We start from the raw sequence: 72,089 nt of genomic DNA, 5'->3' as shown, positions 1-72,089 counted from the left end.
GCCTTTTGCTCCTGCCATATGTTTTCTGTCTTTTGGTTGAGGCACGATTCTACACGTTTAATGGAACTGCCCACGTCTCAACTCATTCTGATTTGAAGTCCATAGACATTCATAAAGGAAGTTACTGTTGTTGCATTGGTGGATGATCATGCTCCTCTCCTTCTCTTAAATACCCCCTCCCATGAAAATACATAAATACGTGGATGTTTGGTTGGCTTCATGCTGATAGCAGCCAGGTACGTAATTTCTGTTTCTGGAATTATACTTCCACTCCATCTATGTCGGATTGACTCCAAGAGATTCTGCATATTCAGTGCATGGAGGACCTGATCGCAGCACTCAACAGGATTATAGTGCTCACCAGAAACTATGGTTATTAAGGAAACCTTCTAAGTACCTTTCCATCTTCCTCTCATCGTTTCATATTCCTTCTCTCTTCATTTTGCGTAACTTTTTCCTCGTCTCGACTTTTACTTTTTCCTTTCATGTTTTGATATATTTTGTTTAGGTGAATACTGCCCTGCTGTGTCAGGACCATTTCCCCTACCTTCTCGTCTCTATCCCCCTCCTGACTTTCCCCTTGTTTAGTTTCCCTACACATTTCTCCCCTTTTTCCCCTTACCTCTCAGTTCTTGTATATATTTCTTGACTCCACCCAACCTACTTTCTTGTTCACTTTTCTGAGGGTTTGCAACTTTGTGTCAGTGTAGGAAAGAGTTATCAGTCTAAAGCTTCTGCATGTACAGTGGCTTGCAAACGTATTCATACCCCTTGAGTTTTTTCACATTTTGTCACCTTACAACCACAAACTTAAATGTATTTTATTGAGATTTTAAATGATAGACCAACACAAAGTAGCAGATAATTGTGATGTGAAACGGAAATGATACATGAACCATTATCACTGAACCCCATGAGTTATGCAATGTAACCTACGACAGGATTTGACATTGTAACATCACAATGACTAGAGATATATGTTATCTATTCTCTGTATACAGAGCCCCCTATAGTCCCTGCAGCAGCAGTGGTTACTCACATCATGGTCATTATGTAAGGAATAATCTAAGAAAAAAGACAAACACCACAATGTAGATTTATTTATTTTTTATTGGCAACATTGTAATTAAATGATTACTGGCCCTTTAAATTAAATAACGGTCACAGTGACTGAGAAGCCAGGTTTGATGGATGGTAAAGAACTTTTTCTGTTCACTTTGACCAGTCCACCATGTCCTGAGATGACAGCCACTGGACCCAAAGATCCAGAGGAAGGCGAAACAAACCTCCCCGAGAGTTATACTTCAGGCGGGGGGCCAAAAATTCCTTCCTGACCCCAAATGTGGCGATCGGATATCTCCCTGGATCATATTTGGCCTGCTGCCTACTCCAGCGTTGTCCAGCGACTCCAACGTAGTCCATATAGGCGAACTGGTAAAAAACAAACAAAAAAACCCACCTTAGTAAAATGAATAAACAACAATTGTCATAGGGGCAGGTTTATTATGTCTTGTTTGCCAGTTTTCTGGCCTACAAGGTATAAAAAAGTCACACATTTTTGAGCAAGAGGGTTTTGCGCAAAAATATGCAACTTTTTCTGTTTTGTGCTGCATAGGCGGCACAATAGGTTTATTATCATTTACGTCAGGTTATTGACTTAAATGATCCCTGAAATCTGGAAGATCTCAGTGTGTAGGCACAAGGCCTAGTGGAGGGTGCGCCTGATCTATGAGGAGGCCGGCACCTCTCCTGCAGGAGATATGAAGGCTGGCGTTATATACACCAGTCTTCATAAATCTCCTCCATACTCCCTTTTCTTCCGTCTGGCACACTGCTGTATGTGATCCAGAGCGCTGTCATCTTCATCTGTAGCGTCCTCTTCATCTGTAGCGTCCTCTTCTATCTGTCAAGTGACAAAAGATGGCTCAGGTTAAGACCTGTACAGATTCTACGCCAATTATGACATCATGGAATGTCGGTGATGTCATGTGGTGTCTACAATGCAGCAGAGATCAGTACCATAAAACCATCATGTACATGATCACCATTACAGATTAATAACTATAACTCCATTGTCTATTGTAGCACAACATGTAAGAGCCATGATATATCATTGTACACATTTAAAGGGACCTGTTTTGCTGTAATACATATCAGCCCCTGCTCTATATATTACAGGAAACACAGGATGTCAGCAATAATTGCAAGTCCCTGGTCACCCCCTCCTAATCCAAAAGGAACAAGAGAGGCTGATCACAGAGAACAACAGCATTTAATAGCAGTATTTATCAGATTTATGTTAAAACTATGCAACTTTGTCATCTTATAAAGTTGTCTCAAGATCATATGGACACATTAAGGGGGTCTCACCCATGACCCTTCTCTGTCAGCCAAAGCAAAGAGCTGTTGAAAAGAGCAGTTCATGCTTTGGAAGGCTTAGAGCAACCGTGTATTATATAAGTCACCTATTAATTTGAAAGATGGCCATGTAATACCTCGTGTGTCCTGGTGAGGACGCAATTTCCCCCAGTGATAATAGATAATCGTTGGGGGTATGAGCTGCCAGACCTGTAACCAACATTAACCACCATTGAAACCTCATTTAGAGCATATGGCTTTTTTTTTTCTGTTGAGAGGGGCAAAAACACAGAGTCCATAGGTTCATATTGTCCATAGAATCAGGTTGAGGAACATTATTTTAGAAATGTCTTTTTTATAATGAATTGTTCTGAGAAAAAGAGAAAGAAATACATTGCACAGGGCGTCTTACTGAGATTTTTGAGAAGTTGATGGTCAGGACTAAACTTCATCACCTCCCCATACCAGCTATAGGTTGTGTGAATGATGCCTTAGCACAGAGTAAAGAGCTACATACCTGGATATACTGTACTGTCCTCTTCAAGCTGAGAAACTCAAATGACACAAGATGCTGAGGTTAGAACTGTACACATTCTACACCTATTGTGATGTCACGTGTTGTCTATGATGTCATGTGTTCTGTGATGTCATGAGGTGTCTACAATACAGCAGAGATCCACACCATAAAACCATCATGTACACTATATATGTGTCCATCGGTGGGCAAATAATTCAGTCTGGTTTCTCACTATACAACTACATTTAGATATTTTATGACACTTGTCCTCAGATTGAAGAAATTATTCCGTACATAAATGTATTTTCCAATACTAGCTTGTTGTCATCATGTTTGATTGTTTCTATTCTAGGACACTGTCAGTATTCTGCTGCCTGGCCCTTGCCCCTGATAGTTTCTGTCCTGCGGTCAGTAGTCTATTGCCTGGCTCTTCTCTACAACTAGAGCCCCCTAAGGAGGCGTTCACACTACCGTTGGTGTCCATTATGAAGGTGTCCGTTTAAAAGAAAAAAAACGGACACCTATCATAACGGACATTAACGGACACTAACTGATGCTAACTGATGTTAATGTGTCCGTTTTTTTAACTGATCCATTTAATGGATCAGTTAAAAAAAACGGACACATTAGTATCAGTTAGTGTCCGTTTTTTATACTGTCCGTTTTTTTCTTCTTGCTGTTTATGCTTTCTGAGCATGTGCAGAAAATAAACGGACAGAAAATAACGGACTGTAACTGATGGCCATCAGTTACTGTCCGTTATATGTCCATTGCCCATAGACCTCAATGTTAAATAAAAAACGGACAGTTTCTGTCCGTTTTTTCAAACGGACAAAAAAATCCTGCATGTGTGATTTCTCTGTCCGCTTGAAAAAACGGACATGGTTGTTAACGGACCCTTAAGGACACAAACGGACACAAACTGACAACAGATGAAATCCCATTGAAATGAATGGAAATTATAACGGACACAGCTAGTGTCCGTTGCTAAAATCTTGAACGGACAGTAGCAACGGACACTGCAATCGGACAACAACGGTAGTGTGAACGCCCCCTTAGCTCTGTGAGACAGGGATATGTGCCTACACAGCAGCAGATGTCACAGAAGACAACAAAAACCAATGAAAAGTCACTGAAAAATGTTTGTCCAACAACTTTTCATAGTGTTTTTTTTTTTTTTGTCTTTTGTGATAAGATACCAACCTGCAGCAGCTTAACCAATTGTAGATGTTTGGGTTAATTCTGTTACATCTGTATATCTATACTCTGCACAGTACAACTTCTATAGCCCTGTATGTTCTGTGTAATTCTCAGTATCTCCTTTTATTCTGCAAATATGGACTCTGCACAGTACTATTACATATATATATATATATATATATATATATATATATATATATATATATAGTGGAGTAACAATTGTGGTTGTAGGGGATCCCACTGCAACTGGGCCCGGAGGGGTACAGGGCCCGCGGTCAGCTGGAAATGGCGGAGGCTCTGGACCACCATGACTGTGGTTGGAGAACCAGGCTTTCACTGACCGCTATACATGCTAACAGAACGGGACCCGACATGGCCCCTTTCCAGTTAATGCCAGCCTAGGGTAGGTGCCAAAAAAAAAAATTATACTCATCTGTCTTGGGCTCATCATGCACTCTGGGGCTCTTCTAGCTGGTTTCTGAGGATACATGGCCCACAGTTCACTGCTGGAGCACGTCTGGTTGGCACCAGCAGTCACATGGGGCGCGCTGGCGTAATGTCATCATGCCCCACATGACCACTGAGGCCCAATTTCAGGCTTCAGCGGTGACGTCTGGAACACAGGAACATATAAAAGAGCTCCTTTGCAATTAGCTTAGCCGAAGTGTGTCTCAATGGTAGGGCCTCGTGTAGCCTAATCTTACACCACTAGTATATACTGATAACCCCTAGCAGACTTTACAACGGAACTTACCAAGTCCATGGCCACTCTTTCAAATGGTACCTCTATAATAGGTAGGGGTACTAAAGGACTCCTGAAGTGTGACACAGGAGCAGTTAGTTGACACTCTGGGCAGGAGTTACAATACTCTTGAATTTGCTTATCAATTTCTGGCCAATAGAAACGCTGTAGAATGCGCTCTTTGTTCATTTTGCACACCAGGTTAACGTGCTTATGTACCAAGTCTAAAACCACCCTTTGATAGGGCCGGGGCACCAAAAATTGTTCAACAATTTCTCCCTATATTTGGTTTACCCTATACCAGCGGTTCTCAACCTGTGGGTCGCGACCCCGGCGGGGGTCAAACGACCAAAACACAGGGGTCGCCTAAAGCATACCTCCCAACCATCCCCGTCGGTGGGAGGTATGTCCCGGTTTCAACTTATTGGCGCCCAGAGGACGACGATGAGTTGAACACACAGGCGATTAAAGTAGGAGCTGTCACAGGCAGCTCCTGCTTTAACGCTGTGCTGCGACTTCTGTATGTGTAGCCGCGATGTGATGACGTCATGGCTACAACTATATGAGTGAGCGAGACTGCGGAGAGAGCGGCGGGGGAGCGTTGGAAGGTGAGTATAAGAGGGTTTTTTTTGTTTTAAACATTAAGGTAGAACATAATGAAGGAGCAGATGAAGGGGCAGATGAAGGGGGGGGAATGGCATTGAAGGGGGGGAATGGCATGACACTGGGGGCAGAGATGGAGGGACATGAAGCTCTGGACAGAGATGGGGGAACATGAAACTGGGGAACAGATGGGGACATGAAACTGGGGGCAGAGATGGCAAGGGGACATATAATGTCCAGGAGACTGTAGGAGGATTATACTGTTTGGGAGCACATGAAAAATTAATGAGAATGGGCAGAGTCTAATCTTCAAAAAGTTGGGAGGTATGCCTAAAGCCATCAGAAAATACATATTTCTGATGGCTTTAGCCACTGAGAAGCCGCGCTACTGTCTGCAGCAGTGCTATTCAGCTGGAACGCATGTCGTTATGGACGTGTGTTCCAAACTGAATGGGGTCACCGCAACATGAAGAACTGTATTGCGGGGTCACGGCATTAGAAAGGTTGAGAACCACTGCCCTAGCATGAAGGCATGACTAGCAGCCCCTATCAGCTCTGTACCTTCTGGTAACAGTCATTGAATATATGGAAGGGCTCTGTAAATTCCCTCTTAGCATAAATAGGTACATAGGGGTTCTGTCTGTGGCTTTCAGTAACTATAATTTTCTGCAGATTATATTTTGTCGCTGGCACCTCTAGAATAATCTGCACATATTCAGCCGCTAAATTCCATATTGTTAACAGCACAGGATTATCTATTATTACAGGACATGCTGAGTTAATCTCTTTAGCAAGCTTTCTACCAACAGTCTGCAGTGGCACACATTAAAACCGGCCTCATAAAAATGCAGCAATAAAGCCTGACATTTACAGGAATGCTGGAAAACAATCCATCACATCAGGCTTTTCTATTGCACTGCACAATATTCGGTAATAAATACATCATCATTCCCTTCTGTCATCTTCTAGGAATATATGTTGGGATTTTTCCTTTTTAAATATGTAATATTCTATTATTGGTATTATTACAATTCTAGTGAGTCTAACTTGTATTATTAAATTATTCTACTATTTTTAGAAAAAAATATTTATATAGTCAATATGTCCAAATGCCTGTCACATGACTAAACATGTCATGCCAAATGTCTTAGGCCCCATGTACATGAGTGAAAAATGGTGGACACAGTGACAAACGGACAGGCGTCTATTTTGAGAACACATTCCACGTGTCCATTCACATTGATGGTCCGTTTTTCATGGCATTCAAAAACCTGCATTCAATATCTTTGACCATTTTGATGGCCCAATGGACTCAATGCAAGTTTATGGAACCCATTTTTAGAAGACATGACGTGGATTGTCATCCGTATTATGTCTATTAAAAAACAGACCAGTAGGTTGGGTCAAAAAAATAGACTTCCATCCTTTTTTTCACCGGCAGTTAAAAACTGATGCAAAACTGATGACACTCAACATCCAAAACAGAACAGATACAAAGTGGCCGTCCAAAACGGACATTAGATCTGTCAAAAATGTCATTGTCGTGTGTAAGGGGTTTGAAGCTATATTCACACTATAGTGAATAATGGTGGCTTGATGTCGGTCTATTTAATGGATGTCACGTGGCAGCATTAAGTTCAATGACAGTGAATGGGGGCTATTCACATGACCATTATTTAGACAGCCCATTGTAACAGACTGTCAAAATATAGGTCATGTCCTATTTTTGTCCGTTTTCAAGGACACCTCCATATACTGTAGTGCATAGGGAATCTGTGAAAGGGACAACCCATCGGGTGCAAAATAGCTATTTTTTACAGCCATTTTTCACCTTGGTCGTGTGAATGCAGTCTAATGTATGGGGGATCGGTATATAAGTGCTATATAACTGTTTATAAAATCCTTGCCATTAATTATTTACTTTAATTAGGCTATGGCCCAGTTCACATCTGCATTCGGTTTTCCGTTTGGGGAGTCTGCTTGGAATGGAATGGAATACCGAACGCATTAAAGAGCGGTGAGCAATGAAAGCACATGGACCCCATAGACAATAATGGGGTCCGTGTTTTCCATGCGGTGTTTGCACAAGTCATGCTTCAAGAACTACTTTCCTCTCCACATGACTCGTGCGGGAAACACACCGACCCCATTATAGTCTATAATTGCTCACCGCTTTTTAATGCATTCGATATTCTGTTTGAGGGGTCAAACAAGTGGACTCCCCGAACGGAATACCGAACACAGATGGAACCAGGCCTTAGTTTACATCTGTGGGGTCAGTATAAAAACAGAAGACTCCCAACGGACCCTATTTTAGTCTATGGTGTCTGCCAATGTCCGTGAGTAACTACTGTTTTAGTGATCCGGCTCTCCGACATTCTGGTCCTCCAGCAGATCCGAATGATGGAGAGCTGTGAACACGTGAACTTAGCCTCAGCCATTAAACCTCACCCATTTTGTCATTAAGATTTTCACTCTATTATTTTCCTCTACTGATAGCAATGTCCAAAACTCTTCCATAAACATCAGGCTTTGGTAACTACGCGTTTCTGGTTTCTATTACATAGGAAGGCATATCAACAATTTCAGAAGAGCTCCTATGAATGTTTCTGCTAGCAATTCCAGCACCCGGGCTTAATACATATGAAGATCTGCCCTGTGCAATGTACTATTAGCATTCACTCCCTCAGATCTACTTAATTGGAAACGCGCTCACATGGATGCCTGTGGCATTCAGACGCCTGCCTTTAATAGAGTTGCTTAATCACAATGTTCACATGAGTGCACCAGCTCCACGAGGGCTTTTTCCTCACTTTTAGACAAAACTTTCTAATTGTCTAACACATTTACCAAGTAAAGCGCTGTACGGTATTATTCCGCACTCAACAAGGAGACTAAACATGTAAAAAAACAGGAGTTTCTCAGAAAGAGGTCAAGTGAGATAAAGAGCATTAGTGCAGCAGACAGGAAATAAATCGAGCAGTCGCACTGACTCTACGGCCAATGGGAAAATCAATCCTATAGTATTACCAACCAATACTAATTTATTGCAATGTCTAATAAATGAGGGACATTAGAAAGACTGTTGAGCCACACCAGATATCTCTCATCCTAAAATCCAAGGACACCTTCTCTAGGTCCAGTGGGTCTTTGCATAGATATTATGGGATCCATATACTTTGATGGGATTAAAAATAATGTCACTATAAGATAATATATTCTTTACATCAAGTTTTATCTTAAAGGAATTCTATCATTAAAATGACATTTTTTTGTCCCTAACATGTAGGAATAGCCTTAAAGGGGTATTCCCACGTCGCATACTCACCAGTCTTCACTGCTGTAAAATCTTCTTTCTTCCTGGTTTCTTGCATCATTTGGTGGGCGGGGTTTCACATGCAACAGGTAATTTAGCTCCGCCCCCAAATTATCGTGTAGCTCCGCCCACCCATATTGGACTATGAAGTACAGGCAGCAGCAGCTCCATTCTGTGTTACATACAGAGACTGTCTGTCTCTGCCATAATGAACACAATTGAGTTAGCTAGCCTGATAACTGGGAGAACAGAAGAAATGAAAGCAGCTCCTCTCCCCTATCTGAAAGCAGGAAGCTAGGTCATATGGTGCAGACACAGGAATAGCTAGAAACACGGGCTCGCTCCCGTGCGCTTAGCCCCTCCTCCCTCCCCCCACGCAGTTACATCACTTGACTTTTGAGCAGATAAGTCAAGGGCTGTGTCAACAATGAATTGAATAAAGTAAGATAGTGGACAAACAAAGCAGTTTGTGCTTAAATCCACATTAACAAGCAGTATAGATAGGGTCCTTGTGATGGGACAACCCCTTTAAGAAAGGCTATTCTTCTCCTATCTTTAGATGTCTTCTCCGTGCCGCCGCTCATAGAAATCCTGGTTTTCTTCGGTATGTAAATGAGTTCTCTTGCAGCACTGGGGGCAGGCCTCAGCGCTCAAACAGCACTGGGGGGCATACCCAATGCTGCGAGAAAAATCTCCAGCGCCACCTCCATCTTCTTCTGAAACGGCCTCTCTCCACGTCTTCTTCCGGCGCTGGCTTTAAACGTCTACACATGCGCAGTCGGCTCTGCCATCAGGCCTTGGGTGGAGCTGACTGCACATGCCCATGGCCCTTTTTTTGTGGCCACAATATTAAGATATGATATGTCCTCAGTCATAAAATGAAGGAAGGTGAGTATAAATGTTTTTCATTTTTACACCTCCCTGGTACCTACACCTATTATAGTCAGGGGTCTTAAGAGACCCCACAGTACAATAATTTGAAGAAAATCATGTTGCAGCAGGAATTGTAGGTCGTCCGAGATTAATCCCAAATTTGGAAATTTAATTAAAAACCAAACCATTCGGAATATTCAGGTCAAATCTGGTTTGTTACGAACCAATTCACCCAACACTAGTGACAAATCTTACCCCTTTCCAACTAAGCCTTGTCCCCTTGTCGGAAAAAACACCTACATGTGGTGCAAGGCCAATGTTGTACTGCAAATTTTGCAAAAATTTTACTGCATTATGTTTTAATTGTAAAGTAATTCATACGCTTTGTGCTTAGTTCCCCTTCATTTCTTATTTGGCCGAAGGATAATAAAAGTATGAATACGCACTCCTATTAAAATAATGGGTCTTAATATAGCAAACTACAGGGAAATATACTGCTATATAACTAGTAATTTATGGGATCGGTTCCAATAAAGGCCCTTTGATCTACTTTTTTTAATGATAAATCTAAGCAGTTTATTAAAGATTGGGCAGATTGTTTGAGATGTTACTTAACTGCTTTCACTATGTAATTATCACAGCCATGAATAAATGATTCCTTTGTGTGCGGATCCTTTATAGGCTGTAAATAATCTATATTAAGGTTACAATAAAAAAACAACCGTCATTTTATAGGATTTTATTGAAAATTGCGGATGAGAGCGCAGATATTAAAAAAAATAATAAAGCAAATATTAAAACTGTAACAAGTTTTATGGCAAGTTGTAAAAGCAAAATTATAAACCACTGTGGCATATGGAAAGGGTAATGGGAAAAATAAGTTATGTATTCAGAGGAAACTCCAGTAACAAGTCTCCAGCTCCCGAATGAATCCTTTAGCTGTACTTTTTGCTAAGCAACAGCCTGAGTTTACAGATTTCTCAGTATTTCGTGTTTGTCTCTCCCCGTCGGAGTTCTTGTTTACTACGGTGACTCTTAGTATAGTCAGGGTTTACTATGGTAATGAACACATTAATTTGCCCCCAATAGACCTGTAGTTTGTAAGTACAAATATGTGATTCCTTGTCAGGGACCTGTGATTTCTTTGTACTTAGCTAATATAGTTTGGCTGGGGCTGGAAAGTAGACATGAATATTACTCAAAAGCAAAAAAAATTATTGCATTTAGTATACAAGAATATTTCTATTTACATGCATCATGTCCTCCATGAATAAAGCTGTGTGATTGTCTGTTCTTGGAACTCCAAAAACAGGGGTCTCCATCCATCTCTGCTTTTGTATACTGCAGCAGGGCAACGGCACAAGGACCCAAAAATGCTCTTAGGAATGATGAAATCCCAGGTCACTTGTGATGAAAATCAAGCCTCTTTTAATTGTTAAAACAAAATCACAACGCGTTTTAGACACAGGAATCCCCTTTCTTAAGTGCAACATTATTACACCTATTGATAGGCTTCATGAAATCCTGTAGGCCTATCAATAAGGCTAATACTGTTGCACTTAAGAAAGGGGATTCCGGTCTCTGAAACGCGTTGTGCTTTTGTTTTAACAATAAAGAGAGGCTTAATTTTCATCGCGAGTGACCTGGGATTTCATCATTCCAAAGAGCCTAGATCATGCATTTTTGGGTCCTTATGCCCTTGCCCTCCTGCGTTCTTTAAATGTCTTTCCATTGGTGGTGGACATATCTGCTGCCACTCTCACCGATTGTAAGTGTCTATAGTTGTTGCGACTATTCACAACACACTGAGGTGAGGGTCCATCTTGGTCACTTCTTTTCTGTCTTATTCAGTCATCATCTTGGATTTTTCTAACAGAACTACACTATCCTTGCTGCTCGGTGTCTCCTTTTTTTGTTGTGTTCTGTGATGCTTTTGCATCCTGTCCTATTTGTAGTATTGTAGATGTGTATGGAGAGGTGGGGCATGCATTATCCACCAGAGTCTGCCGTAATGCAGGGTGGACTTGGTTTCTCGGAGCCCAGGTTGCAACCGCAGAATTAGGGCCAAATCAGAGACCCTATGACAGGCAGAGTAATACACAAACCAGGGTCAAAAATCAGAACAGTATGAGAATAGTCAGAAAGAAAGTTGAGTCCTTGGTTGAGTCCAGGAGGTCACTGACAAAGCTAAATCAGCAAGAGCGGGAATTACCCAGGAAGAAGCCAAAATCAGTAAACCAGAGAAACAAGGAATTAGGACTTGGAGTAAGGCTTGATTCACACCTGCATAGGAGTCTCTGTAGGAATATCTGCTCACCCATGTCCAGTTAGTACTACTATGTGCTTCAGAATAGTCTCTGTTTGCCAGATCATTGCATCTCCATCTCCGTTGGCCAGACCACTCAATGTCCAGCTCTCCTATGTGCCAAATCAATCCTTCCTCATCTCTTTCATGTCAATAAAATCCACAATTCTGAGTATTGTTTTCCTCCTACGCATCCTTTTGATACTGAACACCAGACTTATGTTAAGAAGTTTTAGACTCAGACCGAAATTATATATTTCGTTTAAGCCATAATATTACTTTAAGGCAATATATTATACTGTGTGGCATTTTTCAATGTGAGCTTTGACATCAACTATGATAAGGTATGGCCAGCATGCAACAGCACCCCCAGCTGTGTGGAGGTAGCTTAGCTTGATTGTATATTATTTTACTGCGCGCTCATAAATAATACATAATGAGTCACCACGGGCTAATGACTTTCTAGAAGTAGTTCAGCAGTTTGATATCCAATCCTGTTTCAGATGTAATCAACCTCTTTCAGTAACGTCGATAGAGCAGCTGCTGGGTTTGACCTCACTTATACACAAGAGATAAAAAATTCAGGATGTACTTTTATTATTCTTGTGAGATTACCATAAAGAAACACTGCTGCAATAGACAAGGACAGTTATGAATTCTTGGAGAGAGTCTATAGAAGGCATAACATATAGGAATTATCATCAGCATGTAATATAGGTATTGTTACAGATATTCAACATATCAGAACAATAAGTCACATGATTATTAAAAGACCATTTATTGGAAATTGTATAGATTAGGTCATAGATTAGGAAAAGGATATGACAATTAGGTTATGTTCATATCTTCGTCAACATTTCTGTTCTTGTGTTCTGGGGACAGATCCATCATAGGATGGATACAAACAGATCCCAATGGAAGCCATTGATTGTAATGATGCAGATGTGGCAACAACTTTATGGGAGAAGGTTAAAGGGGTGTTCCTGGCCCCAAGCAATTCTCATACTCATGATGACCTATCCTCAGGATTGGCCATCAGTGTCTGATCAGCAGAGGTCCAGCACCATCAATCAGGTTCCTTGTACCTACCTGGGTGTCCTCTTTTTCTCCTCAGCGGACTATGAATATCTAAATAATATATAAATGCCCTAAATGTATCTATTACCCTATTACCAATTACCAGTTGTATACTTTCCTTACCTGCAAGGCATTTTCATGCGCCAGACATGCGCCTCAAGCCCCACTAAATTCTTTGAATGAGGACGGGGATCAGGGAAGATAGAAGCGGGGACACCTCAACCAAACTCATTAATTAAAACTCACACCAATTTCCTAGTATGAGTTATAATGGAAATCTATGGCAGTTCCTACTTGTCGTTGATTTACATTCTGATACTTGGGCATCCAACAAGTTTATGAAGAGGCAGCCATTTCATAAATGTCTTGGTCCTTGCACCAGTCTGGCCATTTACCAAGCCTGGCATGTGATACATGAGTCTTAATAAATGACCCATAATACTGAAAGACAGTACATACAATGTACTTTTATATTGTGATCTCATAGTACAATGCTGAAAAATTCAGCATTTTATAAATATGCATATAAGTCCCCAAGTCCTACTTAGAACATTCCCTGAGATTCAAGTGCCTTCATGATAATGGGGGAGGGCTTCACCTGATACTTGGGGAACTTATCAGAGTTTTTATAAAAAGATGAACTGTTTGTATTTTTTCGATTGTGTCTATGTTTGTGGAAATTATAGACCCAGCAGCCCCATAACAGTGAATGGAGCACCAGTCATGAAAGTGAATGGAGTTGCACTGCAACCCCTAGATTGCCGTGACCATTAAATCTAGTTGCAAAAATGTCGGGCAACTTGAAGTCATGGTTGCAGTGCACTAGTAATCACAATGCAACTCCATTCACTAACATCAGCTGCAGCCAAAATCAGGAGTCAGGGCCAAAATCATTGTGTAGCCTTAGCCTAACGTACTGCTCAAAAGCCAATCTGAGTGTGCCTTCTCCAGCTATATTTCTGCAAGGACTCACATAGGATAGGCCAGTGTAAGGTGATCCACCTTAGGCCAGGTTCACACGATGTCTTTTGGCACGTAATGTGGCACATAGACGCCGCGGGAGCTTTTGCGGGCCGTATACGCTCCCATTGATTTCAATGGGAGCTGGGACCATAAACGCGGCGCTATTTTGCGGCCGCCGCAAAATCACGGCCGCAAAATAGCGCCACGTATACGATCCACGCTCCCATTGAAATCAATGGGAGCGTATACGGCCCGCAAAAGCTCCCGCGGCATCTACGTGCCACATTACGTGCCAAAAGACATTGTGTGAACCCGGCCTTACACTGCTCACCTTACAAGTGCACTGTTATTAATACAATACAATTCTATGGTTACTATTGGTAACACCATTTAACATCCAGACCTCTACACCCCTGTGTATCGCTGTGGCTTCTCATCTGTCTTCATAACTGATTTTATATGTAACCTTGAACTGTGCACTATGGACAGCATTAAACTGGCAGTGACTGACAGCTATATTGCTCTGTTGTACCTTGAGACTAAAGACTAAGAAAGAAAATGTATTGCAGCTCTCCATAACATTTAGTATCTTTGGCCTTGTAAACTCTGGCACTGTTCATGGTTTTTGACAAATATTTTGTAACAAAAAAAAAAAAAAAAATTTGTTGACAGATTGCATTCATTTCTATAGGATTGACATTGACGTCATACAGGTGCTAGGATTATGGAAATTTACATCTAGGGAAAATGGCTCGATCCTGCAGTGGTTAAAGGAAAAACATGCATTTTGACCAACCACCACCTGATTTTATAAAAACATAAAACGGTATTGTTGGAGCCTTATAAAATGTTCTCTTCAGGCTGGGACCATACATCGCTCTCCTTGGTGTTGCGGAAATACATCAAGTTAGTTTTACTTGCTGATACACTGCAATTTTCCATGGCAGAGGCAAAAAAAAAAAAAAACGCAGCCAAAAAGCAGTGAAAACACCAACAATTCTGCTTTATTTTTTCTATTGCGTTTTTTAGCTGTGTTTCAATGCGTGTCCTTGACCTCAAACAGATTTATTGTGATGCAAAGTGATATCATCCTGCTATTAGTCACCCATCTATTTGGATCAGGAGCCTAAAGCAATGAAGACTGTTGTAGTGAGAGATAACGTCGTTTAACCCCTTCCCGACATCCGTCGTAATAGTATGGCAGATGTTGGGTATTTAAATATGGCAGCTGCTCAGCATTTTCCTGTTGGGGCATGAACACTACCATTTTCTGAAATTTCCCCAATGTGGGACTATTAAAGGATTATCTTATCTTATCTTATTTTGGGTAGCATCGCTGGCACGCAACACAAAAGCCAGGTCCAGTGATCTGTTGCTTTAACAAACGGGAGCCAATTGAAGGCTCCCAGGCTTGTCTGACAATGATTCGTATGACAGGCTGTTCTATACAACTTTAAGAAAAACAATTTTTTTGTGAAGTTTTAAATTTTTTGTTAAGGGGTTAAAATGTAAATCAAACTATATAAATTTGGTATCACTGAAATACAGGTGTCATGTCATTTTGGCTACACAGTGACTGCCCAAATGTTAATCCCAAAAGTAGCAAAATAACGCAGCGCCTTCCATCAGCTCTTCTCGGTACTTGCAGATAGTTTTCGAAGGAACTCGGCAGGAAGGTTGTTCCAAACATCTTGGAGAACTAAGCACAGATCTTCTGTGGACGTAAGCTTGTTCCAATCCTTCTGTCTCTTCATGTAATCCCAGACGGACTGGATGGTGTTGAGATCAGGGCTCTGCGGGGGCCGTATCATCACTTCTAGGACACCTCCTCCAAAGGGCAAAAGTCACATGAAATATTGATCTGATTTAGAATTTTCAACTTACTTAATTTTTCTACACCTGCCAAAAAATTTGCACAGTATTGTATTCACTGCATAGTAAATTGATGGCCCATCCCTAGACCAGGACCGTATTATAGAGACAAATTCCCCTAGATTGCCACTACATACAATATCTAAACTAATTCAACTATTTTATCATTTCCTATGAAAATTGAGGCATATATAGTTTAGATACAGCAGGGCCTTATTTCAATAGTGTGTACCCATTGTGGGTGAGTCCCTGCACATTGTCTTACAATCACTGCTACCCATGTCGGATTGTGCAGGGACACCTTTGAAAAGAAGAATAACAACACCCAGTTATGAAGTTAGTTATACATTTGTAGTAGTAATAACAGAGGAACAGCACAACACAGAATTAGAAGAAAAGATGCTCCAAAATTTTTACTAAAGCAGCGGAGAGGTCAGGGGAGGTGACACATCCTCTTTAAGGCAGAACTGCAGAAGTGTTTGAGTACAACCGATGCCATCTTTGTGTTGATTTTTGCACACTAGTTTTATTGAGAAATGTATCTATCCATATTCTAGGACATTCTAGGACACGAACATCGCCTGCTCAAAGGTTTCCAAAACTGTAAAGACAGAAAATGAAGCGTCTTTGAAGAAGGAAATAAACTAAACATTTCTAAACCTCAAGTGATACAACATTCAATCCTCGCCTTCAGCAAATCATTGATTGACCCTTACCCAGCATTCGCCATAACAATACTGAAGATGTCAGAGATTTTAACACAAAAAAGACCAAAATGGCCAAAATCGCTGTTTTTCACTATTTCACTTACCCAAACGTGATCAAAATATCACATACCGTATATACTCGAGTATATGCCGACTTTGTCAGCACAGTTTTTATGCTGAAAAAGCCCCCCTCGACTTATACTCAATTCACGCAGTAGAGGACTACAAAGACCTGCATAAATTAAGTGAAGGGGGAGTGTCCTTCAGTAATGATATAGGACACTCACCCCTTCACTAACAAGAGAGATGAAAGCCCGGGAGGTGGCAGGTCCCTGCTCCTGTGTCTGCATCCAGGAGAGCTCATACAGTAAAGTGACAGTAAAACACACAAGTACATACTGGGGCTACAATTCCTATTAATGTCAGGCATTTGGGGTTATTAATTTAGTTTTAGTAACTCCATGTGCCTCACATTAATAGCAGTTAACCCTATGATGTCCCTCACATTAACCCCTGTGTGCCCCATATAAGGGTTACTAATATGTGAGATCTATGGAGATAATAATAAAGTGCCTTAATAATGTTTAATGTAATGATTATTACCTCCATGCCTGTCACATATCAGTAACCCACTCAGTTAATGTAATTTTATAGGTATAGGAATTTTTCCAGTAGCTACTACATTTCCCCCACCCCCACCCCCAGGCTTATACGTGAGTTCATAAGTTTTCCCAGTTTTTTGTGGTAAAATTAGGGGCCTCGGCTTATATTCAGGTCAGCTTATACTCGAGTGCCCTTTTCACAGCAAAATCAAGCCAGATGGGTCATATGGGCATAGTAATGGAAAAAATAAAAAGTTATGACTCGCAGAATCTGGTGTTGATTTTAAGGCAGATTCAATCCCAAAATCACCAGTAGATTCCACCTTGGTTATATCCCCAATTGTACTCAATGGAAAGCAGAGATTTAAGCATGTGCAAGATTTTGTTCACGCTAATGGAAGGAGGAAGCTAAGAAGAGGAGAAGAAAGAGTCAATGTCTATCAAGAAGGAGGCGGGGTGATGCAGGTCCTGTTCTCAGAGCATATGGGGAACATCCCCCTGTGCTCCGAGAAAGTTAATTTACATAACAATAATACAGATTTTTCAGGCAAACAGCTGCAACATCTGCAAATAAAAAGTATGTCTACAATAGTCTTTCCAAAGTCTACTTGAGCATAGTCTTAGTTAAAATCGTAAAATCGCAATGATAGAATCCCTTTAATATGTGTAGTCTCAATAGACAAAATACTGTTTCAGAGGAAGCAAAGAGATCCACACCAGCTACTAGAATAATAGCGCAGCACCTTTCCAAACCATATGTTCTTATTCCTGCTGGAGCTAGAGGAACCGCTCTCACCTAGGTCTCACTGGAGGAGAACTTTATTTCAAAATCAACCATATTTTTTTAGTCAAAGGAGGATAACTTTATTTCAAATCCAATTATACAATGCGTTTCGGGCAACCATACCACTTTATCACGTTTAGACAAGGAAGTCAAGTGCTAACAACTCCATATCTACAAAACTTATATAGGAAATAAGATTAAGAGGTAATTCCCCTTGGGGAGGGTCCAGATTTTCAGATCAAATGCATAAAATACATAAAAATGCAATGATATTACCTTAATGCAAAGTCCAGATGCCGAGTGAATATTCAGTATCCTGGTGTCACTGCACATGTGCAAGATTTTTCTTCACAGGAACGCACTCAAAGAGCCAGCAGAGTGGTCTTGGCCAGAAGCGCATTCATAAGGCCGAAAGAGCAGTCAGGATGCATGGTCACACAAAACCGCGCATGCGGATATCCCAGAATGACCTAAACGGAGGTGCGTGTGTGCTGACTGCATCTACCTACTCCCAGGGCAAAGTGTGGTTGGATTTGAAATAAAGTCCAATAAGACCTGGGGGAGCGCGGTTCCTCTATCTCCAACCAGAATAATAACATACAGTTTGGAATCAGTCCTTCAAAGACAATTAAAAAAAAAGTAAGCATCCTCCTCGATCTTGCTATAGATTCCATGGCTAATGCCGCCAATAGAGTCGGTGGTGCTACATACCCAACTGGTTAAGTCCATTCAGTAGCTGGAGGGCCAGTTTTTCTTTATTATACCTTTGCATGTTTAGTATGTAATAAAATACAGGACCTTATGTTACAAATTGCTGCCACAAGGTCCTGGCGCATTCAGCTAGTTGTTGTGGCAGCTCCCATATAAAAGGGAATGTCTGTGATGAAACAACCCCTTGAAGGTTCATAGTGATGTTCCTTATTACGATATAATTGTCTTATATATCATCATTACAGAGGATGTTCCCGGCCACTCTGCAGCGAGTACTAGTCTTACAGACGTCCTCCTGTAAAGTGTGGCCCATTACTGTAGGCAATCATTGCCTTCCACTTACTGCTTGACTATATTATGTGAACCTGATATTACTGCGCTGATAGATACATTCCTCTCATAATACATCAAACGTGTCCTTTGACAAACACATACAAGCTACATGCTGGTACTACAATCTGCCATCATCTTTAATGTAAAGAGCTGCTATTTCGAGCCTGTGTATACGCTGAGAAATTATCTCCTGAGTGTTTCTATATACATGGTGTTGTGGAGGCAAGTGCTATGTGTGATACATCATATGTCTGTGCTGTAAGCGATGCCCCATTCCCATAACTAGTCATTGAGTCACACGCCAGCTGCAGATAAGAGGACCGCTATAACCAGAAGAATAGATTCTGCTCTATATAGAAGGTCATTCCTGGAGCGGTGATAGGAAATCCCTCCGGTCCCTCATCTATACATTGCAATTTGTGAGTATGGATACTGAATTACAAGTAGAATAGCAGTAGTTTCAGTAACATGTCTATAGGTGCACAGAGGTGGTCACATCATCATGGCCAAAAACATATTGTAGAAAATTAATATACAAAACGTCTATTGCCAAGGACCAAGTAATAAACACACCCTCTAGCCATGTCTTAGGGAACCAAGTGGTATGCACACGCTAGGCAATATTATATTGCAATAAATTTAGTATGTATTAAACAATTATACATATTAATAAACTATCCACAGGATACGTCATCAACATCAAATTAGGGGGTTCCAAAACCACCAATGAGATGCTCCCGGCAGCCCCCAACCCAAAAACCAAGCAAGTGTAGCTCTATCCTCTATATAGTGGCCAAGCCAGGTTATAGTATCTAAGCCATCCAAGGGTATACAAAGAAGAAGGCAGGAGGCGCGCTGGTCCAAGTCAATTCCTTTTATTTAACACAGAACGCGTTTTGAGTTGATCACCCTTTTTCAAGTCACAACCACAGAAGGTGAGCTTTGATTTATGTGATTTTCATCTATCACAGTACCACACTTGGCGTTGTGCATTTTTTTCTCTTTTTGGTACATTGTATCTAAGTCGTTATTTTAGTGAATGAGAATAGCTGGACATCAAATCTGCATGTGAACAGAGACAAGGAAGACTGAAAGGGAGTCAGCCCTGGATGGGTGACTACTCATTCATTTTTATTTAATGCTATTTGCAGGTCATTTTCATTTCTTTATAATATGGAGAACTCATTTAAAGACTACAATTTACGGGCCAGTTCAATATAATAATGACAATGTCTGTAAAGTTGGGTGGAATATGATGGCGCTATATGCATCATAAATAAATATTGCAATGTGCTAGCAAAACCCTTAAAAGACTGCAATTGTCCTGCCCTTTCGTCCCTCTGGGAGGGGGTCAAGCGGATAACCCTCCAGCTTACTGAAACTTCTCATCATTTGGGCCCTGCCCTGTTCCTCCTTAATCATTGTGAGTCTTCTGTAAAGGTCTTTAAGCGTTCCCTGCTTAGATTCCTGATCCTCGCTGCCCGGGCTTGTATCCCCCTTTTTTGGAAACGAGTGGATCCTCTTCCTCTCTCCCTCTGGATTTCGAGGGTCAACGAGATAATGCACATGGAAAATCTCACGTCTTTCCTGCATGGTACGACTGAGGCGTACATCAAAACCTGGTTCTACTGGTTCAGGTTTCAACAGTCTGCATAGTGCCGGACGCTTCTGGGCTCTGACCCCTCCTCTGATTGATACTCTTGTTGTTCGTCTCAAGTATTTGACCAGTGTTTGCTCCCGAGCCCTTCCCAACTGGCTGTGGTATGGATGATCTGGCGACGGAGGTGCTCTCACCGGTTTCCTGACTGCTCACACCCACCCCTACCTACCCTCTCACCCTCAACATTTAGTCTTCTCCCCCACCCGTCTGTCCCACTAACCCCCTCCCTCCTCCCCCCCCCTTTTTTTTTTTTTTTCCTCTTTCTTTCTTCTCTCTTCCCTTGTTTCTTTATCGCTTTTCAGCTCCTTTACTCCTGATCTTCCAGGCCTTCCTAATAGCGCCCCCCTTTTTTGTTTTTTCTGTGTTGTTTTCTTTGTTTTGTGTTGCACTGTGTGTTTTTCTGTTCGCAGGGCGGGTGTTCGCCTTGTAACTTGTAATTGTCTTTTCTTTTCTTATTGTAAAAATTTTCAATAAAAATTTGAGTTATAAAAAAAAAAAAAGACTGCAATTGAGGAAAAGAATTGACACAAACAGGATATCACTTTAGGATAGAATATAACAAAACAGTATTGTCTTGAAAAGCTGATTATCTGAGTAAGCTGAGTAACATTTCCAGCCATTATAAAAGGTAAGGCTGGGTTCTCATGATGCAATATCCATATATAGTCAAAACCCCGTCCAATTGCAGTGCCTGATGGATACAAGTATTTGCAGATACTACCACAAATCAGTGCAGCAATTGGCCTCCATGTACTAAGGCCATACATTTTTACCCCCATGCTGTAATAGGACAGTTTTTATAATTCTATTCTGAATTTTTTTCCCGCTTTCCAGTACATTGTATGGAATAATGCATGGTATCATTATTAAGTACAATTTGTCCCACAAAAAATAAGCCCTCATACAGCTCAGTGAACTGCAAAATAAAAGTTATGGCTTTTGGAAGGTGGGACGTAAATATTGAAAATTAAAATATTAAAAATAGGTGCAGAGGGAAGGGGTTAAAATCGGGCAATTAATAATTGGTGCATGTAAATAGTATCAATGTGTCAAAATGAAGTTCGGCTCCTATGTATCCATGGTGTGTACCCATTGTGCAGGACACTAAATGCAGAGTATAATACAAGCAGATTTATTAGGACCCGGACTAAGGCGATGTGACTTGGCCTGGTGAGAACACCCCCACTGGAACTATTAGGTGAATTAGCCTTTTTACAGATTACTTAGTCTAGCTTTCCTCATGCTTACACAATGCATTAGAATCAATAATTCTGGGAATGAAGTCTTCAATAAAAATGCTCTTTGGCGAGTCATCTGTTCCGTGTAATGAGCTCCATCCTTTACTATACACTGTACACTGGCCAGTATCTGATTCAACACAAATGTGATTCCCAAAGCCATATGAAGACTCATCACACTAGTTTTATGTAGTTCATAGATCACCAATGCAATCCCAAGGACTCCAAGGGGGTTATGGCACAACTTCTTATAGTGGTGGTCCAGGATTAGAAAAATGGATCTGCTTTTTATACAGATATTGCGCCACTCTTGTTCACAGGCTGTGTCTGGTAATGCAGCTCATGTCCATTTGAGTCAAGGAAACTGAGCTGTAATACTAGACAAACCTGGACAATCCCTTGAATAAATATCAATGTCAGGAGTTCTTTATATTCCCCTGCACTTTATTTCAATTGTCACATGTCAATGTAAATGATACTTTTCTGTTGTCTCCTGATATACAGTAAAGTGGTGACATCACTGTTTGTTACATAGATTTTTCATGGAGTATTTTACATGACTCATGTTGGATCTCTACCTTCTTCTACATTTCTAACTGACCAAAGAAGGATATGAGCTCAAGGTATAGAGAAGATATTTTTATATCAGCCCCTGATCCAGAGTGAGAGGAGACGTCTGGGTCTGTCCTGTTACTCTGAGTCCGGAGAGACTGTGTTTTGCTTGTTGGTTGGTTCAACACATATAGTTTATTACTGTTTAGTTAGTTGCTCAGACGAGCAGGATTTTGTTCTGTTTTGCCTGAAGTTAAGGCTGTTTTATTTTGCTCATTTTGGGCCTGCAGGCAAGGTTTATTTGTTTTCCTTTTTTTTTCTAAATAAACCTGTTTTTTGCATATTTTGTGTCCCTATCTTTGACTGTTTGGGTCCGCACCACTGCTTCTGCCGAGCAACCTTACCCACAATCGTTATATACTGTTGTATGAATTTACATTTAATAAATTATATTTTATATTTTTATTAAACAAAATGTGGTTGGCTATCTTTTCTTGGTTATTTAATATTATCCAATTAATTTGGCTCATGTCTCGGCCGCCTATATTTCTACTTTTCCAGCCTGCAGACTCCATCTAAATGCTCAGAAACCGACTCAGTTATCAAAAAAATCCATCTATTGTAAAACCGAAAATATGAATCAGGAGAAAGGAAGTATCTGCAGATGATTAAATAAAACATGTTACGAAGAGAGAAGGGAAGAGGCAGAGGACATCTTAGAGCATACGTCACAGCTATTATATGGCACTAGGAAACATTAATAGAGCATCCACCTATCCAGCAGTAATATAGAAAATATACATTTGCAGAAGCCATGAGAGGTTATACACAATATATTGTCAGGGTCTGGGGTTGCTAGGTGGGGTGGCATAGACACACAAGTCCAGATTCTTTAGTCCAAAACAAAGGTAGAGTTTTATTTTCACTCAAAAAGGTAGTGCAGCAATAAAAGGAAATGATACAAAAATAAACCCCTGCCCGGCTTGGCTCTAACTAAACATAGAATAGGTTACCTCATATAGAATAACAGAAATCCAAAAGCCTGTAGAATTATTCAGGACACAGCTCCAAAAATATGACCTCTCTGTCAGCTCTCCAGCCAAACTCTACCAAAAGTGTTGCTGCTGGAGCAACTTCTTAAGCCTCCTTGACGAGGAGACTCTCTGTAGCTGAGTCGCTGCCGGAACATCCCCAAAGTGTGGACTGGAGGGGGGTGTGGAATGACAGGTCCCACTACCAACCTACCTGCCATTCCTAAAAATCCAGCCCAGTAATCGGAACTCTGAAATAACACTCAGCAGACAATAGTTATCTGCTGAGAAACATTCTTTCTGGAGTTTTCTCATCTCACCCACCTTAGTAGTCTGGGTGAGATGTGCACCCCCTCCATTACCTGACCAGCCATTGGCTTACAATATGTACTGCTCAATATATCCTTAATCAACATGAGTTATCAATGGCATTCATAGATTACTTGGTATTTTCCATGACCTTCATGCACTTACTTTCTTTATATATTCTATTCTATATCCTAATCTAGTTCCACAATTATTTAATAATTTATTCCTAAGAAATTGCAAAATTTATGGCTTCCCATAAACATAACCATATTTAAAGGGAGTCTATCATCACTAGGGATGAGCGAACAGTAAAATGTTCGAGGTTCGATATTCATTTCGAGTAGCCCCTCAATATTCGACTACTCGAATCGAATATCGAACCCTATTATAGTCTATGGGGGGAAAATGCTCGTTTCAGGGGCAGGCAACGTTCAATCAAATTATACTTACCAAGTCCACGAGTGAGGGTCGGGCTGGATCCTCCGAGAAGTCTTCTCCTTTCAGCGTCCCCGTGGCGTCTTCTGGCTCTGAATTCACTCTGCCAGGCATCGGGCCTGGGCAGAGCCGACTGCGCATGCCCGCGCTACAAGCGGACATGAGCAGCTGGCTCTGCCCAGGCCTGATGCCTGGCAGAGTGAATGAAGAGCCAGAAGACGCCGCGGGGAAGCTGCACAGAGAAGACTTCTAAAGGTAGGAGAAGAACCAGCGTTGATTGGCTGACTGTATAGCATTTGGCCAATCAATGCTGGTTCTGCATCGAACTTTTACATTCAAACAGCAAGTGGTACTCGATCGAGTACGAGTATTTCGAATACCGTAGTATTTGATCTAATACCTACTCAATCGAGTACTACTCGCTCATCTCTAATCATCACCAAAAACATTATTAAACCTTCTAGTGCTCAGAGTTATCATTTATTTGTACAATGACTGCTTGATTTTGAAAAAAAAATAGATTTTTATTCCTATGCAAATGAGCTAAGAGTGCATCGGAGGCGACTGAGCATCATGGTAAGACGGGGGTTTCCTCGGATAGCTGAGGGCCTTGGCAAGATTTCCTCTTGCTCAGGAGGAGTTTACATTAGTAATTTGGATTCCCCTGAGTCTGGAGCAGATTCCTCCTGGATTCCTCCATTGGGAGGCAGATATCGCTGCAGGATGTGGACAGCAAAGATGCTGGCGGCGGATAATGAAGAGGATTTCCTATTCATTTTCCAGTGTATGAACACACCCTAAGAAAGCCATTCGTGGTTCTGTCCATTGGCAACCAATCAAGGCAACAAATTGTTAAAACTAAGGTGGTCAGAGGAAATATTCTAATGTACTAAACCGACAGCAAGAAAAAGGTGAATACCAAGTAGGTATTAGTAATAGGAAGCCTGGAGGGTCAATGGAATGTATGTGCTGATACAGAAAAATAATCATTATAGTCTCTACTAATAATCGATTGCTAAAACATTACAATCCTATTGTATACTGCTAATTCCTTTATTGATGACATTTTCACGTGGCCTCTCAATGTGAACAAGAATGTTCACCTATAATCTAGTTATTTGAGCCTGGCGTGTCCAGAAACGTTGCTTTAGATAATTTGGGGTTGAGGGGATATCATCACTCCATAAGGAGACAACCACCATTAAGGTGTGTGGAGTCTTATTAAGCCATGAATGCTCCACTATGCAAAGGAACATGGGAATAATATGCAAATCTGACTTCCATGATGTAATTAGGATATCAGTGCCTCAAGTATGCACACCAATAGAGGGCACTGGTGTGCATACTTGAGGCACTGACATCCTAATTACATCATGGAAGTCAGATTTGCATATTCTTCCCATGTTAGATAAATTAGTCAAGGTAGTTGGATAAGCTCTGCTTTGGAGCCTGATATTTGGGCCACATAAATGTTCTTTAGAGTTGCCGATAAGTCACATGTATATTAATGCTAAAATCTCCTATGAGAGTGACGTTGAGTATATACCAATATACAGTCCTATGAAAAAGTTTGGGCACCCCTATTAATCTTAATCATTTTTAGCTCTAAATATTTTGGTGTTTATAACAGCCATTTCAGTTTGATATATCTAATAACTGATGGACACTGCTATATTTCAGGATTGAAATGAGGTTTATTGTACTAACAGAAAATGTGCAATATGCATTAAACCAAAATTTGACCGGTGCAAAAGTATGGGCACCTCAACAGAAAAGTGACATTAATATTTAGTAGATCCTCCTTTTGCAAAGATAACAGCCTCTAGTCGCTTCCTGTAGCTTTTAATCAGTTCCTGGATCCTGGATAAAGGTATTTTGGACAAACAATTCAAGTTCAGTTAAGTTAGATGGTCGCCGAGCATGGACAGCATGCTTCAAATCATCCCACAGATGTTCAATGATATTCAGGTCTGGGGACTGGGATGGCCATTCCAGAACATTGTAATTGTTCCTCTGCATGAATGCCTGAGGATTTGGAGCGGTGTTTTGGATCATTGTCTTGCTGAAATATCCATCCCCGGCGTAACTTCAACTTCGTCACTGATTCTTGAACATTATTCTCAAGAATCTGCTGATACTGAGTGGAATCCATGCGACTCTCAACTTTAACAAGATTCCCGATGCCGGCATTGGCCACACAGCCCCAAAGCATGATGGAACCTCCACCAAATTTTACAGTGGGTAGCATGTGTTTTTCTTGGAATGCTGTTTCTTTTTGGACGCCATGCATAACGCCTTTTTTTATAACCAAACAACTCAATTTTTGTTTCCAAAATGAAGCTGCCTTGTCCAAATGTGCTTTTTCATACCTCAGGCAACTCTATTTGTGGCGTACGTGCAGAAACGGCTTCTTTCTCATCACTCTCCCATACAGCTTCTATTTGTGCAAAGTGCGCTGTATAGTTGACCGATGCACAGTGACACCATCTGCAGCAAGATGATGCTGCAGCTCTTTGGAGGTGGTCTGTGGATTGTCCTTGACTGTTCTCACCATTCTTCTTCTCTGCCTTTCTGATATTTTTCTTGGCCTGCCACTTCTGGGCTTAACAAGAACTGTCCCTGTGGTCTTCCATTTCCTTACTATGTTCCTCACAGTGGAAACTGACAGGTTAAATCTCTGAGACAACGTTTTGTATCCTTCCCCTGAACAACTATGTTGAACAATCTTTGTTTTCAGATCATTTGAGAGCGGGCTGTCCATGTTCGGCGACCATCTAACTTAACTGAACTTGAATTGTTTTGTAGAAAGAAATGGTCCAAAATCCCTTCATCCAGGATCCAGGAACTGATTAAAAGCTACAGGAAGCGACTAGAGGCTGTTATCTTTGCAAAAGGAGGATGTACTAAATATTAATGTCACTTTTCTGTTGAGGTGCCCATATTTTTGCACCGGTCAAATTTTGGTTTAATGCATATTGCGCATTTTCTGTTAGTACAATAAACCTCATTTCAATCCTGAAATATTACTGTGTCCATCAGTTATTAGATATATCAAACTGAAATGGCTGTTGCAAACACCAAAATATTTAGAACTAAAAATGATTAAGATTAATAGGGGTGCCCAAACTTTTTCATAGGACTGTATATATATATATATATATATATATATATATATATATATATATATATATATATAATTATATTGAAGTTCTAATGGCTCATTGCCAGAAATTTAGCCTAAGGACCTCTGTTTTTAGGACAATTGCCAGACTTTACAGCCCTATCGGAGGTCTCCATAGCTACCTCTCTGTTTCTTATATTCTTAATATGATCTCTACCTCTCACACTGTTTTTGCCATAACCTTACTTCCTAATAACCTTTCATCTGCTTTATCCACCAGAGATGGTTTATCTGTTGGTTTTGTATATGTTACCCTCTTTATCTATGACATCATTGTACATGGCCATAGTATAATGTATTTGTCTAAGTAGTAAAATTAGCATGGAGTATGTGTCTCCAATGAATGGACACTTGTATAGCTACCAGCACCCAACCCCCATTCTGTAGTTATCTATAGCAGTCACTCCCAATAAACCGCGACCATCTGTTAAATTATATTGGCTGATAAAATTTAGAGCCATATATTAGTGATGGGAAAATGTATATCAACAAATCCAATGAGCCATGTCCTAGACCTATTCACCATTATTATACATTATTACCTAAGTGGCTGCTTCCTTGTTTAATCCACAATTGTATGTGACAGGATAAACTGACTTAAGTATGCGCCGTCATGTGCCCAGAGAAAAGCAGCTACGGCATTATTTCGCTTTGCATTTGGTGGTTTGGTATTACTAGAGAAGGGAAGTAAAATATTATAAGCAAAACATATTTATTATTGGTACGAATTAAAGAGGATAATGCAGTATAACTTAGTATAAACTCGTGGTGTGCTCACAGGGTGAGGAGGGAGCAGCCTATAGACAAATCCATCATAGAGGTCCTAAGACAGTGATGGTGAACCTTTTAGAGACCGAGTGCCCAAACTGCAACCCAAAACCCACTAATTTATCACAAAGTGCCAACACAGCAATTTAACCTTAATACTGTGCGGATCCGCAATTGTGGACAGTTATGGAGGGTCTGTAATAATATCACTTGTCTGCTATAAAACAGATACTCTGTGATAAAAATAGTGAAGGGCCCCCACACAGTACAATCTGCTCCACAGTGGCCGATACACAGTACAATTTGCTCCACAGTGAACCCCACACAGTGTAATCTGCTGCAAACTGGCCCCACAAAGTAGAAGCTGTTCCACACATGGGTGCCCACAGAGAGGGCTCTGAGTGCCACCTCTAGCACGCGTGCCATAGGTTCGCCATAGTGGTCCTAAGACAATCATAGAGGTGCTAGAAATCAATGCAAGCACATTCCCTGTTAAAGGGTTTTTCTGGCCCTTTAACAGTGATGACCTATACTTTGGAAAGGTCATCAACAGAAGATGACCCCACTTCCCCTTCACAGTCTATATGATGCTACTTTCAACAGTCAAATTGCTTGTAAGCAACTAAGCCCTATTCAAGTGAATGAGACTGAGCAAAACCAAGCACTGCTGGTATACAGTGTATGAGACCGCAGTGCTCACATAATTGGGGCTGTCTCTGTATACATCTGGTCAGCAGGGGTGCCAGGTGTTGGGATCTTGTCGAATTCCCATTAATGACTTATTCAAAGGATAGGTCATCAATGTAGTAGGGCTAGAAAACCCCTTTAGGCCCCACGTAGAGAGCCACAAATAAAAAAACGGAAACACATCGCGGTTTTACCTGCAGCGTTTTTCACAGAAAGTCCACAGTGTTTTCCTCTGCCGACTTTCTGCTTCAATTATATCTATAGGGAAACCATCAGCATTTCCGTAGGCATAATTGACATGCTGTGATGTCCAAAAGCACAACAGCTTTACAAATCGCATTTCATATTCTCCTGCAATGTGTGGCTGGGACTGTAAAACGCTGCAATTTTTATGAATATATATATATATATATATATATATATATATATATATATATATACTGTATATATATAAATAGTGGGATATTGTCCAATTAGGCTTGTAGGGACACGCCTCTTTGACAAGCAGAATGGTAATGCCCAGTTGTCGATTTTTTACTAAGATTTAGGAGGAATAAGAGAGAACAACCACACATGGAGCATTGTGAGAAAAGTGATCCAGAATTGTCATATTACGAGGAGTGAAAGTATTTACTAAAGTGACATGTCAGGAGAGCAGACGGGTCCTAGTTATAAGTGTATAACAGGATGTTTGTCATTCTGGTAATGTAAGCTTATTTTCACATTTACATATGCAAATGATGTGTATTTTCTGCATGCACAGCTCGTATGCGCTGACAACTTATGGCAATGATATTCTATTTATGTAGCTTGTAAGATTCCTCTCCATGTTTATCTATGACATTTACATATTACGCCAACATATCACTTGTCTTCTGATCCATGACCGGCCCAGCCGGGTGCCGACTTTGTTCTTCCCAATCACTAATTACCATTAGGTTACAATAAGGAGGAATCCATGTCTTACATTTCCTGTACAGATGATGACACGCGGGGCAGGATGGTTCAGCTCAATGATCGCTGAGGATTAATGCAAGGACTGCACTGGCTTACTGCTATTCAATATGCCATATGTGTCTTATTAGAATAATGTCCTGTCATTTCCTCCATGTCTGGGCTGCGCCTGGAGCTTGTATCTTTCTTTTATTACCAGCAGATTATCCAGCCTCTTATTACTAGATTTTAATTATCGTATTGTTGTATATGAATATTGCTTTCTAATTATGCTTTACATCATAGCTGCATTTTTATCATGACATTGACTGTTATGTGCAGTGTAGGACTGGGAACCATCTTATACATTGGCAGACGTCAAGTGCATTAAGATGCTGAAGATGACTGGGTAAATGACTGGGACCCTACAGAAAAGAGGAGCGTATACAGGTCACCTAGATATCATCTATATAGGAATAAACTGGGAATTTGTTCAATTATTTACCCAGTTTATTACATGGATGCACAAGCTGCGGTGCTGTATGTTGTACATGTCTATGTACTGCAGTTCAGTGCTCTGCTATGTACACCTCATGCAATGGGTTTGGGGCTTGGGTCCCATCTTCATTTAGACTGGATGCCATTTTGAGCCTGTTTATAGGTGTTAGGATTAATAATTTATAAAATGATTTAAAGATAGCTTTAGCATTGAGGCAGTTAGTGTTAGTCCTCCTGCAGACAGCGGCAATGCAGGATACAGGCCATAATAAGGCCACAGATCCATATCATGTACATGACCAAGTGTGCCTCCGATTTGGGGCTGAGTTTGCAGTGGAATACACTCAGATAACACTTGGACTGACATATAAGTGCATCCATTATGTATTTAAGTCTATGGGGGAATCCGATTCGTTCCTTTCCAATGACATGGAGCAGAATATAACCTGCTCTACTACCATACTATTCATAGGAACGGAATGAATCCAGAGCCCCCATAGACATGAATGTATAATTAGATGTCACTCCGAGTGCATTCTACCATAAACACGGCCCCACATTAGATGTACACTTGGTTGAGTGCATGGGGTCTAAGTTTGGGTGGTTTGACCCACCCTCAGGATGCTGTTTGCAGTGCTACAAGACATATTATATTACCCCATTTCTAAAAGCAGCCAAAGCACCCACCCAGGGATCAGCTGTATGCAACAGGTTCAACTCCTTAAATCCTCAAGCAATCGCCTGTTATGGTGGGGGGAGGGGGGGTGTTCTTCCAGCTACAGTACACATTTTCTTTGAAGTAACCACTACAGAGACAATGTATTATGATACGGTATCATGGCCTACCCTCTCACTCCCAGTATCTTCCTCCTTGCCAATACTAGCCTCCTGTATTGCAACTTTCTGCCCTGGGCTGCCAACATACAGACTTCCTCTTAAAGGGATAGTGTGCTTACTACTGACTTCAGCTAATGCCCAGATGTGTTTGGTCTAGAAGACTCATGGCAGTAGGACATTCCCTGGACCATCTAGTCTGCCCTTATATTATTACCATTTAACCTTAGGATAGACATGTGCGCATCCCACCCATGCTTAAATAATATTTCCTGACATTGCTTCTTATCTTTCCCCCAATTTCAGATTGTGCCCCCTCGTGTTTAGTTTTTTTTTGGGGGGGTTGTAATAAAAAAAAACACATCTCTTTCCTCAACTTCATTCATATATTTAATACTAGCATTTGCCCTCGACTTTATCTGTGGGTTGGTGTTGGCGCTGAGCCGCTTATATTTAGCTAATTGCTGTTGTGGATGATCTACCTGCTCCCGTGTCTCAGCTCTGCTACATCGCAGCATATGCGCAGCATACTCAGTTGTATGTACATCTCTGTATATGGAGAGCGTAATCAGCTGTGCTACAGCTTAAGCTCTGCTACATCTGGCCATTTGGATTATAGGGGTGTTGTTATGTCAGTGTGTGAGCAGCTTCTGTGTTACAAAGGACTGATTGGATGTTGCTGAAATGTGCCAAAGTTCGATCAGCCTGCTCCCGAGTCTCGGATCTGCTACATCGCTGCATATGCGTAGGATACCCAGCTGTATGTACATGTTTGCATATGGAGAGCCTATAGAGGTGTGCTACAGCGCTGCATAAGCTCTGCTACATCAGGCAACTGTGATTACAGGGGTTTTGTTATGTGACTGAGAAGCTTCTGTGTTACAAACAGCTGAACGGATGTTGCTGAAATGTGCCAAAGTTCTCCCCCCTCCCCCATCAGAGGCAGAACAACACATTCCCCATCGTACTCACTGAAACTCTACACCTGTTATACTCCTCTTGCCCACACACAGACTGCATGTTCTGTAGTCTCCTGATCTTCTATGAGACTCCATTTTCTTCAGCTTTCACACTGTCCAGCTTCATCCTATATAGCTCCACCCACAAAATATCATGTAGCTCCGCCCACTGCCTAGCATGATCCTATCCTAGAAAGGCTGACGGACCCGTGATGACGTCATCACAGATCCTTTAGTGTTGTGTGACCCTAAATTCCTTCACTGCGGTCGTGTAGTGACGTCATTTACTGGGATAAAAAGTAGCCTATGTTTTAATCGGGGTTCCTATCTATGTATGTGGAAATTTCATGCAAATCCGTACAGACGATTTTGCATGATTGAGGAACAAACATCCAAACCCACAATCATCCAAACCCACAAACTTTCACATTTAGGATATTTAAAGATTGTAGTCAAGTCCCTCCATTTCTCAAGACTATACATATACCCTAAGGCTTCATGCACACATCTGAGTGTGCCATCCAAGGGGGCATTCGAGGGTCTGTTCCATTGGTAATAGAGCAGGTCCTATCATGCTCCTTCATTGGAAAAATAGAACAGATCTGAAGCCGCCATAGAGGTTAGTGCATAAATCAATGTCATCTGACTGCATTAGGGTGCATGCACACTACGTAACGCCGGGCGTGTATCAGAGCCGTACACGCCGGCATTACAGCAGACTGCCGAACACTACCCATTCACTTCAATGGGAGCGCTCGTAACAGCGGCGTTTACGAGCGCTCCCATTGAAGTGAATGGGAAGTGTTCGGCAGCCCTGCTGTAACGCCGGCGTGTACGGCTCTGATACACGCCTGGCGTTACGTAGTGTGCATGCACCCTTACATTGCAAAATCGTCCTCAACCTGGATGCAAACTCAGTCACGTCCACGTCATGCTACATATGAACAGGGTTTGCCTTCAATTCCTCCACAATTTCCTACATTCTAACACAATCGCCTAATTTTAACCTCATGTCTACAAGCCTATTACACATCCTAATACTTGCTATCATTAGCATTTTACCTCTAATTGCTCCATTTACATGACCCCTTTAGTTCGCTAAAGCCCTGCATTGAAATCCCCTTTATTTCTCTATTTCCCTGTTCCTTTTGTTTCAGGCAGAAACTATTCAGACAGGAAAACATGTAATTTGAAGCAACAACATCCCCTATAATTTACATAAATCAATATACAAAAGTAAATGCACCAGCGTGTGCAGGGGGTGTTGTAGCAGGCTGTAGGGGCGAGTGACAAATTGCTTCCTACTTATAATCCTCAAGGAGCGGAGGAAGAAAACAGATAATGCAATTAGCCGTAAAAAGCCATTATATAAACCATACATCCTGAAATAAATGTCTGGATCCCATACGCTGTAGGATACCGCAGCTGAGCGTTGCAGCACATCATTACTATGTCTGAAATATTCATGTGTGCTGACTTTTGGGGTACAGGGCTTCAGTATAAGGGACAGTGCTAATCCCCTAAACAGATCACACTACATGATAGCAAACTAGAACTGGCCCCACATGGATTCAGCAGAATTACACCTGCTTTATGACATTTGCTGCCAATGACAGTCAGCAATTACAATCAGACATCCCCACACATAACATCCATCATCCCCAATAGGCACCGCTTATCATTTTAATGTACGATTGACTGACTAAGCACTGAGCATGTGCAAGGGTGTGGTCAGCAGCCCAAAGCTGAGAGATGACAGTCACACAATGCTACTACACGTTACAGTGGAAAGCCTGGCGTCTTTTGTCTTTGGCGAGCATGTGCCTATTATCTGCGCTTTACAAGACTTGGCTTTTCAGTTCCCTCCTGAGACTTAGACGGAGTGGAGGAAGGGTTAATCACGCCTTTCCACACCAGCTACCAGGCATTGGCAAATGCTCAGGAAATTGGGCTCCTGCTGGGAATGTGTGAAAGGTGGAAAGAAAAGACTAGAAGTGGCGTACTGTATATCTGCATCTATATACAAGTGGTGGCGTACTCTATATCTGCATCTATATACAAGAAGTGGCATACTGTATATCTGCATCTATATATAAGAAGTGGCATACTGTATATCTGCATCTATATACAAGAAGTGGCATACTGTATATCTGCATCTATATACAAGACGTGGCATACTGTATATCTGCATCTATATACAAGAAGTGGTGTACTGTATATCTGCATCTATATACAAGACGTGGCATACTGTATATCTGCATCTATATACAAGAAGTGGTGTACTGTATATCTGCATCTATATACAAGAAGTGGTGTACTGTATATCTGCATCTATATATATAAGACGTGGCATACTGTATATCTGTATCTATATACAAGAGGTGGCATACTGTATAACTGATACTATATACAAGAGGTGGCATACTGTATATCTGCATCTATATACAAGTGGTGGCATACCGTATATCTGCATCTATATACAAGAAGTGGCGTACTGTATATCTGCATCTGTATACAAGAAGTGGCGTACTGTATATCTGCATCTATATACAAGAAGTGGCATACCGTATATCTGCATCTATATATATAAGACGTGGCATACTGTATATCTGCATCTATATACAAGAAGTGGCATACTGTATATCTGCATCTATATACAAGAAGTGGCATACTGTATATCTGTATCTATATACAAGAAGAGGCATACCGTATATCTGCATCGATATATAAAAGTCTATAGCATTAAACTTATATATCGGTGTCCCTGTGTCGCAGTGAAATTTTGTGTTGTTCATATATATATTATGTTGTTCACCTATACAATCACTTGTGGCCTTGGCTGAGTGAGCGGTGCTGTATATAGTGAGCGGTGCTGTATATAGTGAGTGAAGCTTTTCAGCACCAAGGACAGCTCAGTGCAGATCCTAAAGTCAATGGGGAGAGTACATTATTCCAATTTGATGATATAGGATATATAGGATATATTTTATTACTGTAGATTATATAAACTTGCATACATACATAGATATATAGATATAACGATAGATAGGTAGATAGATATAACAATATAAAGATAGATAGATGATAGATAGATAGATAGATAGATAGATAGATAGATAGATAGATAGATACCGCTATAGACATATCAGCCCTGATATTCTGCTGAATTGTGCATAATGTAGACTTGCCGGTAGCGTCTGACTTCCATTGCGATTTTTATGTAATTCATTTATATGGAATGTACTACTATAATAAAAGGGGGTGTCTGGCAGATCCTCAAGTCAAGCTGCATCATTCTATTCTATCTCTCGGTCCTATTGGCGGATCAATATTTAATGCTTAGAGATTGAAGCTTGCATTGAGTCATATCAGGGGACCCTTGGAGCCAATCTGCGTGAGCCTAGGATTGCTAATTATTCATGGGCTCCTGCCTCTTGCTCATTCCTTCGCTCGGCCCCACACTGCTGACTCAGTGCCTTATTCAGTCTTTTCTCCCTCTCCACTGCTGTAGCTGGATCTCTTGCCATCACAACCTCTGAGCATCTGTATACATCAACATGGCTAAAACAGCAATAGGTAAGAACAGGAGCCTATTCTATTCCCACTGTCTTAGCTCTTAGCCCTGAAGCTGCTTTGTCTTCTATTTTGCAATGTTATATTATTGTAGCATTTATGCTTTATAGCTTTATATCTTTTGTGCTGTAAATAGATACATTGTATAGAGAGAGATTATTGCTGATTTCTTTGCATTGTCTATTCTGCAACAATAATGTGATTCTATCTATAGAATATGAATTATTCTTAGAGCTAGGACCCAGACACGCCCAATACATTGGTTCCTATATAGATGACATGGAATGAAAGTGATTTGTTTTTAATATACTATTTGGTTTGTTTTACTAGAATGCTAATAGGACTTGTGCACTTTTCTATAGCATGTACGTGGCGGTGTGTAGGGTGAGACAATGATATACAAAGGATGTAAGGCACCTGCACTTCTATACTGCCAGCTCTATAGCACAATGCAGACAGACCCCACCCATCTGCCTCCTTTCTTGTTCACAGGCAGCTCAATGTGGAGCACTTTGCAATATCTAAATGGGTTTCTGCTGCCCTCTTGCTATTGTAGGAGACAAGGAATCATCACCAGACAATTCATTTGTCTTACCCAAGTCAATTCTGCATAAAATATATCAATGTCACTCTCATGTATTCTGCTATTACTATGTCTGGACTATAGATAAGCTGCATTCTTTTCATATCTGACATGCTATAGCTTTGACATTCATCATGCATGTCAGCACAGCTCATATAGATCAAGGCTGAAAATTACTAAATTAAAAAATAATTATTTTTTGCAAATGGAATTTTTGCTATAAATTGAATAATACCAATGTTGCATCTGCTATCCCAATGAGCCAGAATAGTTAGGTTTCTTGAATTTTGTAATATCATTGCATTCCGAAAGGTCACTGGTGATATGATGGGAGTGCTAGTACATTGTCATGACAATTAACAAGTCATCTGGACTCTCTCACACCCCTATAGAGGTTTCCAAAGCAGGGGTGAGGCCATAATGACAGATTTATATGTAAATGTGGTCAACCTGGATCTATGGGAGTCTGGCCAGCCCTGCAGTACCGAACATGTCACCCCTCCCTATTGCAGCAATATAGTAATCAGTATTGATAATTTGCAGTCACTTGGAGACTGACAGCTGCAGGGGGCCACTGTATTATGGATTCTTTGGATGTACATAGCTGTCATGGTGTGATATATGGCTTCACATCTCGTCAATCATAAACGTGTCTCTGGGCATCAAGGAGATGTCTCAGATCATTAAAATTGTCCATCAAGCTTAATGATTCAGCTCCAAAAGTATGTCTTCTAATTGGATCGTGTCTGGCAGGCTGTAATATCATACTTTATAATAGGGTAACAGTGTAGTCGCCCATTATATTCTAGAATCAGGCATGAAGGCATAGAATAATAGTCAATAAGTTCAAAGAGTCCAAAGATTTTATAGGAAATGTGCAAATGCTATAATGGTATTGTATGTGCCTGTAAGAGAGAAGAATATAAGCCATCAGAGGGTAATGCTGCGGAGAAAATCACATGGAATAAAATGCAGTTTCCCCGATTTTACAAAAACTAGGAAGAAACAATAGGCTTAGCAGTCTTCCTCTTGGGAGTGTTTCTGTGTGATCATTATCAGCATGACAGGGGAAGAACCAGGAGGAAACTGCTGCCCCCTGGTGTGTGGGAGCGAAACAGCAAGTGGCTCAAAAAATGAAAATCACAGCTTGAGGGGTTTAGATTATTATGGGGGGAAAAAAGAAGCATTTAAACTTATTTTTCAAAATAATTTTATAAAATTTACATTTGTTTTTCAATTTGATATTCCTTGTTTTTATTTTTAAAGTTTGCTCTCTGCTGACTCTATATGTTGTTGGCAGCCATTTTTTGGGTTGGACCAATAGGTGTGAGAGTAGGCATTAGTGACATTAGGCCATGATTATATAGGCTATAAAATTATTATTAGTTTATAAAAACGTATTGTTTATAGCATTGAGATAGAAAAATGACACTTTTAGGCACAAATGTAGTTAAAGGGGGGTATTGATGATTGGGCCTGAAGCCTAAAGGGGCTCACAAATCCCTCTATCCTATAAGGAACCTGTAATTATATATATATATATATATATATATATATATATATATATATATATATATATAATTTTATATAATATGATTTTGCAAATTTTGCATTAGGTTCACACAAGTTGCACCACTGTTAAGCAGAACCCATATCAAAAAGATGTTATATATTTTATATATGCAGATAAGCCCCCACTTGAGGACTGAAGTTTCTCATGGAATCACTTTAATACAATATTGCAACATGCCTGCAAATCCCATGACAATTCCCTTGACAGACTGCAGTACACAGCACCACCACTAGGTGGTGACACATAGACACATATGGCATATCTCTTTCTGACAGAATACCATAAAATTGTGTTGTTTTAAAAAGCTGGTTATCTCATGACACTCATATCTGGACACATCTGATTTCACAAAGGAACCCTGCCCAAATAATCCTACAGTCTCAATTTGTACATGAATACTGCAACTACACGCAGACATCTTTTATTCTTTCAATTGTTACCTACTTTGAGTTCTTCCTGAATATATCCCTAAAGAACGGCTGGCAATGTCTTGTAATACTGCAGGGACTGGTAGAGGTGACATCACTAGGAGCCAACATCTTCCCCACTGACTTGGTGCTGAAAATAAAAAGAAACCTAATGTCTGCTAGAAGACAAATCCCTGAGGCGGCCATGTAATGGCTAGATCAGATTACGATCACAAAGCCTCACATCTGATCCTATAGTCAGTACAAACGAGTCTGTGGTTTGGCCCTATTGACAGTCTGATGTATGAGGCAGGATAATGAAGGCTGCACATGGACAATGTGAGGAGTCTTTATCCTTACTTTAGCAACGTACGCAGGTTATAAATCAGGGTGTATGGCATCCATGGGCATTTACTGCAGCACATATTTGCATTGTCACAGATTTTCAAGGACAGATGTTGCAGGTGAAATGAATTATGGCTATAGAGGTGTAACCACAGGCCGTCCTCCAGGACCTTGAGCAAGACAAACAACTGCACCTTGGAGAAATCCATCAATGTTCTTGAGGTGTTAGGACTTTGTGCACGACAAGCATTTGCATTCCATAAAATCGCATTCATGCCCTTGGACTTTGGATTTCAGCTCATCTTGAGTTTACAAAACAGAAGCGATCTACAACTAATATGAAAATAGGGGCCTATGCCCAGTGCTGATTCATACACCGCACCTCCATGCTATAATAAAACTGAGAGTAATGATGCGGGGCCTGTGGAGAGGGGGAGACATGTATACCCCCTAATGGAAAAGGGTGGGGCAGAAACATAGCTATAGGGGGCGCAGTGGTAGCAACCACTACCAGGCCCCACTGGGGGGACGCAAAATTCTCTATATAACATAAGAAGACACCAGTATTATAGAGCGCACATAGCAAATTGTGGCTCCTTTACAAACTTTGCATTGAGGCCCAGGAGCCTCATATATATATTATCTCCAGGAAGCATGCTATAAAGCAGGAGTAGCTGAGTAGATTTATATATATATATATATATATATATATATATATATATATATATATATATAGTGTAACTTGGTATTTTAGTCTATAAAATCCTGCTCTTCCTATGCTTCGGAGTCCAGTGGGCGGTCCTAATCAACAATTGACAGTCATCTCTCTATGCACAGTCATACCAAGAAGACGGTCTATCGCTGTGCAGGATCTCCCATTGAACTCACAGTAGTAAAACAGGTGAATAGACAGGGAAGATACAATAGAGTATACTGAGAGACAAGAGATACTGGACTAAAAGAAAGTGGAGCCAAAATATCATTTACTTTACATAATAAATACAGGCTTACTATTTGCGAGGTTTGCTCTGCCCAAGTGGGGCCCAATTCTATTTCTTACCCTGAAACCCCATAAAGTTCTTACTGTAATTTTCATTGAATTTGTAGAATATTTTCGTATATGAATGACTACTATGATGACACAGCAGATTATATTGTAAAATTAAGAAGAAATCTGTTACCCTATCAGCAATAATGAGCACCGGCGATGTGAATATAGTTGACATGCTCACCTGCTTCAGTATTTCCTTCATATACATAAGGGGCTAATTTATCATGTCTTGAGCACCAGTTTCTTGAGACAAGTCAAAATTAAGAGGCCGGAACCTTCTATTAGTTCTGGTGCATCTCTCGTCAGAAAAGATTACGAGCAGTGCTCCATGCTTAATAAATTGGCCCCAAATAATCTATTTAGTCCATTGATAGTCTCTCTTAAAGGAAATTTCCAACAAATTCAAACAGTTTTACAATGAATATAAAAGGAATAGTCCTTATCTTACTGGTCTCCCTCCACTCCTGACCAAACACTTCCTGGGGTCCCCACTGCTCCCTACTTCCTGGTTCCATCTCAACACACAGGAAGTGCATGAAAAGGTTCATTCAACCAATCACAGACTGCAGCAGAGATCACCTCAATCAGTGATTGACTGGTCAGGTCTGTGGGCTGAAACGGGAACAGGAAGGTGAGACTAGTAGAAAAGGGAGCATTACTGGATTGTGACGCGTACTGATCCTTTTTTTAACGCCATTCTGATCCTGTTTGAAAATTTTATCCCACCAGAAAATTCTTTTAAACCTGTGGTTATAGGACAACTTTCATTGCAATGTACATTCATACTCCATGCACATCACATAGTCCATTACCGAGATGAGTGGTTCGGCCAAGTATTTCTTACAGTTTAAGTGCTGCTACCTAACAAGAGTATCCTTAAGAAACTTGATTTACAGATCACGTGGTCTATATGGCATGTCTGATGATGCCTGTGAATCCTGGAGGGATCACACATCAATTTAACATGATCTTCACGTTATTAGACTCTGTACAAATCGTGAAAATTTCAATTTAACAGAGGAAAATCATATTGAGAGACTCACTGACTGTCTCAAGGGATTCAAGATAGATCATGAGACAGATTCCTGGAAATGAAGACTGGAAGCTAGAAATCTACTTATTACATTTAAGTGATTTTGGAACTATGGAGAACATACAGTATATGAGATTGTGAAGGGATTTTCAACCAAACCATGTAATTTCCATGTAGAAGATTAGATAGAGCGATGGATGATAGTTATGTTCTTTTTAGTTACATAGATACTTGTGTTTCTGTTTCCTTGTGGTGGCGGCCATTTTTACACTACAGGAAGTGCAGCCATATTAGTTGCCGCCTTTGTGTTTTATTAATACAAAAGTTACAGTGTTGCTTTCATTTGCTGAGCAGTAAATTCTTAAGGGACAAATATTGGAAATTCTGAGTCAATATATGGAAGCCCCTTATTCAGGATCAGGACCCTGAACAATAAGCCAGTAACAAAGAACATCTCCAGTTCTTAAGGACCCAACATGTTTGGACAGCCCATTGACGTCAGTGAGAACTGTGTAATGCGTAATTTCTCCTGTAGGGGCACTGTACATTGAACATTGCTGAGTTGCCTCACCAAACACAGATAAGGAACACAATAGATAAAATTTATCATTATTGTCTAATACCAAAAAGGCGTTGGCCAATATTCATAAAAATTTGTTGACCTGCCATGTCTAGACTAAAACCAGCCATACATGTTTGATTTTGGAATGTTATAATAAGGCCATTTGGAGGATGGGATTGTTCATACAATGATCACCCATCAGCCAAAAAACTACAACACAGTCAAATCTATTATTGGCAGTCTACTGTGACGATTGGTTGATGACTGTATTTCTCAAACTAGTCGTTATCGAAAATTGCCCTTTTCAGCTGCTTAAAGTCTAATATGTATGCTCAGCTTTAATGTAACATTACATGGAAATAAATGGAGGTTTATGTAATCCAACGGAAACATTGGTGCAGGTCTCCATTCTGATGCAAAGTGGTAGGTCCCAAATGACGAATGTCTATATACTTTAATAGAGCAAATGAACAAGAGCTGTTTTCCAGAGACAACCCCTTTAATTCCCTTCTTGTCAAGCGCGGATGCAGATAGTAGAGAGCCCAATGCAAATATATACTCCATCTACTCCAGTAGTTCAGCAGGGGGAACCTGTCATCTCACTTCTAACTATCTATCCATAATTGTAAGCTATATAATTCACTAGCTAAGTCCTTTACTTGCAATGTAATAAATGGTTGGAATTTGATTTTGGTGGGCTGTGGGCCCCCTTGCCTTCTGGGCCCCTGGGCAGCTACACAGGTCACACCTATGATATGTCCACCGCTGCCTCTTGTGGTTGCATGTTGCATTGTGACCGTTCAATTGCTCTGAGATCTAGTTGAATTTCCATTGTGCTGAATCATGAAGTACCCAAAGCATCAAAGGACATTTACTTTATCCTCCCGGCAGCCAGCAGGACAGTCATTACTCTGCCTGATCTATAGTCTGCATTAGGTGTAAGTGTACAGGATGCTTTATACTTGTCCTAGTTAAAGCTTTTAAGGCTTAGTCAAGAAAGTGGCTGAGAGTCAAGACGTCCAAAGTAATTGCAAGTAATTATTCCTGCCGAGTATATTGTAAGTTCCTTAATGTTCACTTATAAAAACCCAGCCTGCACTTACTGCTCCAGCCCCAGGTTATAGCGTGTCTGCTCATTGTACTGAATAAATAATGATGACTACCTTTACTATATACTAAGACAAGTCCATTCATAAACCGTAGAGGTCAATATAGTCATGTAAAACGTGTGATTCTCCATACATTGTATAAAGACCTTATACAATCATTGCTCAATTTACATGGATTACAATGTTTTGCACTTGGTCCTGCCCTGCAATATCTATAAAATAACAAGCAAGTACTCACCTCTCCCCTTGCCCTTGTTTCCATCGCTGAAAGCTCAGTTCATTTGTATACAAGTCCAGTGCCAATTTTGCACAGGGGTCACTGCAGCAGTCAATCACAGCCAGTGCAATGTTTCAGTTGTGAAGAGGTCACGACTGAGACCTATGATTGGCTGCAGCAGTCTCCTCACACAAATGACACATTGTCAGTATACAAACTAACAGAGCTGCCACCAATGGAAACAGAGGTAGAGGGAGAGGTGACTATTCTCTTGGCAATATTCAATAATAAACATAGGATATGGACAATCCCTTTAAAATGCAGAACATTAAAAATGGGCAAGGCTGTATTTGGATCATTAACAGGAACAGCGCCACACCTGACCACTTGTTGTGTCTAGTATTGTAGGTCAACTGCACTGAAATGAATGGGGATGATCTGCAATATTACATATCATCTGTGGAAAAGAATGGCACTTTTCCTGAAAGGAACCTGTAAAACTTTTACTTTCCACATACAGGGATAGGATAGGCCAACAATGTCGGTTTAATCTCTGACCCTATTGCTAAGCACCGCCCCCATCCAGCCGCTAGTCAAGGATCAAACTGATCAGCAGGATTTCTGCAACAAACTTGTCCGCAAGGATCATGTAGAAAACGTTGCAGACTTAAACTTGCGGAGAGCAACTCTGTTTATTCATTTAGTCTATTTATTTATTCAATTTTTTTTTTCCTTTCTGTGTTTCTTGTTCCTTTAAGCTAAATACACAGTTTGAGTCATTTGAAACAGACTGGTTGGTAGGGAAAGACTTAATGGTTACAACTGTTTGCATTTGTAATAATCTTATCACATATTGTGGAAATACAGAGAAGACAAATTTACTGTTATCCACAAACACCACGATACAATGACAAGCTAGATAAGAAACATAATAATAGTATTTACTGCTACACAGAGTTTTTAGGCATTGTGTCTAGCAACCAATCTGTCTGTGAGTGGATGCTAACACTGAGATAAGTATGTATCCAGCTGATAACTTAAGACTCAGTGCTGTACAGCTATAGGTACTCTGCATGTATGGCGATTCCATTTAGCACCATATTAGAGAAGCGTTCTTCCCTAAAAGTAATCAAGGATAAAATGTACAGTCTTACTAAACTCTCCCCTCTACAATCTATTCTGAACGCAGCGTCCAGGCTCATCTATCAGGCGAGACGCCACAGCGATGCCTCTGGTCTGTGCCAGTCACTACATTGGCTGCCTATTCAATATAGAATAAAATATAAAGTTATCATCCTCATCCACAAGGCTCTCCATAATGCCGCACCTCCATACATTTCCTCCCTCATCTCTGTCTACCGCCCAAACCCGTGTTCTCCGCTCACTCAATGACCTAACACTTACATCCTCTATTATCAGAACCTCCCACGCTCGTATACAAGACTTCTCCCGAGCTGCACCACTTCTCTGGAATGCTCTACCCCAGACAATCAGATTAACTCCCAATTTCTACAGCCTCAAGTGCAAAGTAAAGACATCAGACAGGCCTATCATAATTTATATCCACCCCATGAATAGCATGTAGAACCACCTTTAGCTGCAATAATGGGATGGTTTTATGGTGTGCATGGAATCATTGTCCAGTTGCTTGATCCAGTTTCGACTTTGCTTGTTGCATACACAGCCCTACTTTTGAAAAACTTTGCAAAACTTTGCAAAACTATCACCCCGTCACCACTATACATGACAGTTAGCATGAGGTTTGTGCTGATATTCTGTGTTTGGTGTTTGCCAATCTTGGTGCTGCGGATTATGGCAAAGCATCTCCACTTTGGCCTCATCGCTCCTTCAGACATTGTTTCAAAAGTCTTATGGTTTGTAAGATGCAACTTTACAAACTTAAACCATGCTGACTTGTTCTTTATAGAAACATTTCTCCTTCGAACCCTTCCATAGAAACCATATATCTTCAGTCTTTTCTAATTGTATTGTTATGAATTTAAGCACTTAACACGCTGAGGCCTGTAGAATCTTAGATGCAGCTCTTGGGTTTTTTGCATTGCCCAGTCTGGCCTTGGGGATTCATTCATTTATTCATTGCTGATGTCTTTCCTCCTTTGAATTGTGTTAACACATACCTGAAGGCTCCAGACCAGCAAACTGCCAAAACGTTTACACAGGTAGTCACACTCAATGATGATCAATTATTTAAGAAGATTCTATTAGCTGCACCTGGCTGCCACTTACCCTCTTAATTCCTCTGGAAGTAGTAAGGGCGTAGTTAGTTTTTTAACAAACGCCTTCTGTATTTTGGCCAAGTTTTTGATCGAATTGTGTAAATTTTTCATGTGTTGTTAATCATCTAAGGTTGTTATTACCAAATTGTAAGACCTTCTTATGACCCAATGTTTTTATTATGTACTGTTACATAAAACCAAAGCATTCTAAGAGGGTGTACTCTAAACTTTAGAAAATTATATAGCATCATACAGTGATATAGTCATGGATTCAATGGGATGAATTGATCCTGTTGGTCAAAGACTTGATGAGGTAATAAATTTTAGCTTCTATTATGCATATACTGCATGTGTATATTACTGGAGTCTTTGAGAAATCAGTGATGTGTTAACGCAGAGCCATGTTAATAGGTCATCTCTATCCTCCATTTTCCGATGGGTCTGTTTATGAAATCAGGTGCAAAAGTTCATTTGTGCAGCAACCCATAAAAACCAGTCGGTAATCTGTATGACTGAGACGCTGCCAATTAGGCTAATGAAAGCGAATGTTGTATGAGCTGCTATGGGTTAGGGCTTCTGAGCGCCGCTCTTTGTAAATCACCACCAGAGGATCAATATTACCATGCCCTCCGTGACAGTTCTGCCTCCTATGTCATCAACTTTCCTACGAACAGATTAATTAGCGGCTCTGCTCGTCTTCCCAAGTGATTTCTAAAAAGAAGGCCAAAAAAATTAATTAAAATTGCTAAATAGATGCAAAACTATTCGACAAAAACAAGTTTAAGTAACACAAAGGTGAATGCATAATAAAGGATTCAACATTCGAACGAACATTGAACGACATTCAACTGAACAAAACATGAAGTTTGATGGGATAGTCACTACTTGGGGGGGGGACTGTTTTGTAGGTGTCATTGTATAGTACCTATCTCTTTTAGGGTATCATACTAGGATCCTTGTTTGTCATAGGTTCTCTAGAAGGTGAATTCCCATTCATTTCATAAGAAGTGTGGCTGCATATAGATGGCCACCGCTGTGTTAAAAGAGTGGGGGCTCATTCTCAATATTAGTGGGGTTCACAGCTGACACGTGACATAGGATAATTCAGCAAATAACTAAATGCCATCAGATTGACACAATTCCAAGTGATTAGGGGAAGACTGACCAAGACAGACAAATCCCCTGCAGGGAAAATGTGGTATTACATGGAAGCCATTCAAATGAATGTACAGGACATCCATGAGCCAAGTCCATCAGAATAGTAGACAGTCTCTGGGCACTATCCATTAGAGATACAGAATCAGGAGCAATACAGACGGAATTCAACATGTCTTCACTTTAACTCATAGAGGGCATATAAAACAGGGGAACGGGGGAACCCTTGCTGTAATGTGTATGTACCCTAATAGGGCCTAAGGAAAGGGCCTGTCTCTTTAAATTATAAAACAAATTAATATATAGCAATAAACTATTACTAAAGAACTGTGTTCATAGATTCTTCATATTTGAGGCTTAACCACATGGTGTTAAAGCAATAATTCAGTTTCTAAAGGGATATAATAAAAGCTGCAGAATTCTATTATTGATCCTCTTGTCAAACTGCAAAAAAAATTCCATATTTTCTGACCTTTCAAGAGGATATTTTAAAAAATAGAAATCAGTAAAAGATGCAAACAATACAGTGAAATATAATGAGTTATCCACGAGCGCCGCTACATTGCCGCTCAAGGACTGTGAGGACATAATAGAGAGACTGAATGTTCTCTAAATATTATGGAAGGTATTTCGGGAGCGTATAATGGTCGCGTCCATCATCTCTGCTCTTTTATTTAGCCGCTGACAATGGTTAGAAAGTTTGTTAATCAATTGGATTTATGACACAAATTGTGAAGTATTCCCGAATAAGAAGAGAACATCAGATTTACGGCTTACTTAATTTCAAAGAACACTTTCATTTTCTAGGTTTTGGATATGCCAGTCGTGGAGATGGAACAATCCTTGTCAATGGTGCACATGTCTAGGTTCAAGGGTCAAGGCATGCTTTCTCAGGCATATTGTTTGACTATGGTTGAAGGGTTGAGCCAATCTTAACTTTTCAGGATCGATTTTGAAATCCGATTTTCGATCATTTTTCATTCGAACCCGATCTCGATCCCAATTCCGATCCCAATGCAAGTCAATGGGATTTTTTTTACTAATGAGAGATCGGATTTTAAAAACAATCCTATTCACTACACGGCATGGAATCTAACAATTGAATGCTTTAAGTGTTAGAATCCACGCTGTGTAGTGATTTATTTTTAATCCTCTGGCTACTTAGTCCCCCCTGTTGTCCACTTACCTGCAGAGATTACTGGTCCAGTGCCCGGTGTTCTCGTTCTTCTTCGCCTCGCTGCCCCCTGCCTCCCAGGTTAAGAGAGTGTGGGTGGGTTAGGAGAGTGTGGGCAGGTACTGGGAGGGGAGACGTCACGTCTCCCCGCCCTGTACCCACCAACACTCTCCTAAGCTACAAGCCCCGCCTTCTTCCTAGCTCTTTAACACTAACCTGGAAGGCAGGGGGCAGCGAGGCGAAGAAGACCGAGAACACCGGGCACCGGACCAGCCATCTCTGCAGGTAAGTAGCTACTAGAGATGTTAGCTAGTCTCCCATTAGAATGAATGGACACAGCCGGCGCGCAGGGGGTTAAGGCTGTGTGCCGGCTGCTTCCATTCATTCCTATGGAACCGCAGTGTTAGAATGAGCTTAGCGTATACTCAGTGTGAAGGCTAACATTGTTAGATTTTCCCACAATACTTGGCCAGTAGCAAAGCATTGTGGGAAATAATCACCGATCTCGATCCCACCTAAAAAGATCGTGTTCGGAATTCCGATCGCGATTGTGAAATTTTCTCGATCGTCAATCGGAATCTGATCTTTTCCGAACACGATCGCTCAACCCTATAGGGTTGGGATATTTGGGGATGTAATTCTACCTACTAGTTCATCTTGGAAAGGACATTGGTGAAGTTTCCATTTGAATTGTGTTACTAAAAAGAACAATAATATATGCAGCCTCCTCTGCAGCCTTCTGGTTTAAGATATTGCCTTTCCTGAGTAAAGATCTGGGTGATGGTCAGCTGGATCAGATGTCTTTAATGTTTAGGGGGGGAGTACTGGATCTCAAGAACCCCACAGTAAGGATTGATCTAGCATACCGTCAGACATTTGTCAATCAGGTCAAAAGTGGGCAGTGATCCCAGAGGAGAGACAGAACACTGGCCGCTGTCTGTAAGCAACTCTGACAAATTAGTCCCAATTCCCGTGCAGACTAATTTGCATATTCATAAAAAGATAATTATCTCCGTATTGCTTTATTGGTTTGTGGTCCCAAAGGTATATTTCTTCTCCTGTGTAACTCTGTGACAGCCTCCCTTTAATATCCATCAGATAATGGAAGCCATACACAATAGAATAATGTCGGCCACACTTACTCTGCAGCCATCAAATGTGTATCGGGGTGACCTGATGGCAGATGTCAGGGAATAGATGGATCAGGCATCAGATTTCACCACGCCTTATCAGACAGTGATGTACACCCATCTGATCAAGTAGGACGCTTCTTTTTTCCGCATCCTGCTGCAATCTCTGCCTCCCATTGAAAACAAAAGGAGGCGGATTCCAGGAGGAATCTTCTCCGAATTCCATGGGAGAATAGAAGGATCAGGCATCAGATTTCACCATGCTTGATCAGACAGTGGTGTATTCCCATCTCTCCATTTAGAACACATGCACACTTGGCAAAGGCATGAATTTTCAGCTGTCAGCTAAATAAGCATTTGGCTAACAGTTATGTAAAGTTTATGGCCATTTTAGAGGTTCTTTCTCAGTGAACACAGGATACCCTATACCTGTGACTAATCTTAGTGCTTGCTAATACGGGGCAAGAGGGGGCGGATTTTGGCGCTGAATCCATCATAAAATCTGCCCCCTCACTACGCAGACCACTAGCTTCCTTTTTTCGTGAGCAGTAGGTTCCCGCTCACGGAAAGAAGAAGCGAGCTGCCCTTTCTCCAGGCGGATTCCGCGGCTGAGTCAGCCCCAGCGTCCGCCTCGCAGCTGTACCCTCTGAGCTAGGCCTATTCATTTGGGCCTACTCCGGAGCGGGAAGCCACAACTGTCGGAAGCTGCGACAGTTGCAGCAAGTGCATTTTGATCCTATTCTGACGCGGCTTCCCGCGTCAAAATCAGGACCAAAATACGCGGTCCTGTGCCCCATGTGAACGGGGCCTAACTGTTCATAGCTATTTGATACACAGAAGATTTTGCAAAACTGAAAAGAATTTGTTAAACCTGGGAACCAAATTTATATTACTATTTGTAATATTGAAAGTTTGGCATTTTATGGGGAACTCTTTACTCATTGCACATGACTATGACATGTATGTATACAGTATTGGGAATTCACTTACAATGTAGCAGAGATTAGCATTGCTCCTAACACTCTGTTTTATTTTTTTGTATTCAGTAGGATGGGGGAGGAGGATGGTGAAAGATAATAGCTGTGTATGTGTATGGCCATGTAAAGAAAAGCATTGCTATTGTATTGTCCCTTTAGCTGGCTAGGCCCAGTCTAAACACATTGTACAGTATTAGACTATCAGATTTATAGATGAGAGGAGATTGCTGTCCATGGATATAAAGCAATATAATATGGAGTGCATATTATCATAATAGCTGGAAATAATAAAATTGCATCTGCTGACCATTCCATTATAAAGCTCTTATGTTCTATGATGATGTATTATGGCCTCTATTACGTATGTATACAGTCCCGCACCCCATCATGTCATCCTTCTTATGGTATAATTCGGCTTCAGGTTCCATTTGATTTAGTGTCAGTAAGTTCATTGTATTACAACGGCTAAGAGCACCGAGCTCACATGGAAATGATATCTGCCTCTCGCTGCCTGATGCCGCTTCATAATCAGATTCATGTTGTAATACCAAGAGCACTTTGTGAAAATAATGAGATTCTGCAATTCTATCTAAACTCCTTTCTTAAGATCTTATAGAACATGAAGTCTGCTAAATGACATATCTAGGTTAACCTGAGGGATCGTGGCGCTGCTTGCTCTCACTCTACTTGCCCTAAAATTGATTCCCTGGGTAATTATAAGCCGGGGCCGCAGTAAGGACTCGCTAATAAGGAAAGACTAATGTTCTAGAATTCACAGATCTCTCAGATCTATTAGTAACAGCGGTGTATACTCTGCAGTACATTCAGGAATTCTGTTTTTGATTTTATTTTTCTTTTGCCTTATACTTTTATATTCTCTGTATTACTGGCTGTTTGGCCATGTACTCTATTGCGCAAAATAAAAATACTTTCAATAATGGAAGTGTTAATAGTTTATTTTTGTCAATTAACAAAATGAGGTGAATGAACAAAAGAGAAATCCAAATCCCATCAATATTTGGTGTGACCGCCCTTTGCCTTCCGTCAATTCTTCTCGGTACCTGTCGACAGTATATGAATGAACTCGGCAGGGAGGTTGTTCCATATATCTTAGAGGACTAAGTCCAGATCTTCTGAGGATGTAGGATTGCTCCAATCCTTCTGTGTCTTCATGTCATCCCAGACAGACTGGATGCTGTTGAGCTCAGGGCTCTGTGGGGGCTGTATCATCACTTCCAGGAATCCTCCTCTATAGGGTGTTCACACCAAATATTGATGAAATTTTGATTTCTCTTTTGTTAATTTACTTGATGTTGTTCTTCTATTATTCACTTCTATTTTTGACAGCATTCTTACTTTACAGCATTTTATCCCATGCCTGTCTAAAAATTTTGCACAATACTGCACATAGGAAAGTAAATATATTTCACCAGTAAACCACCCATTCACTAAATCAAATTATGCATGGATTTAGTATTAGCAAGTGTCCTTTTTTGCAAATCCTTAGAAAAACAATAGAATAGAACAGATAGAATGCAACTTGTTTGGTTCATTTTTGCAACATTGCTTGTCTGTAACTAGACATCAGAACTGGACTTTACATATAGCAACCAGCTTTCCTAGATAATAAGAGTGTCCCAGTGCTGAGAAATCCTTAGTACTTACAGTAGGGCCTAATAGCCACCCGGTCATAAGAGGAATAACACAAAGACTGTATAGAAACAAAAGGTAACATGAAATACAAGAAAATGGGAAATTACCAAAAGATGACAGTGATCTTAAACAGATGGCGGCCCAAATGGATGATGGCGGTGACAGTCAGGAAAAGGAGCAGACAAATGATAATGGACAAGGACAAACTTCATTACAGAAGCAAATTAGAGAACATACTAGACAAATACAAGGATAGCTGGAAAAAATAAGGAGAGCATATTATATATTCTGTAGTGAGGAACTTCTCCCCAAATAATACTAAACTGAACATTGTGATCAGCTCATCCACTGATGAATCAGCTGTTGCATAGCTGTGACATAATTGCATAACTTCTGCCCCAAGCAAACTAAAAGATAGGACACGAGAAAAACCAGCAGAGTGCCAGAGTTTCCCTGACAGCTCCTATGTCCTCTTAGAAACAACATAACCGCTTGTCCATAAGAAAGAACCCAGCCACAGCTTCACCTAGAAATAGCTCGGACTTCACAAAAAAGATTAAGCACAAGCCCACTCCCCTAACTACTCACATGGTTCTCCGTGTCTATGGACATCCATAATGGAGATCCATTTCAGGGTAGGGAACAGTTAACTGAATCACTCATACTGGACAGAACTGAACCAAATCCTTACAGATTTCACCTATGGCTGGTTCTAAGAAACTCCAGAAGAATTGACATATCTTAGTTTTTTACCTTCCTTGGTTAAAGTCTGTAAAAGGAAGAACTTATGCTACATTTACACCTGCACCAGAACTTCTGTTCTTCTGATCCATCAGGATGAAACAACAGTCCATCTAATGATGGAGAACAGTGGCTCCTGAGGGACCCCATTGACTATAATGGGGTCAGTTGGGTGTCTTATTTTTTGACAGACATCACCATTTGAAAAGTCATACCGGACTTTTTCATCCAAAATTTCTCTGACGCAGATGTGAACCTAGCCTTAGAAATAACGGTTATTATTTAGTATAAGTAACCTAAGTAAGTCCAGACACGGCAGACAATTTCTGCTGCGGCAAATTGACAAAGAAATGGATTGTAAGTCACGAATGTGGATTTGTTATACATTATACCCTATGTATTTCAGTTGCCTTGAGCAAATCTGCATGTACTTCAAGACTGCAGCAAAATCTGCAATAGAGTGGATTGTGGACATGTCCATAGTTACTTTAAGGAGAGTTCTGGTAATATTTTCAGTCCATTTGTATCAGTAAAAACCTTTCATGGTCTAAACACTTCACATTCTACCTTATGTATAAAACTGGTATGTGTCAGGGATTTAATGTGTATACGTGATATCAATATAGAAGATTTTAGTGAACTTCTTTCCTTGTGTGAGACGATTTATACTACAGATATTGGTCCAAGAAGACCGAACTCTGAAAATGATCATTAAAGCGTCATTTCATTCTACTACAGGGGAGATGAGGACAGAGCTGACATGTTCAGTTACTGATAATGGAAGTTTTTACCAGATGATGATGTACCTTATACACAGAAGGGAGCATATGGACATCTCTAGGTGTTCCCCCATACTGTGATAAGTAGTGCTACAGATTAGTACAAGCCTTCTGTCACTCAGCCCCCATTCTGTGTCTTCTCTAGGATGAGGAGTCTATTTTAGCTACCTTTGTTATCAGGACAGTATGGTGATATTCATTTCTTCGTATGCCTGTACATTCATTTAAAGGACCAGAAGCCATGATTTTCTGTATTAATGACCATTACTGCAACTCATTGCCCAGTAAAGTCAATAAGAGCTGAGCTGCAGTAACATTGTCCAACCACTACACAGTGTATTGAGCCATCTGCCTCAACTCCGTGCACTGTATAGTACCCATAACAGATGTACCTCCAGCTGATCCATGTGGGGACTGTTGATGAACCCCCTACACACACACACACACTGATCAGATATTTATTGCGTATCCTAAGAACCTTGTTTTAAACTTTCTTGCTTCTTCTGTTATTGTCCATTCTTCTTAAAGGGACTGTCTGCTTTAGACAGTCTACATTTTTGTCAGAATTATTCCCTGAACATGAAGTGATCATGGTACATAGCACTGGATCCCCCAGTTATTGGCTGTAATTATAAGGATGTGTTCCATCACCCTATAGCACCTCTACTGGAAGTATTAAACATTACACCATTTCCCCTATGGGGCCCTTCTAAAGGAGAGCAGCTTCATCTTCTGGCTAATATATGACAGTCCTGAACACTCCTGTATTCACTCTTATATGATATTTTTTAAAACTCTTTAAAGCTGAGGCCCCACATTGTGGAAACGCAGCTTCTTTAGTTCCAGATTTTGCTGTGGTTTTTTGAGTCAAAGCCATGAGTGGATTGAGTAGAAGGTAGAAGTATAAGAACTTCCTATATATTTCCCTTTCCATTTGTAGCCATTCTTGGCTTTGGCTCAAAAAAGCAGCAAAATCTGCAACAAAAAAAGCTGCGTTTCCGCAATGTGGGGCCTCAGCCTTACTGTCATCATTTGTGAAGGTCCTGGAGGAGGGACCCCCACCAAACATAATGTCATAGTATAACCTTTGCCTATTCAGTGGTATTTCTAGTTGTTTAGTTCTATAAATGGAACTTCTGTCTGTGTTATATACAGATGTAGCAAGCTTAAAACATTCTACACTATATAATATAATGTAGTGAGCAAACAAACAATACATACGATGCACGTTCATGTGAAACTTGCTTTGTACTTATGTATCTCACTATAAATGGAAAAGGAAAAGGGAAATCCTTGCAATGTCCCTATGACATAGATGAAACTTAGTCAAATGACCATGATTCAAGGTAATCCTCACTGGACAATAAGACGTCAGGCTTCTTTCCTTGGCCTTCCTTACCTCAGCCTCGCCTTTGTACAGTGCATTAATGTAAGTAAATGGAGATAACAATTGTTAATATCATTCTCATTGACTTGCAGAGTTATTCATTTCAGCGAGCTCCAAGTCAATGTCTCTTGTTATGTAGGACGTGTCCAGTATCCAGCACAACAGACTCCCATTACAGTCAATATTAGCTGATGGGTTTATGGAGAATGCTACTGACATAAATGTAATAAAGAAAAAACCTATAAGACCTAGAAAAGCGCGCATCAAAGACAAGTGCTGGAGAGATAGTGACCGCACAACCTGTGTATCATTAGTAATGCTCTAAGCCTGACGGATGACCTTCAGTATCAGCTAGCTGTCAGCGATGTGCCCCTCTAAATGGAAGATACATTGACAGCCTGTCTATAAAGAATGAATCCGACACTGCAGACTGAAGAGCCTCCAGGCTTCCCCTAATAATGCTCATACGCCTCAGTACATGGGCACCAATTACCTGCTAATCTGTTTCTTGCTGGTGATTTAGTAGTGGTACGTATATATACTGTAATGTGCTCGTATAGGAATCCCTTCTCCATCTCTCTGACGTCCTGCTGAACCTGTAATGTGCTTAACCACAGCAGTCAATCGGTGGAGGCAGAGCTGCAAGGGGAGGGACAGAACAGCAGTGTCAACCAATGATGAGGCAGGGGGTGTGTCTCAGACTATGTCAGACTCCCTGTAGGTACTGCAGCCAATATATAGCCATAGATCCCAGCTCTGCCTAATGGAGCTGAGCTAGAAATCAGCCAAGCAACAAATAATTAGCAAGTAATGGCCCCTGTAAGTAGCGACCTATAGATCGGCTTTAAGCTCCTGAATGGATAGTCATTATAATACTAGCAACACTTGCCTCAAAATGGTATGGTGAGTAGTTACCAGAATGCTATCCATTGAGATAAGGCTTCAGGAACATGGGTTATAGGAGTCCATGTTGTTCCTCTGCAAGCCAGCAGTTTTAATAATAAATCTTAGCTTGTTCCATCACATTCTGTATCATGGAGCTGCACTATATTGTCCCATAGAGAGGAGAATATGTTGGAGATACCGTACCATACTGCTCCATGAAAATAGCCATAGGTCTATGAAAATGGCTTTGCCGTGAAATAATATAATACTAAATAAAATCTAAGGAGAAAAGAAATAGAAATTAAAGTCTGCTATATATGTTATATTGGGTTAGAAATCCTGTACTAAGATAAAGAAATAAAAATATTAATATTATAATAGTAATACTGTGAAAAACCTGACTGAGCCTTGGGCTATAGACTCCTTTATTTAGCATCGTGTTTCGCTCTTCCTATAACACTTGTAAACAACAGATATATATTTAGTATAATGTATCAGACATCGACATTTGCCTAAAGCAATGCTGATCTTCACTAAGTTACTGTATATAGAAAAACAATTGTACTGCGAGTGATGTCATCACCGACTAATGGTTATACAATATATAGGATTACATAAATGGCTGCTCCAGTGATAATAGGCTAGCTCCTATCTATAGAACTACCGCCCCTGCCCCATTCATTACAATGGAGACTGTCCAAGGACAGACTATAGACTCCAATCCTATATCTAACAAATGTTTTCAGAGTGTGATACAAACACAGGGAGAACATACCAAATAGATAGACTACCCTTGGTCAGATTTGTACCCAGGACCCCAATTCTGTAAGATATCAATGCTAACCATCATGTTGAGGGTACTCATACAGAAGATGCCTAAACTGTGGTAATTGGTAGGCCGCAAATGGAAATCCACATGTGGATACTTCAACTCAGGGCGGGTTCACACCAGCGCCGATCTCCGTTTTGCAGGTTTACGTTTTCTGTCGGCAGAAGATGGAAACCCGGCATTCAGTGTCTGCCAGTGAGTGTCTTCTGCTCTCCGTGGCAAAACAATCTTTTTTTAACCGGATGCAAAGTCCTGCATGTCTGACTAAAAAAACTGGTTTCGCCACGGAGAGCAGAAGACGCTCACCGGCGCTCATGGGCGGACACTTTGCAAACCCATTCAAAAGAATGGGTTAGAAAACTGCCTGCCGGTTTCTGTCTCCTGTCCAGCTTCTTGGGCTGGAAACAGAAACCTGCAAAACGGAGACCGAGCGCTGGTGTGAACCCACCCTCAGGCTCAGCCTGTATGGGAACCACGTACCTATAGTCACCTAAATTTCCATTGCATTAGAAACCTATGGATCCAGTATAGCTATATATATTATTTAACAGAACTATACAGATATAGTATAGCATAGTCTGGGTTGGACTAAGGCTAGCTTCACATCCACATTGGAGGCTTCGCAGTGGAACAGCCAAGGCTTTTCTCTTTGCCAGTTTCAGTATAAAAACAGTGGACACAGGTAATCGCTGTTATAGCGGTCTGGTTCTACGTCATTTGGGTCCCCTGTGGAACCAAATACACAAACAAAGTCTAATAGTGTTGTAGGTTTAGAGGCTTTAACAACCATAGGCCCCTTACCTACCAACGTACTTACAATACTGATACAGATACGTCTTTCCTCTATGTACTGTATCTCAAACTGTGTGGTCAGAGATGACCAGCTCCAAAAAAAAGCATGGTTTTGTGATACTCTGTTGGGAGATGCTTATACTGTATTTGCCTATGAGTAGCCATCTACTGGTTCTGATGCATATTCCAACAAGTCAAGGATTTTGCTACATTTCTAGTTTGTATTGATCTAGTATCATGAAAAATTGGAGTCCTTAACGTTAAGGTTATAGACTAGATCTGTATTTGGATATGGTAGAAACTTCTATCTTATATATGTCATAGATTTGTTCTACGGTGCTATTACTATGTTTGTGCAGTCTACTGGTCCCTTTAGTCCTCAATTTTGTTTGTAATGCCCTTTAGCTGAGATAGTAGAAGACAAGGTGAAGACTAACGGGAATAGATTAATTAGTGATGAAGCAATCTGTCAGTATGTAATATGTACGTCTTACATACAGATGGACTGTAAAGCAGTGGAGTTTTTGGATTGATAATTATGGGAAAGAAGGCGCTCTGCCAAATATTACACTAATATGTATTCCATCTGTCTACTGCTAGCAGCTTCACATAACAAGTAATCTACCCTGTCATTAATATGCAGGCTTTTTCTGTCTTCTTGCCTAGCCAATATTAGGATTATATTTAGGACAAAATATATTTCTGCTAGTTCTCTGATCGCAGGAATCCCAAGTATTAAATATTCAATATGGAATTTCCTTCTTAAAATGCATATTATTTCTTTATCCTCTAATATATATTACATTTATAGATCAGTTACACTACATAGTTCCATAGCTGTTAAGGTAAAAAATAAGACCCAAGTCGACCAGGTCCAACCTGTAATGCTTCAGTGTTATCCAGAAAGGCAATATCCCCTATAAGAAAGATGCCGATTGCCAATATTATCAGAAAAATTCCATGTATGGCAATGAGAATAAATCCCTGGGTCATGTTCCTTTTTAGGCTAAGTTCACAAGGGGAACGCAATGGTGGATTTTGGCACCAAGAGTGACGCAGGGAGCGGCTTCCGACAGTCGCAGCTTGCCCCTCCGGAGTAGGCTCAAATGAATGAACCAACCCCGGAGGTTGCTGCCGCCATCTGAAGAAAGGGCAACACACTTCTTTTTTTCTGTGAGTGGCAACATGCCGCTCACGGAAAAAAGTAGCCTGGCAGTCTCCATAGACCACCATTGTGAGGGGGCGGATTATGACGTGGATTACACATCATAATCCGCCCCCTCTGTGCCTGTGTGAAATTCAAGAGAAAAAAAATGTAGAAGGTCCACTAAATGACATTGCCAAACATTTGACCCAATACCAGTAACCAATAGACCGAGAAGTCCTTGTAAGATCAAAGATAGGCCCTGAGTTTATTAGTAGATCTGCAATGGAGATTCAGAACACAATTTATAAATGTAATCCAACACAAAGGAAAAGAGTGTCGAATGTTAGACCTCAGCATCAGTGCCTGTTATATCTCTTAATATATTGCCAAGGACATCCTTTCCTCCTTTGTACCATGGAAAAAATCCCACAAAAATCCCAAACTTGGTTTTATTATATGTTTTAAAGAGTAAGGATATATACAAGTACTGTATGTGGAGTAAATGTAGACAATTCTCTCTGTGAAATCATTTTTGTCATAGAATATGGTGAGGATGGCAACGATGGAATTGATTGCTCTCCTTCTGCTTGAGTAGGGCTGTATATTGAAAGTCTACCAGTGGTGTAACTACCGGGGTAGCAGTGGTAGCAGCTGCCACAAGGCCCAGGACATTAGGGGGCCCGTGACTACCACTGCATTTTTGTTTGTTTTTTTAGTAAGCCGTTAATGGCTGGAGTTACTCTAGCCGATAACGGGCCCTACTTACTTTACCGATCCTGGCAGGGGCCTGGATCAGTAAGTGACGCCACATGCCCCACAAGCACTATTATACTCAGGGGTCTTTTCGGACCCAGAGTATAACGATCGGAGGCCCGGGAGAGGTAAGGGAACATAAAAAACATTGTTACTTACCTCTCCACGATCCGGGCATGCTTCGGGCCTACTTGCGTGACGTCATATGACCCAGGACCTGGCCCCCAAGTCACATAACGTTCCGGAAGATGGCTGACAGTGGCGGAGAATGCAATAGAGCTGGGAGATAGGTAAGTAACAGTAGTTTTTTATGTTTGTATTCCCCCTTGGTCTTCAATTATTATACTCTGGGGTCTGAAAAGACCCCAGAGTATAATAATTGTTCATGGTTGTCCACTATGGGGAATACTACTGTGTGCACGGGCCAATATGATGCATAATACTGTGTGCAGGGGCCACTATGGGACATAATACTGTGTGCAGGGACCACTATAGGGCATAATACTGTGTGCAGGGGCCACTATGGGGTATAATACTGTGTGCAGGGACCACTATAGGGCATAATACTGTGTGCAGGGACCTCTAAAGGGCATAATACTGTGTGCAGGGACCTCTAAAGGGCATAATACTGTGTGCAGGGGACACTATGGGGAATAATTCTGTGCGCAGGGACCACTATGGGGCATTATAGTGTGTGCAGAAATGCGCGCCGGGGGGTAGGGGTAAGTTGGTCGAGGTCTTTGGCGGTTCTGCACGGGGCCCCACCATTCCTAGTTATGCCACTGAAGTCTACCTTAGATTCTCCTCAAACCTTCAGGAGACTTTCTTACCCTGTTTGGATATGAAGCTTGAGCACTTTAAGAAACCTTGTAGGTCAGGGTCACATCCGCCTGGGAAACCGGGTCGTCCTGGCTGACTGACCACATTGCAAGTAGAAACCAATAGGAGCCGAAGGCTCTCAACTCCCAGGAATGATGCGCATTGACTCCTATTAGTATCATTTTTGTCAGGGTAGATAAATATATTTTGCATAAATTAATTGTGCAAGTGAATATAAGAAACTTTGTAATATATCGTACTCCTTTCTTGCTCCTTCTAAACTGACATTCACTGTGAATTCTGTGCTGAATCCGTCTTTGGTATCCGCTCACAGAGGTATTATATCACAGCTCACAATAGAAGTCTGGAGAGGGAATAGCAGTGAGTAGTCCCCGAATGAGAGAGAAACATTGGAGACAGAGGCTTTGTGATATGACTAGGAAGTTTCTATCTCATCTTGAGTGTTTTTCACATTAATAAATGTGAAAATTTGAATATTTATGTCGTCCTAGATTTTCCATGAACTACATTTCTCTCTGCGTGACTCGTGCGGACACTGCGTGGGAGACACACGGACCCCATTATAGTCTATGCGGTCCGTGTGCTTTCATTGCTCACCGCTTGTCAATGTGTTCGTTATTGCATTCGGGGGGTCCCAAGCGGACTCCCCAAACTGAATACCAAACACAGATGTGATACAGGCCTTACCTGTCTAGATTCCCACCCTGGTCTTCCAACTTTTTTTGGAAAGTGGTGATGAGCTGGGAGCAAGATTTAAAAAGTTGGCATTTTTGCACAAAAGCAGGTTGTGTGTGACAAAAATTGTGACGTTTTTTCATGCTTGTATTTCAATAATATACAAGAGGTGATATATTGGCCCCACTGTGGTGCTTTCATAACCATTTCCTATGGAATATGCATGCCTGCATCATAAATGGGAATTACAGTGAAGCTCTAGATCTGTCACATGATGGACACCGAGCGGTGCCGGCAAGCAACCAATCACAATGACTTCATGGGGTCCACCTTGTGCGTTTGATGGAAAAAAAAAAAGGTTGGCGTGCAGCACTATTCTTCCCATTAAAACATCACTTCACATCTAACAGAACCTTCATTGTAGTTGTGAACAGAGCCTTATAGGTATGCTCTTTGTAAGTTTACAATACCGCCCCTGCTACCTCTTGTGTCACCCCCTCTACCTCATAGATTATAAGTTCTTACGAGCAGGGCCCTCAGTCCCATTGTGTGAAATGACGTTCTTTGTTACGTATCTGTCTGTATTTGAACTCTACAAATTGTACAGCGCTGCGGAATATGTTGGCGCTATATAAATACAATTTATTATTATTCATAATATTAGGTAAACAAAATTAAATCCATAAATATATTAAAATGTAAAAGGTATCAAACTTGGATTTTATAGATTTGATAGACTAAATATATTTTCCCTTTTTTTTCAGCCTACAAGGAAAAAATGAAGGAGCTGTCTATGCTCTCTCTAATCTGCTCATGTTTCCATTCTGAGCCCCGAAACATCAATGCATACACATTTGATGGTAAGTAACTGGTTAAGTACTATGCATTAGCTATAGAGGATGAGTTACTATGAAATAGAATGGATTAAAGCTTATTCACTTTGCTCCGTGATAGAGATATACAAGGGGCACATTTATCAAAGCTGTTCAACTTCGCACTGTCTAAAATTGCAAATCCTGTTCGTATGAGGGTTGTTAAATAAGTTATCCGTATGTTGTGTCAGTGTTATAAAGCTGAGCTGGACTGTGTAGACTGAGACAGTAACAGTTCAGTCTGATCGAAGCACTGGAAGTAACAGGATGGCAATGCAGTACTGTGCAAAGAAGTCAAGGGATTTGGAGCGTTGTTATGTGAATAAATTCCTTACAAAGGAAGAAAAGAAGCCTAAAGAAATCTAAGAAAGGATGATACTGTATATGGTGATGATGCACCTTCCTACTACCAAGTAAAGGTTTGGGTCAAGCACTTTAAATGGGGGTAGGGAATCAATTGAAGAAGACCACATCCATGTGCCATAAAGTGTAAGGCATGATTTTGGACCATCATTGGGTCAATGTCCATGTTATAGCTTATGAATTAGGCATTGCAGTTGTCCCAGTTTCCAGTATCATCCATGATGTTTTGATGATACCAAAGGTCAGTTCCCAGTGGGTGCCACAAATGTTGAGGCCTGAGCAAAAAACATGTCACCAGCAAATTAACTAAGAAGATTTTAAAATGCTTAGAAAAAATCCCAGACACTTCTAGACCTGGGTTGTTACTGTTGATGAAACATGAGTCCACTACCATGATCCTGAGACCAACCAAAAGGCCATGCAATGGAAGTACATTGGGTTACCAACTCCATAGATTTTTTTTGAGTGCCAGAGTCAGCTGGAAAGGTTTTTTTTTTGGGATACAGATGGTATTTTATTACTAGAATTCATGCCACACAAGACAACGATTACTGGCGACACCTATTCTTCAGTAATGAACACCGAGGAAGTTGTTGGTTGGTGTGTTGCTTCTTCATGGCAATGCACCGAATCACAAGTGGCTGTCAGGGAATGCAGCTTCATGGAGCTTAACCATCCAACCTACAGTCCGCGCCTAGCTCCCAGTCATCACTTTGGTTAACCTGCGGAAATCTCTGCATAGGCAACAATTTCCTGATGATGATACAGTCAAAGAGGCGGTAACAGGATTGTGCAGCAGCAAGAAGTCTCCTTCCATTCTTAGGGCATCCAGTCACAGAAGGCGAAGTGGAATAAGTGTTAAAGTCAACAGGGATTGCATTGAAAAATAGAAAATTTAAAAAAAATTAAAAAAAGGATCAGCAAATACAATCAATGCAATTATAAATATTCCTGTTCCCTTGTGCAGCCTTTGCTTGCCTTTATTTTACTTGCTGCTCCTTGTATCACTGTCAGTGAATCCGTGAACAAACTACATTTCCCATTATTCATCTGTCTGCTCTCACATTCTGTGTACCCCTCCATTCTCCACTGCAATGAAATCACAGGTAATAAATTTCTACCACATCTGAGGTCACATGATGCTGTGATGTGTTGTTTGCAAGCTGACTAGCCCCTCCCCTTGTGAGCAGCAAACACAGAGAGTGAGAGCAGGCAGATGCATCATGGGAAATGTAGTTTGGCCACAGATTCACTGCATGGAAATAACAGTGATACAAGGAGCAGCAAGTAAAGTAAAGCCAAGAAAAGGCTGCACAAGGGAACAGGGAGGATTTAGCACTGCTGTGGATGTATTTTCTGATCATTTTTGGAAGCTGCATAACCCCTTTAATATTTTGCAAGGTTACCACAAGCAGTTCTATACGATCTATAAGAGCTGATGGTGGCAACATAAGAACACTAGAGGGGCACCATAACAAGTATGTAAGAGAAGCCTTTTATGAAAAATGTAAAAAAAAAAACCTAAAGTAGTTTATAGAAATGCTAATATTGAAATAATGCGCATGTGTGCTGGAAAAGCCACCAGGAAATGTTCCAAAACGCGTTGTGAACTTCTGAAAGCTTGAATAAACATCTTGTGAGGGCAAGCGCGGATCTATTATTCCTTTCCACTTTTTGACCATATGATTGGATGGATTGGTCCCGGTTTTCTTAAATTATACCTATGGGGAAACTGCCAGCGTTTCTGTAGATATAACGGACATGCTACGATTCCCAAAACTGGAAATCTATAGCTATTAGAGGCTGACATGGTACAATATTTTTCCTGACTAGATATGGAAGTGAAGCAGATTAATAAGCGTGCATCTGGCCAGGCCTTCGAGCTGATACTAAAGCCGCCATCTCCAGTTTCTGAGGCTCCACGAACCTTGGCCTCTCCAAAGAAGAAGGATCTTTCCCTAGAAGAGATACAGGCAAAACTGGAGGCTGCAGAAGAGCGAAGAAAGGTATGAACTGGAAATGTATATGTCTGTGTATTATAATGGGTTACAAGGGTATGTTAGCATAACATGTAGAAGTTGGAAAACATATTGGGAACAGTAACGTTTACTATATAGTTCCGATAAACTGGATTGTAGATGAAAGAAGGTTTCCACAATAACAGAGAAGGGGATTCTTTACTGTAAGAGCGGTGACATTACGGAATGGTCTGCTAGTTAACCGAAAGTCATTATGACCACTTTGTATGTGATCTGCCCCCTAGTGGGCTCCTCAGCTATGAGACCCTAAAGTAGCTGTTATGGTTATTACAACTATAGTTACCCCTTTGACCATAAGTTAGATCTAGGAGAATTCATGACCAATTTCCTAAATTATACTAGCTGAATTCTTATTTGTCTCTAAATCACAATATATTAATAATAATAATAATAATAATAATAATCCTATTAATATTATAAATGTGAAAGTTTGTGAGTTTGTGGGTTTGCATGTTCGGATGTTTGTTCCTCAATCACGGAAAAACCGCTCGACCGATTCGGCTGAAATTTTCCACAAACATAGTCATTACACTCGATTAAACAATAGGCTACTTTTCGTCACAATAGCGCACATACGTTTGTGCCAGGACTCCCACAAAACCCAAACTCACACCACCATCTCTGCAATCTCACACACTTTGGAACATAGCAAGCCACAAAATTCATATTGCCCTCTACAGCCTCGCCCCTAACCCCACACAATCACATATACATATACTTTACCACTTTGCCCCTCACCTTAACGATACTCCAGGAGCCTCTCTTTAATGCTCCGGAGCGGCCATGTTTGCCGAACCCCACCGCTCTGACAATCCGCAATCTAAAAAATGCAAAAAAAAAAATTAAAAAAAGTAAAAAAATATTACAAAAAAATAAAAAGGATTAAAAATTCAAATCACCCCCTTTTCCCTAGAACACATATAAAAGTACTTAAAAACTGTGAAACACATACATATTAGGTATCCCCGCGTCCGAAATCGCCCGCTCTACAAAGCTATACAAATATTTTTCCTGTTCGGTAAACGCTGTAGCGGGAAAAATGGTCAAAAGTGCCAAACCGCTGTTTTTTCACTGTTTTGATTCTGATAAAAATTTGAATAAAAAGTGATCAAAACAATAACATTTCCCGAAAATGGTAGAACTACAAAGTACACCCGCTCACGCAAAAAAAAGACGCCCTATACATCCCCGTACACGCACATATAAAAAAGTTACGGCTGTCGGAATATGGCGACTTTTCAAAAAAAAAATTTAAACACAGTTTTGGATTTTTTTTTAAGGGGTCAAAATGTAAATAAAACCATATAAATTTGGTATCCCCAGAATCGTAAGGAAACACAGAATACAGGGGACATGTCATTTTGGTTGCACAGTGAACGCCGTAAAACCAAAGCCCGTAAGAAAGTCGCAGAAATGCATTTTTTCTTCAAATCCACCCCATTCTGAATTTTTTCCCTGCTTCCCAGTACATTATATAGAATAAATAATGGTGGCATCATGAAGAAAATTTTGTCCCAGGAAAAATTAAGACCTCATATGGCTCTGGGAGCGGAGAAATAAAAAAGTTATGGGGTTTAGAGGGAGGGGAGTCAAAAACGAAAATCAAAAAATGCCATCAGCGGGAACTTTAAATACTTCTGTCCCAAAGTCACTATGTAAAGTTTCTCACAACACCGTATATATAGCAGCTCAAATACAAATGAACTTCAACACAAAAGTCTCACGTATTGTCTGAATTACAGCAAAAACAAGATACAAAGTTACATTTCATATCCCATACCTTATACACAGTACAAAAACCTTACCCACACCTGTATATACCCACTTCTACAATCACCGCAGACGAAGTCGCGGGTACCAGCTAGTAATAATAATAATAATAATAATAAATTTGCATTGAAAAGCCTAAGAGGGATTAAATGGCCATATGAAAACAAGAGATAATACAATAAAGCCACATACACACGACCATGTATCATGTACAGATCTGTGATAAAATGTACAGATCAGGCTAAAGTTGGATTCATAATACGGAAAAAGCACAAGTCAACTAAATCAGACAACCAATCAGATCAAATGTATATATAAAAAATATCAAAAAAGTTTTTTATTGAAATATTTGGTAAATAAATACCATAAAAACAGTTAATACAGCAGGGCAGATGGATATTGCCAAACACATACGAAAGAAAGACACAAAAGAATACAAGATGAAGACGTTCAGATAAACTATAGTCAAAATATCAATAATAATGATGTCAAAGCTATGTTATATCAATAGTGGAACATATCCACTGAGTGGCATGTATACACATTTGATCATGCACCCCAAAATAAGTCTTATCACACAATCATAACAGTATATACTAACATTAACCCTGTGACTAACAGGCACAATACAAAAAGTATCTCAAAGAAAGTGTGAAAAGTATAGTAAGCTATAATAGCTACAGCGCCATGGAAGAAGTAGTAAGAATGCTATTACACATGACTATCCATGTTTAGAAGTCACACTTCACCAGGGCAAACACAAAGCTAGACAAACATCAATGATAACATTTTAAATACCTGTAGTCATATTGCTGAGAGATAAAGATAGTCAGCCGAACGTCCCCAAAGAGGATTACTGACAAGTAGAAGGACCACCCCTACGCGTTTCGCCACATAGATTGGCTTCCTCAGGAGGTGACAATTGCATAAGGCAGATGGCGTCCTTATATAGGAGAGACGAGTGGAATTGGCGCGTCTCCGCTTTGATGACGTCCCACGGAGCCGGAAACGTCTGTGCGCATGCGCCGGCACTGTCAACAGACGCGCCGATTACGTGCACACCAGAACGAAACCAGGTCACATGATCAGGAGATCAGAGCAAAGCGGGTACGCGCGCATCATCTCACAAGGTAAGTATAATAAATAGAACGGAACCAGGTCACATGATCGAAAGATCAGAACAAAGCGGGTACGCACACATCATCTCACAAAGTAAGTATAATAGATAGAGAAACGGAAACGAGGATATGGCCACCAGGAATGAAACAAAGTAACCAGCCATGTACTTATATAAATCAAATCCCCAGTGTCATTACAAAGTGATAAAGTGCAATAACGAATAAATATATATATACATATATGCATATATATGTGAACACCACATACATGTATCTATGCTAATTCCCAACGAGTACCCTCTGTTGGTCATATTATAGACACCAATGAACCGTTATCCAATATATATATAAAAAAAGAAAAAATATAAATACTAATGTGAAACACATACAATATTAAGTGTGAGAACCAACAACACGTAAATCACAACAAAAAGTGAAACACCATACAATTGTAAGACAGTGAAATAATCACTGATAAAAAAATTTTTTAAAAACCACTGTACAAAGTGACAAAAGTGTTTACATGAGGCCATTAAAGACCAAAAGTGATGAGCAAAAATATATAATAATGTGAAATATCTATATCACAACCATACAAACAAATAAATTTCTTTATTAATATAAATATCAATATATATTTATTCAAATAAAAAAACAAGAATGAAAAATAAAAATAAAAAATGGAATTAGATTTTTTTAAAAAATAAAAAATTTTTTCCAAAGGATCAACTGCCAGACACGAATTGATGATCATCCTGGACACCAAAAAGCTCCTCGTCTCACAAAGTCGTACCACAATCTACAAAACACAATAAGACAAATAAGAATATGAAGAAAATACACAAAAAATACAAAAACACCAAAACATATAAAACACAACAACTGCCATAATTAAAACAACAAGTCAGTAATAAATACATAAATACACTCATAGAAAAGAACCAAAACTGAGTTCCTCATTCAGAACATTGCAAAATGTGCAGAGAAAAGGCCTGTGGGTCTCTGGGTTCTGTGGGTTTCCGGGGGTATCTGCTTTTTAAGTGGATTAGGTTTTCATTTTCAGGTTCCTAAGCAGACGCTAAGAATGGAAACCCAAGCACAGGTGTGAACCTAGTGTCAATATCATCTGGGCGCCGTCTGTGTTTTCCATAGACACATACACCTGATTGAATAAGGCTTCGTTCGCATGAGGACCACCCCCCTCAACAGAATACCGAACGCAAGTGCAAGCGGTGTGCCAGTGAAAGCACACGGACCCCATTATAGTCTATGGTGTGCTTGCCACCAGATCTCAGCAGGGATCTTGTAGACAGGAAAGTACTTCACAATCTACTTGCATGATTCGTGCGGGCAGCGTATGGCAAGCACACGGACCCCATTATAGTCTATGGGGTCCATGTGCTTTTACTCCACTGCGCTTGCAATTGCGTTTGGTATTCCATCCGGGGGAGTCCGCAGATGTGAACGAGGCCTAAGCTCACATAGAAAAATATGGTATAGGGCAAAATCTGTCTATGAAACTTGATGGTTAGTAGTTCAACTGGGTAAATGGAAATGAGCCGTATATGTCTTTCTGTCTGGTGACTTATTTTTTACAGTGTTTTGTATAATGCCATTAAATATGTTATCTCTACTTCTATCCTTTATGATGGCTTTGTCATTGTGGTTATGTTTTGTTATACTGAAGACTTGAGGAATATAGAGAGATATATAGATTGCTAGTATTAGTATTATTGGTCAGCGGGCGACATGGTGATCTTGGGTGTGACGACCGGAGTCACGCCCAAAGTCAATGCCTAAGGCTAAAGCCCCACGTTGCGGAAACGCAGCTTTTATGTTGCAGATTTTGTTGCAGTTTTTAAAGCAAAGGTCAGGAGTGGATAGAGCACAAGGGAGAAGTATAAGAACTTCTTATATATTTCTCATTCCATTTGTAGCCATTCTTAGTTTTGGCTCAAACAAACTCAACAAAATCTGCAACAAAAAAAGCTGCCTTTCCGCAACGTGGGACCTTAGCGTAAATGTGCCAGATTCTGGCTAAATTTGCTCCAACATAACAGGTATATACAGCTCACACCAGATTTCTATGTTTTTGGCCCCACTTAGCAAAACACAGCCAAAAATCTCTGCAGAAAAAAAAAAGTGTTTTTGCTGCATTTTCCTATAGATTTTTTCTTCCCCTATTAAATCTATAAGGAAAGCGCTCTCACTTTTACAGCTACAATTAAAAGATAAAAGGCCACTGCTTTTCTTTCCGTAATATTCAGATGAGATTAAATGAAATCTGACTGATTTTGCTGGGACTGTAAAACGCAGCATTTCTACAGCAGCCAAAACCACTGGCGCAATTTATTATCACTGATGTATTATACGCCGATCTTAATAATGGCCGTGACTGGCGTAGGGGCCAAGAGATTTATGGCAAGGCTCTGATCTCTCATAAATCAGCCGATGTCCCTGAGCCAAAGCCAAGAATGGCTACAAAAGGAATAGGAAATATATAGGAAGCTTTTATACCGTATTTCTCCCTCCTGCTCAATCCACTCCTGGCTTTGACTCAAAAAAAACTGCAGCAAATTCTGCAACAAAAAAAGCTGCGTTTCCACAACGTGTGGCCTCAGCCTTAAGCTGTAAGAAAATAGTGCATCTCCCCCAGTATTAAAGGGATGGTCCCATTAAGGTCACTTAATTCTTTACGTGTCACATCGCTACGTGTCCAACTACCAAGTCCCCCAGCAATGAGTAGAACGGGGACTGAAAGTACACGGGGAGGACGCAGGGGGCCCAGTGAAGTGACACTTATTCCCTATCCTGATGATAGGTGATGTGTCTTTATTGGAACAACCCCTTTAAGCTTTGGTTGTGAACAGATAATACTGAGAAATATTTCGATTTTTCGATGACCACATACATAGCAGAGACCTGTTTATCACATCCTGTTTTGTTCTATAGACTCAGGAAGCCCAAATCCTGAAGCAATTGGCAGAGAAACGAGAGCATGAAAGGGAAGTTCTCCAAAAAGCGCTGGAGGAAAACAATAACTTCAGCCGAATGGCAGAGGAAAAACTGATACTTAAAATGGAACAGATTAAAGAAAACCGTGAAGCCTATTTAGCTTCCCTTATGGAACGTCTTCAGGAGAAGGTACGGAACGCATGTCTGTAAAGTCTGTATGTGAAGGAATACAATGAAAGCTGGTTCTCATAGCAAAGTAGTCAAAGGGGTCCTTAAAGGGAGTCTGGCAGCAAAAAAAAATTGTCATGCAATCCACTCCAGTACCCTATAGTGATTAGTGCCATGGTCACAGTCTTATATTTGGTTTTGAGAATGATGGCTTAATTTTCCAGAAAAATACATTTTTGTACATATTTAAATCAGGCCAAAATGCGTCGGGGGAAGGGTCAGTGCCATTATGGACCACAAGCTGGATTGTCAATGCTACCGGTATCAATAGCAACGATGTGCCGCAGCTATCCAGTGACCATCTGAGCTATATGTCCTATGGCGTGCTGTACAGCACATGTATGAGCGACATCATCCTCCACTACACTGGATTCTTCTGGATGTAAGATGATGTTGGCCATGTATGTCTAATGCAGAGCCATAGAGGTTAACCTAGATCACGACTATGTGGCTGAAGGAAAAGTTCCCATACTGTTAGGCCTCATTCACATCTGCGTCGGTAATCCATTCCAGGGAGTCCGCATGGGGATACCCCTGAACGTACTATCAAATGCATTGGTAAGCAGTGTGCAGTGAAATCACATGGACCCCATAGACTTTAACGGGGTCCATGTGCTTTCCGCACAATCTTCGCACGGAACATGTGGACAGAAAAGTATTTCATTATCTACTTTCCTGTCCGCATGGCTCTTGCGGAAAGCACACGGACCCCATTATAGTCTATGGGGTCCATGTGCTTTCACTGTACGCCGCTTACCAATGCATTCGGTTGCCTGTTCGGGGGGCTCCCCATGCGAACTCCCCTGAACGGATTACCAACGCAGATGTGAACGAGGCCTTAGCCTAAGATGTTAAAGGGATTTCCACCAGGATAAAAATGTCTTGACTTTTCCAAAAATATACATAAAAAGCTTCACGTATGTAATAAGAGATCTTACTGTTGTTCTACAGGAGAGGCATGCCGCCGAGGTCCGCAGGAACAAGGAACTCCAGGAAGAACTGTCAGGCTGAAAATATACCAACATTAGTCACTTATTTGCCTATATTTACGGATCATGCGATAACAATATGGAATATGTATGACATCACGAAATCAAAACAAAGAAAAAAAAACGACAAGAACTCATGATGAACAAAAAAAAATCAAAGAAAAAAAACAAAAAAAAATGTGTTCTCTTTGCAGAATGATTTGCTTCATGTTAAAAAAAAAATAAAAAAAAAATGTGGGTCTTATTTTGTAAATACTTACATTTTTGTTAAAAAATTACAAGTATTGCATTATGCAAGTTATTTCATAATCTTACATGTCCTGTAACAGGCTTTAGGTGTTGTCTGTTTCTTCTAAAAATGAATTTGCTGAATCTTTCCAAAATTCCTACGTCTAATTTCATCCCCCCGCCGCCTTTCCTTTGGTGCATACCATCCAAGTAATCACTAGGCCGGTGGAGGCGAGCCCCGCCATCACTGAGCTAGACTGGATATTTTGTAAGCTTTCCACTTTGTTAAATCCGTCTTTATAACCCGAGTACAATGATGTTATTTCATGTCAGTGTCCAGAGAGATTCTTAATGTCAGAAAACTGAAATGCTCCTTCCTTGTGTGTCATGGTAAGACGTTTACAGTGATTTCCAATGTAGGCTAAACTGCTATTCCATTAGTTTGATAGTTTTTACCACCTGGGGAATAGATGTCACTGTTTTTGGTGAATTACACTACATATGAGAGGCACATAGGGTCTGTTAACCAACACTTGTAGTGATAGAATAAGCAACAGATTTGCACAAGGACCCGATCGTAAGCAAACCTGGTCCTAGTTCTCCCAGCCTTCGCTCCCTGTACTCTCTCTGCTAAACTGCAAAGGACTATTTTGTACAACGTAATTCTGTATGGAGCCTGTAAGATTATTATTGAACTTGGAGAACTTTCAGCAGTAGGAAGGGTTCCTTTAATAGCAAAAAAAAAAGCAAATTTCTGAATATGTTATCAGTAAAATCTACAGGGATCATTAGACAGGGTGCACGTGCCAAGTGTGGAATTGCCTAACAGCCACCAAGTGTCAAACATAGTTGCGATATTGAAATTGTTCCTGCCCCATGGAAGTTGCTGCCTGCATATTCTACTCTTCATTAGTGCTATTTCCTGTATGTTATTGTGAGCAAGCTGTGGTTAATAAAGAACTGGGGTTCTGAGAACTTACCAATGGCTGGTCTTTTTTTTTTTCTTACTTTAAAGAGGACCTTTCACCATATCCGGGCACAGGCAGTTCTATATACTGCCAGAAAGCTGACAGTGCGCTGAATTCAGCGCAATGTCGGCTTTCCCGATCTGTGCCCGGTGTGAAGAGCTTACGGCCCGGTACCGTAGCTCTTCTATGGTCAGAAGGGCGTTTCTGACCATTAGCCAGAGACGTCCTTCTGCCTCGCGGCGCCTATCGCGCTGTGCTGTGGAGCGGGGAGGAACGCCCCCTCCCTCTGCTCACACAGCTCGTCCATAGATGAGCATTATCAGGAGAGGGAGGGGGCGTTCCTCCCGGCTCCACAGCACAGCGCGATTGGCGCCGCGAGGCAGAAGGACGTTCCTGGCTAATGGTCAGAAACGCCCTTCTGACTGTAAAGCGCTACGGTACCGGGACCGATAGCGCTTTACACCGGGCACGGATCGGGAAAGCCGACAGTGTGCTGAATTCAGCGCACTGTCAGCTTTCTGGCAGTATATAACACTGCCTGTGCCCGGATATGGTGAAAGGTCCTCTTTAAGAACACCTCTGACATGTCACTTTTAGTAAACACTTGTATATCTTATACACTTGTAATGATGTCCTATTGGAAATGTGGACCTATCACAAATCACAAATTAGGTGTAGGACTAAACCAGGGACTGGAGGTTATAGAATTGTGAGATAACACAAGAGCGTATGGGAATCCCTGGTAGCAATGTCTGGTGCACAGATAAGTGAACTTAGGTCCGAAACTTCGTACCAAAAAGACAGTCAGGAATCATAGGGATGAAATGGTCAAGACAATTGGAGTCCAGTTGTGAAGCGTAGTCAGGAAGAGATACCTCTAGACCTCTGCCTGACTACTGTTTAT

General features: G+C 40.7%; 1 protein-coding gene across 1 annotated transcript; it reads left to right on the top strand.

The window, feature by feature from the left end:
• Positions 1-35,482: 35,482 nt before the first annotated feature.
• Positions 35,483-71,196, top strand: STMN2 (stathmin 2). The gene is made up of 5 exons (XM_075270477.1): positions 35,483-35,624; positions 60,420-60,515; positions 62,724-62,896; positions 68,770-68,961; positions 69,952-71,196. Exons 1-5 carry the CDS (start codon positions 35,606-35,608, stop codon positions 70,009-70,011), a joined length of 540 nt encoding a protein of 179 aa, XP_075126578.1. The 5' UTR covers positions 35,483-35,605; the 3' UTR covers positions 70,012-71,196.
• The last annotated feature ends 893 nt before the right edge of the window (positions 71,197-72,089 follow it).

This window comes from Leptodactylus fuscus, chromosome 4 (genome assembly GCF_031893055.1).
Source record: "Leptodactylus fuscus isolate aLepFus1 chromosome 4, aLepFus1.hap2, whole genome shotgun sequence".
Classification (NCBI taxonomy): domain Eukaryota; kingdom Metazoa; phylum Chordata; class Amphibia; order Anura; family Leptodactylidae; genus Leptodactylus; species Leptodactylus fuscus.
This window is presented reverse-complemented; position numbering and strand designations above follow the sequence as displayed.

Excerpts from the sequence above, each read along its gene's own strand:
- STMN2 (XM_075270477.1), top strand. Across the intron at positions 60,516-62,723 it reads CAATGCATACACATTTGATG|ATATGGAAGTGAAGCAGATT; the intron begins GTAAGTAACTGG and ends TTTCCTGACTAG. Across the intron at positions 68,962-69,951 it reads TGGAACGTCTTCAGGAGAAG|GAGAGGCATGCCGCCGAGGT; the intron begins GTACGGAACGCA and ends GTTGTTCTACAG.